Here is a 69,570-nt window from a genome sequence, read left to right as displayed (position 1 = left end):
ATAGAAAAAATAATGTATGGAGAATGCAGTGTGGACAAAGAATAGAGAATGGAGTGTGAGGTATAAAGTATGAAGAATGCAGTATGGAGAATGATGCATGAAAAATGAAGTATAGATAATGGATGATGAAGAATGAAGCATGGTTAATCAAAAATGAAGAATTAAGTATGGAGAATGGAAAAATAAGAATGAAGAATGTAGTATGGATGATGAAGAATGGAGACTAGAGTCTGGAAATGGAGAAAAGAGAATGGTGTATGAAAAACAGAGAACTGTATATGGAAAGTGGAGTATGGAGAAAGAAGGAGAACAAAGTATGAAATATGAAGAATAGAAAATTAAGAATGGTGAGCTGAGATGGAGTATGGAGATTTTTTAAAAGAGAAGGACAATACTGTTTAACAAATGAAGTATAAAAATGGAGAATGGAGAATAAATTCTGGAGTACAGAGTATAAAGAATGGAGGATGGAGTATAAAGAATGGAATATGGAGAGAGGAGAATTAAGAATGGCATATATAGAATGAAGTATTCAAAATGGAGAATGTAGTACGCAGTGTGTAAAATGGAGAATGGTGCATGGAGAATTAAGTATGAAGAAAGAAAAGTGGAGAATGGAGCATGGTGTATGGAGAAAAAAGAATGAAGAATGTCGAATAGAGAAAGGATAACGGAGGCCAGGTGTGGTGGCTCACACCTATAATCCCAGCACTTTGGGAGGCCGAGGTGGGAGGATCACTTCAGGTCAGGAGTTTGAGACCAGCCTAGCTAACATGGTAAAAACCTGTGTGATGGTTAAAACTGAGTTTCAACTCAATTAGATTGAAGGATACAAGTACTGATCCTGGGTGTATCTCTGAGGGTGTTGTCAAAGGAGATTCACATTTGAGTCAGTGGGCTGGGAAAGGCAGACCCACCCTTAATCTGGATGGGCACAATCTAATCAGCTAGCAGCGCAGCTAGAATATAAGCAGGCAGAAAAATGTGAAAAGAGAGACTGGCCTCACCTTCCAGCCTACATCTTTCTCCCGTGCTGGATGCTTCCTGCCCTTGAACATCATCAGACTCCAAGTTCTTCAGTTTTGGAACTCGAACTGGATCTCCTTGCTCCTCAGCCTGCAGACGGCCTATTGTGGGACCTTGTGATTGTGTGAGTTAATACTCAATAAACTCCCCTTTATATATATATAATATATATAATATATTATATATAATATATTATATATTTTACATATATAATATAATATATATATATAATATATAATATATATCATATGTATATTTCATTAGTTCTGTCCCTCTAGAGAGCATTAATACAGACTTGGTACCAGGAGTGGGGTCTGTCGAGATATTTCTTCTAAGGTGAAGGATACGTTGCCACATTTGGCCCCTCCTACAGTCAGGAAAGAAGCACAATGCCTAGTGGACCTATTTGGATTTTGGAGCCAACACATTCCTCATTTGGGTGTGTTTCTCTGGCCCATTTATCAAGTGATCCAAAAGGCTGCCAGTTTTGAGTGGCGTCCAGAACAGGAGAAGACTCTGCCATAGGTCCAGGCTGCTGTGCAAGCTGCTGTGCCACTTGGGCCATATGACCCAGCAGATCCAATGGTGCTGTTTCTCCCAGAGCCAGGATTCAGAGGTCCAGGAATGAAGCGGTGGAAGTGGAAGTGGCACCACTCACCATCACCCCTAGTGATCCACTAGCAACATTTTTGCTTCCTGTTCCCATGACATTACATTCTGCTGGCCTAGAGGTCTTAGTTCCAGAGGAAGGAATGCTGCCACCAGGAGACACAAAAATTATTCCATTAAACTGGAAGTTAAGATTGCCACCTGGACACTTCGGGTTCCTCCTACCTTTAAACCAACAGGCTAAGAAAGGAGTTACAGCGTTGACTGGGGAGACTGACCAGACTCTCAAGAAGAAATGAGTCTACTACTCCACAACAGAGATAAGGAAGAATATGCATGGAATACAGGAGATCCATTAGGGTATCTCTTGGTATTACCATGCCCTGTGATTAAGCTCAATGGAAAACTATAACAGCGCAATCCAGGCAGAACTACAAGTGACCCAGATCGTTCAGGATCGAAAGTTTGGGTCACTCCTCCAGGAAAAAAACAATGACCTGCTGAGGTGCTTGCTGAAGGCAAAGGGAATGCAGAATGGGTAATGGAAGAAGGTATTACTCATTGGTCAATTCCAGCTATGACCACGTGACCAGCTGCAGAAAGGAGGACTGTAACTGTCATGAGTATTTCCTCCTTCTTTTGTTAAAAACATGTTTGTGCATGTATACACTTGTACTAAGAAAATATCTTCATTTTATTTCCTTTCTCCTTTATCATGTGACATAGATTTATTGACTTCACATCAACATTTAAGTATCGTTAATTGTATGCAATAGTATTTGGATTGGGAATTGGTGAGTTTATGGTTGTACGAAGGACAGTTGTATTACATTAGGTGTAATTATGACCTTATTATTGTCTTTATTTGAAGATTATGTATAATCTCAGGAGATCTGTATGGGTTCAAGTTGACAATGGGTGGACTTGTGATGGTTAATACTGAGTGTCAACTTGGTTGGATTGAAGAATATAAGCAGGCAGAAAAATGTGAAAAGAGAGACTGGCCTAGCCTCGCCAGCCTACATATTTCCCCTGTGTTAGATCGTTCCTGCCCTTGAACATTGGACTCCAAGTTCTTCCGTTTTGGAACTCAGACTGTCTCTCCTTGCTCCTCAGCCTGAAGATGGCCTATTGTGGAATATATGTATTCCATTAGTTTTGTCCCTCTAGAGAACCCTGACTAATACACCCCATCTCTACTAAAAATACAAAAATTAGTCAGGCATGGTGGTGCATACCTGTAATCCCAGCTACTTGGGAGGCTGAGGCAGAAGAATCGCTTGAACCCAGGAGGTGGAGGTTGCGGTGAGCAGGGATCGTGCCACTGCACTCCAGCCTGGGTGACAGAGCAAGACTCCATCTCAAAAAATAAAAAATAAAAAAAAAGAGTGAGAGAAAGGAGAATGAAGAATTGAGAATGGAGAACAGTACAGAGAATAGAGTACAGAGGGAAAAAAAGAATGAAGTTTGAAGTATGGAGAAGGAAGAAGGACATACAGAGAATTGATTAAGGTGGAAACAGAATGAAGGGTGAGGTATGTAGTACAATGCATAGAGTATACCAAATAGAAAAATGGAGAATGGTGTGTGGAGACTGGAGTACGAACTGTGAAGGAAGGAAAATGGAGAATGGATTACAAAAATGGAGAATGGAAAATAGTGTACAGAGAGAATGGAGTATAAAGAAAGAGGATGGAGAATGGAGTGTGAGATACAGAGTATGGGAAATGGAGAATGGAAAATGAACAGTAGGATAGAGAGCACGAAGTATGGAGAATGGAAAAATGGAGAGTGGACTGGTGCATGGAGAATGGTATAGGAAGGATGGAGAATGATGTATAGAGAATAAAAAAACTGTGTATGAAGAATGGAATATGAAAAAGTAGAATGGGGTATGAGTAAAAAGAATGTAGAGAAAAATGCAAAATGAATAATGTATGGAGAATGAAAATGGAGAAAGGAGAATGGAGTATGAGGTACGGAGCATGGAGACTGGAGTATGGAGATAAGAGAATGGAAGATGGAAAATGAAGAATGGAGCATCAAGAATGGAGCATGGAGAATAGAGAATGGTTTATAGTGAATGGGGTATAAAGATAGGAGAATGGAAAATGTAGTATAAATTATAGAGTATGTAGAAAGGAGTAAGGAGTACGGAGAACACAGAATGGACAATAGAGTATCAAATATGGAGTATAGAGAACAGAAAATGGAGAATGCAGAATCGTGTATAGAGCATGGAGTGTAAAGAAAAAAGAATGTAGGGCCAGGCACGGTGGTGCATGCCTGTAATCCCAGCACTTTGGGAGGCCAAGGTGGGCAGATCACCTGAGGTCAGGAGTTCAAGACCAGCTTGGCCAACATGGTGAAACCCCATCTCTACTAAAAATACAAAAAATTAGCCAGGTGTGGTGGTGAGTGCCTGTAATCCCAGCTACTTGGGAGGCTGAGGCAGGAGAATTGCTTGAACCAGGGAGGCGGAGGTTGTGGTGAGCCAAGATCACACCATTGCACTCCAGCTTGGGCAACAAGAGTGAAACTCTATCTCAAAAAAAAAAGAAAGAAAGAAAGAAAGAAAGAAGAATACAGAATTCAGGATGGAGTATAGAAAATGAAGAACAGTGAATAACAGCATATGCAGTATGGAGAATGAAGCATGGAGATTGGAAAATGAAGAGTGAAGAATACGATATGAAGTATGAAGAACGGACTGTGAAAAATGAAAAAATGGAGATCAGAGAATGATGTATAAAGAATGGAGTATGGAGCATGAAGGAAGGGGATTTGAGAATTAAGTATGACATTTGGAGTTGGGAGAATGGAGAAAAAACAATGGAAAATTGAATCTGAAATATAAAGTATGTAGAATGAAGTATGAAGAATGAAATTAGAAAACAAATAGGGTGTATGGAGAAAGAAGAATGGAGAATGAAGTATTAAGAATGAAGAATGGAGTATAGAAATGGAGAAAGGAGCTGGGCATGGTGGCTCATGCCTGTAATCCCAGCACTTTGGGAGGCTGAGGCAGGTGGATCATTTGAGGCTAGGAGTTTGAGGCCAGCCTAACCAACATGGTGAAACCCTGTCTCTACTAAAAACGTAAAAATTGGTGCCCACCTGTAGTCCCAGCTACTCAGGAGGTTGAGACAGGAGAATAGTTTGAACCACTATTTCTCGTGCACTGCATGAGAAATAGTTCTCGCCACTGCACTTCAGCCTGGGAGACAGAGTGAGACTGTGTCTCAAAAAGGAAAGAAAGAAGAAAGAAAGACAGGTGGGGGAGGGAGGGAGGGAGGAAGGGAAGAAGCAAGGAAGGAAGGAGAGAGAGAGGAAGAGGAAGAGAAAGGAAAAGGAGGAAGGAAGGAAGAAAGGAGAAAGAAATGGAGAAAGGAAAATGGAGAAAGAAGAACAGAGTGTGGAGAATGAAGAACTGAAAACGGTGTGTGGAGAGTGGATTACTGAGAGAAAAAAGCATAGAGAATGGTGTTTGGAGAATGGAATATGAAAAATGGAGAATGGAGCATAGATTCTGGGGGTAAACAGTATAGCTAATTAAGAATTGGGAATAGAGAGTGGAGGATTGATGACAAAGAATGAAGTATGAAGAACGGAATGAAGTATGGAGAACGATGTATGAAGGAGACTGGAAACGGGAGTATGCAGTATGAAGTCTGGAGAAGGAAGAATGGAGTATGCAGAATGGAAAAGGGAGTGAATGGAGCATGGAGAATGGGGATGGAGAATGAAGTATAGAGAAAGGAGAATAAGATTGGAGTATGGAGAATGGAGAATAAAGAACTGATGTGCAGTCTGGATTATGGAGAATGAAGCATCGTGTATGGAGAACGAAGAATGAAATGTTGCTTATGGAGAATAAAGAATGGTGTGTGGAGAATGGAAAAAGAATATGGGGTATGAATAATGAAGAACAGAAGATAAAAATGGAGAAGAGGAATGATGTACAGAGAATGGAGTACGGAATATGAAGAAATGAGAATAGCAAATGTAATACAGAATATGAATAATGAAGAATAATGTATGAAGAATGGAATACGGAGAACGAAGTATGGAGAAACGAGAACAGAGAATGGTGCTTGGAGGGTGGAGTCTAAAAAAGGGAGAGTGGAGAATGAATTCTGGATTATAGAGTATGGAGAATGGAGTATGAAAAAACAGAATTACAAATGGAGTACAGAGAATAGAGTATTGAGGATGCAGAATGTAATACAGGTATGGAGAATGAAAAACTGTTTGTGAAGAATGGCATATAGAGAAGGGAAAATGGAGTATGGTGTATGAAAAAAGAGAATAAAGAATGGACTATGGAGAAAGGAGAATGGAGAAAGGAGTATGGAGGATGGAGTAGAGAGAAAGGAGAATGGAGTATGGATTATGGAGTATGGAGAATGAAGAACGGAATAAGGAAAATGGAGGTTGGGTATGGAGGATGGAGAATGAAGATTAGAGTATGGAGAGAGGACTATGGAGAATGGAGGTTGGAGAATGAGTATGGAGGGTAGACTATGGAGAATGGATGGTGGAATATGGAGAATGGAATATGGGGAATGGAGGTTGGAGAATGGAGAATACAGCATGGAGCATGAAGAATGAGTATGGAGAATGGAGGCTGGAGAATGGAGAACAGAGCATGGAGAATGGAGGGTGGAGAACGGAGTATGGGCTATGAGTATGGAGGGCAGAATATGGAGAATGGAGTATGGAGTATGGAGAATGAGTATGGAGGGTGGACTATGGAGAATGGAGGGTGGAATATGGGGAGTGGAAGTTGGAGAGTGGAGTATGGAGTGAGGAGAATGGAGAATAGAGATTGGAGAATGAAGAATGAGTGTGGAGAGTGGACTAGTGCCCTCTACTCTGTGCAGACCCAGTGGTATCTGCATTACCTTCTCTTCTGACAACTGCTGTCATAGGTGAGGCACTGCTTTGTCTGCCCCCCACCATGGGCCATGCATTGTGCCAAGTGCTCTGGGGACACGTGCAGCACACGTGACATGGATGGAGTGGCGGAAGCCTCTCCTGTGTGCCCAGAACCCTGGCTCTGGACTGTACCCAGGAGTGGTGGTGTCTTCCTGCCTTGCTCCCTCCAAGCCACGTGCTGGCTGCTTTTGTCGGAAGTTGCATTTGTCCTCTGAGTGTGGACATGATGCCAGCAGTTTTGCCTGCTAACTCCACGTCCGCTGGGGGCTGAACACTGCCAGGCACTGGACAGACATTATTGAGTGCCAACTGTGTACTGTCCCCATGCACGGCTCTGTGTGCCTTTCTGACAGCTTTACCTACATCATGTGCTTTGCTGGGCTTCACTCCAACTAAGCTCTGTGTGCTCATTATTGAGCAGCTGCAGTATGCTAGCCATGTTTAGACCCACATCTAGAGTACCTTCTTTACATATGTTAGTGAGCATCTACTGAAAACCAGATACTCTTAGGCTCTTCAGACTAATTATTTAGCACCTCCTGGGTACAGATCGTCTAAGCTGCTTTCAGCATCCCCACAGCCTGCTGGGTTCTGTGGTAGCGTTGCTGCACATCTTGAAGGACCGGGTCATGTCCGTGTCGTGCTGTGGGATTTACTTACCCCATGTGCTGGGCTCATGCTAGGTGCTTCGCTTTTATTTCTGAGCACGTCTTGGGGGCTGGATGTTCTCACAGGCTCTTTACCTTTGTGGCCAAAGCACCTGCTCTGTGTCACATGCTGTTCTAGGAACGTACATGTGTCAGGGGGTGATGAGCAAAGGCAGGCCTCCATTTCCCCATCTGTTCATGGGGACCGACATGCCATCTTTCCAGGCTGCTCTGAAACCCAGGAAAGCCTCCAGTACAAAGCCACGCAAGGCAAGGAATGCCGAGAGAAGGGCAGGCCTGTCCAAGGCTGCCCCCTTGGGGGGCTGGGACACCAGGAATTCCTGGGGCCCGGGCACAGGGCTCAGAGCCCATGCACCTCCCTCTGGAAGCCTTCATGGGAACTGTGGGGGTGTCAGGGGGCTTCTGGGCTGCGCTTCCACTAGAGGATTCCCTGGCAACTACCCTGGGATGGACTCCCTTGTGGACCTTCCAGCCAGCCAGGGTGTCCCAGCTCTCATCCCACAATGGCTTCTCTAGGAGGTCCTTTAGGACAGCACACTTGGCCTTGGGGTGCAGTGGAACTGCCTCCTGTCTGCCCTGTTCTTCACCCAGAACCATCTCTGCGGTTCCACTTGCCCCAACCCCGGCGTTCCTCACACCTCGGCCTCTCCCCTGGCGGGCCTCTCTGCTGCCCCTAGGCCTCCCCCTATCTTGGGCCTCCCCATATGGGGCTCCCAGCGCCTCCAGGTGGTTTCTACAAACCAAACCCCATCAGAAGAGGACGAAGATTTGCCTGTTTCAGAAGGCTCAGAAGTGGTTCAAGTTAGCAAGCAAATGGAGACCCCTCACCAGCCCTGCCGAAAACCTCCCCAAACACACACAGACCTGTGAGGCCCCGCCTGGCTCTGACCTCAGGCACAACTCCCCACCCCGGCCCACAGACACAGCCCACCCAGCTCCAGCCCCAGGTCCAAGGAGCTAAGCCAGCAAAAAAATCCACGAGGCCCCTCCACCCGCCTGGCCCGGGCCTGGGGCTGGGAAGGGAGCTGGGCTGATTGACAGGGCAGGTGGTGGTGTTGCAGCCTCTGCCCCACAGCCCAGCACAGCCAGGGCTCAAGTGCCCCCCAAGCTGCCACAGGAGGTGCCTGTGCCCCGGGAACCTGGGGGCTGTCACCCCGAGGCAAAGGCGAAGGCCGCAGGAGGGCAGTTACACAAGCCAGGAAGCAAAGGTTAGAGAAAAGCAAATTCAATAAGCCGGCTTTTGATCCGTTTTCCACGAAAAGGTCCCCTCCTGGTCCCCAGGCCTCGTGGCCAGCAGGGAAGCCCGCCAAGCTGACTTGCCCACACCCATCAGATCCCCACCTGTCCCCCGACCTGCTGCAGGTCCCCAGCCCCTGGCTCTTGGGGCCTTTGCCCTTTGCCCACTCTCCCTGGGCCTCCCTGCCCACCCACTCCACCCTCCCAGACTCCAGGACCACCTGACAGACAGTCCCCTACTTAGGGAAGAGGCACAGAGGCAAAGGCCTGGGACCCTGCCCGTGAGCCCCTCCGCCTCTCTGGGCTGCGTTGGGACCAGGCCTGAGCCATCTACCTCTCGAGGAAGGGTGACACGCAGAGGCTGGGGGCCCTGAGGGACCCATATGGTGTGGGGAAGACCCTCTTCCCTGTGCCCTTCATGCCGCCCCTCTGCCTCGGGAGTGCTCCTGTTGGGGATTCGCAGTTCCACACAGTGCTGAGATCACAGCATGGCACCTCCCAGCTGACCAGGAGCTGAGAACAAATGGGGAAACTGAGGCCTAGGAGAGGAAGAGCATGAGGGAAGCAAGGCATGTCCTTACCCTGGGGATAGGATCGGGAGGTGTCTTGAGGGCCCACAGGCATGAGTGTCGGCCTGGCCTGGGGATAGGATCGGGGGGTGTCTTGAGGGCCCACAGTCATGAGTGTCGGCCTGGCCTGGGGATAGGATCGGGAGGTGTCTTGAGGGCCCACAGTCATGAGTGTCGGCCTGGCCCAGCAGTGGCCAGCTGGAGTCCTCTGGGTCTCAGTTTCTCTCTGCTGTGCCCTCCCTGCAGGGTGGGGGTGCACGATGGCAGAGACTGAGGAACGCCGCTCCCATGTCAAGGGGCTGCCACCAGCCAGGGCTTATTGAGTTACTGCTTCAGGACTGGCCTTTTGAGAAGGGAGGAAGCTATTAAGATGGGCCGCTGGGGGATCTCAGATACGGTGGTAGGGCTGCGGTGGGCCAAGCCCTCGGGGAACCCTCTCTGGCCCAGACCCTTAAAGCTCCTCGACCTGGGACACCCCACCTCCTGCTGTGCAGCCTTCCATGGCTCCCCAGTGCCCAGGGAAGGACCAGCCTCTCACCCTTCTCAGATGCTCAGGGGGCATCCGCTCAACTCTTTCCCAGCTTGTTTAGAACGCTGGCAGCTGAGCCTCCCTCCTCCCCGCAGCTGCCAGCCCCTGCTAGAGCTTCTCTCTGCCCAGAGTCCCAGCATCCAGGCTAGAAGGGAGAAGAAGCCCTCCATCCCGTGCTGCCCCACCCAACACAGGCCAGCCCTGTAGCCTCCAGGGTGTGCTGGGAAGACCCCCATAGAAATGTATCCTCTGGGCCCAGAACCAAACCAGTGCCAGGAGGAAGAACATTTGCTTATAAACTTGGAAACTGTTTGCTGAAAGATGCACGTGGCTCAGCTGTGTCTGACAAGCCCAGGAGGGGGAGTGAGCAGCCCCCACCCCAACAGCCCAGGACTCTGGGAGCTGGCCAGGCCTGGGCGTGGGCCTCCTTGGTGGAGCTGGGGGTGGGGGTGGGGGTCAGGAGGGACCGTCCACTTTCCCATCCAGCTTCTGGCAGGCTTGCCCTTGCTCAGCAACCTTCCATGGCTCCCTAGTACCGGAGGGGACGGTATGTCTCTTCTCCTTGCACTATCAGCTTCAGACCCGGGACAGCGCCTCCTGCAGCCGACTCTGAGTCTATCTTTCTGGCTACTCCTGGACAGCTCTCCTTGGTCCCCTGTGAAGAGTACCCCTGCTGACCCTCGGGAGTCTGGCTCTGGCAGTGGGGCCTTCAGGACACCCCTCACTGCTCCTGCCTGAAGCTGGGTCTCTTCCCCTCTCCCTCCCCCTCCCACCTCCTCAATGTCCCTGGAATCCCCCACCCAAGCCCCTGGGCTGCCCTCTGCCTGTCCTCGGCCCCTCTGTGCCTCAATTCTTCATTTCCTCTCCCCAGCCCACTCCCATCCAGGGCCTCTGCCCAGTTTTGGAGCCCTCAGCCACCTCTCCCAAGCTCCTGGGCAGGGACCACACCTGGCTCCCAGGCCCTTCCCAGAGCTGCTCACTCCCCTCAGCTGCCTGGGCCCTATGGCCCCCCAGCCCCAGCTGCAGGTTCCTTCCTCCCACTCCCACAGCCCCCAGGGAGCCTCAGTCCCCAGCCTGGTCTGGGGTGGGCCTGCGCTCATTCCCTCCTGCAGGGCCGGAGGAGAGGGAGGGAGGAAGAGGAGAGGAGAAGGGAGAGCAGCCTAGGGAGGACAGAGGCAAGAGGGGCTGCAAGGTCAAGGGACATTGCTCAGGGTGGCAGGTGAGGGGGTCAGGCAGCATGGCTCGTCTTTGAGAGACAGCTGGGGAGTCCCCGCTCAGCCCCCACTAAGCCGCTCAGCCCAGAGGATCCAACCACAAAGGGGCCTTCCCTTGAACTGGCTGAAATTTTGTTGTCTCCTGCGCCCCCGTGAGGTCAGCAGGTAGCATGACACCCATTTGGCCACTGAGGTGGGGCTTCTGGGGAGGGGGGTGCAGGTGGGAAGCGCCCCCAGCCCCCTCTCACCACCCGCAAAGCTGGGCCCTTCCTTCCAGCCATTGTCCGCGTATTCCCAGGGCCTGAGGAGGGGATGGATCTTTCCAGACCTGATTTCATCTCCCTGGCAGCAGGGAGGGGCTGCCAAGCCCCTCACCCCGCCTCCTTTCCCTTCTAACGCGTGGAGACCCTCATCCCAGATGACGGGGTCCTTCGAATCCTAGCTCCCCCGAGACCTGTCGCTTGGTGGAGAGAGGCACCGGCCGTCTGGGCTCCAAAGGGAGTCCTAAGTCTGGGCTTGTGCTGAGCTCCCAGCCTGGTCACAGAGGCTTCCAACTCCAGCTGCAGCCTGGGACCCGAAAGCCCCCAGCCCTGGCCCTGGCTCCCACACTTGCTACGGGTATTGGGGGCCACAGGGTGCCACCCTGGCCCAACTGGAGACAGAGCCTGGGGCCTCAGCCCTCAGCGCATGAGTCCCCAAGGCCAGAACCCCGGAGAGAAGGGGTCTCCAAGGACCCCTAAGCTGCAGCACCCTTTGCAACGAGCTGAGGCCCTCCCTTTGGAGCCTGGGCAGCCAGAAGCCTTGTGCCACTGACAGAAGCTGCTGGGAAGGAGTCCTCCCAGCCACCTGCCTCCCTGCAGCCTGGCCTGGCCCTGAGGCTCTCAGCACTCCGGGCCTCTGTCACAGGGACGCCCTAGGAGGGTTCCCAGACTCCTGACCTCCCACCTGCAGCTGGCTGTCAGGCCCAATGTGTAAGGAAGGCTTTAAGAACAACCTGAAGCCAGAGGCAGGCCTCAGGACAGCAGCTTGAAGTAGGGGCACACAGGGACCAGGGCTGCTGGGCACTGCAGGGGCCTGGTCTGGTGGAGGTACAGGCTGCAGAGGCCATCCCCAACTCAGCCACCTGCGGTGAGGGGTCGGACTGCAGTGAGGGCTCCCACCAGCAAGGTGCCATGAGGAACAGGAGGAGTCCCGATGGGGAAGTGTGGAGGCGGCCTTGAAGGCACGGGGAGCACGGGGAGCACGGCGAAGCTGCCCGCCTTCTGGCTGGAGTTGAACAACTCCCTTCTCCCCTAAGGGGTCTTTGGTTGCCCTTCAGAAAAGGAGGGGGTTCAATCATCCTGTCACCAAGGACCCTTCTAGAGAAGCTGCTGATGGGACGGTTCTAGTCAGGACGAGCCCCCAGGCCAGGCTGATGGGGGTTGGGATTCTGGAGTATGGAGCGTGCAGACAGCTTTGGTGGGGCTGGGGGCATATCCTGGAGCCTCCCCAGGGGTCCCCTGGGTCCCACCCTGAGCAGCTGGGCGTTGGAAGCCGCCTCCCCTTCCCAGAAGAGCAGCTCCCTGTCGGCACCCTCCCTCCCCCCAGGCTGAGCGGACAGGCTCCCATGGAACAGCCTCTGAGCAGAGAGAGCTGTGTCCTCAGATCTGCCGGGGCCAGGGCTGGGGCAGAGGAAGGGGCGTGCAGTGAGCCCAGCTGGGACAGCAAACAGGCCTCTGGGGTCTCTCCTTTCCCTTGCCTGCCCACTGCAGGGGGCTGGCCTGGGCCAGGGCCGGGGGAGGCTTCCTCGATTTATCTCTGCAGCCAGCGGACAGCCTACAGCCTGGAATCCGGGGTTAGGCTGAGGTTTGCATGTCCTGCTGTGAGCAGCTTGCAGCGGGACAGAGGGACTGGGCTTGGGGGGGAGTGCACTGAGGGAATGCAGGCGGGATGGGGTGGGAGACTGGGACAGAGAGGATGCTGGGATGCCTCTGAGCTGGCTGGGGACCCCGCTGCTTCGATGAGCTGCTTCGATGAGGCCTGACTGTGTGTAGAACCCTGGTACAGGCCATGGCCATGTTCTCTGAGGAGCCAGGGGACTAAGGGCTATAGGAAGTATGGGGGGGGGAGCTGTGCCAGGCAACGTAGACACATCCCCGCCTGCGGCAGAGGGTGGGAGGGGGTGCTGGAGCCTGTGCTTCAGCTGGAGGAGGAAGGCACAGACAGAAAGCAGAGGCTTCAGCAGGGCAGGGCAGGGCCGGGTCCTGGAACACTAGGCCAGAGCCAGCTGGAGGGAGGCAGGAGCTGGGGGGCTTCCAGAGGCTTCAGGCAGGAAGGAAGGGAGGCCTGGGGTGCCAGGCTGGCGACCAGAGACAGCACTGCTCCAGGACTGCCACCAAAGCAAGGCCCCAGACACAGGCGAGGGCCCCACCGGTGGCCCCGTAGACAGCAGCTCCCGGCCTGGTTGCAAAGCCCCACACGGTGCTTCCCTGTGTTTTCATGACACGACTGGCCTCTGCCCTACAGCTGCCCCAAGACGAGAGGGGCCCTTCACGGCTGCCCATGCACTGCCATTGCCTGCTGTCCCATAGAGGACCCTCCACAGCCCCTCAGGAGACCCTGCCCAGGTTCCCCTCATCAGGGAGCTGGAAGCCCAGCTGTGCCCCTCACCCACAAAATGAGAGGGGGGCTCTAGACCCCACAGCGAGGGTCACATGTCAATGCCCAGCCTTGGACAAGGAAGATGTTGCTGGCTCCAATGAACTGGCTTCCTGGAGAAGGCGGCGCTTGATGGGGCTTTGACAGCGGGGTAGGTGTGGAGAGGGCCCAGCCACAGGCAAGTGAGGCAGCGGATCACAGACTGTCCCAGCAAGATGGACTCTGAGACTCACCAGGGCCAGTGTCGGCCCCCAGACTCCAAGGCCAGAACCCCACAAGTCCAAATGGCCAAGCACACACAGCACATGGCACTCCCCAGTGCTGCTCCAGCCCTGGCACCTCCTGAGGTCAACAGATTCCTGCGCTGGTGCTGGCCTTCCCTGCCCAGGCCACTGGGGCCATGCTGTCCCCACCTCATCACTGCGCAAGGGGCACCCAAGTGCCATCCGGAGGACCTGCTGCCCAAGGGAGCATGGCTCTGGGCTTTTCTTTCCACCTTGTTGCCACTCAGGAGAGGACAGTGCATATGTGCAAAAACCCTCATGCTCTTTCCCACCTCAGGCCCCACCCCAGCACCAGGCTGTGAGCAGGGCAGGCCTCATTGCAAAGTGCACGTGCACCCACTCACCACCCCATCCTCTGCCCCATGAGGGCACCAGGGGATGTGGAGCAAAGTCCCACACCCACCCTCCTGGTGCTGCCCCCAGGGAGCCCACGACATTGTCTGTGAAGGTGGTGGCTGGGCTCTCCACACAGAAATCTTGCCCCCATGGGCCTGGAGCAAGGTCCATCCTCAAGCCCGATGGGCCTCAGTTTCCCCCTGGGCCCCAGGGTGGTGGAAACCCTGCTCACAGACCTCAGAGGCGTGGAAACACTTTGGACACACTGGGCTACCCAAGACCCCAGCTACTCCCAGCCACACACGCATGACAACCCCTGCCGAACTCGGGCACGGCCCGCCCTAGTCTGCTTGCTGTGGGCTGCAGCTGTTCTCTCTCCCCCACCTTCTGGACCCCTCTCAGACCTCGCTTTCCGAGGCGCTCCTGCTCTGTGGGATGTCTCTTGTGAGTGCACGGCCCCTGATGGATGGGCTCTGTTCACCTGTCCTGGTGGCCTCAAGGTGAGAGGAGAGACAGCACAGAGGTTTTCCTGGCATGGTGTACGTACTGTGGCCGGGGAAAGTGGTGGTGGCACCCTGCTGGGCCACACTCGCCCCTCCTGTGTCCACCTGGGCCATCAGGCTGTCAGGACAGCAGCCCACATCTTAGTCGGCAGAACTCCCAGTGGGCAGAGGCTGTGGGTCCCCTTGAATCCCTGAGTGCCCCCTTGGGTGTCTCCTAGCCTGCTGGGGCTCCCTGAAGGGCCCAGCACCCCTGCCCAGGGCTGTGAGCCTGAGCCCCGATTTCCCCGAGTCCTCGCAGGCCTCCTAACCCGGCAGGCAGGCTCCAGGGAGCTCCAAGGCACCCAGGTCTAAGTCAGGCTGGGGTGGGGGCGGCTACACTGAGATCTACGCATGGTTCCTACCGGCCCCCAAGGCCAGTCCGTGGCTCTGGCAGATAAACACGTGTTGGGGCATGGTGGATATGTGTGTGAAGCCACTCTGCCTCCCACCGCCATCGTCACTTTTTCCTCTTCCTCTAATCCCAGCCGGGCTGCTCCAGCTCAGAAGGCCCACTCGGGCTGCAGGGCCCAGCAAGGGGGCACAGGAAGAAGCGCTCCCTGCAGAGGTAGTGTCTGAGGGCACCACACTGAGGCACGGTTTGGAGACCCTGCGCCCAGAGCCAGAGCTTGGGGTGCCAGGAAACTCATTTCTAGGCAGCCGAGGCTGAGTGTGGCACAGAGCGAGAGGCCTCTCTGCCTTCCCCCAAGCCCAGCCTGTCGAGCCTTCGAGGCCCTGTCCACTCCTCCCAGGCCTTCTCTTCCCGCAGGTTCTGAGGGGTTTCTTAGAAAGAGCCATTAGAAAGAGGTGCAGGGCCTGCGAAATCCAAGAGTCTGTGCAGCAGGTCCAGCCCGCTTCCTCCCAGGCCTGCAGTGCCAAAGGGCCCTAGGGAGCCAAAGACGCAGGCAGCCAGCCTGCCCGAATGCCAGCCACGCAGGGAGCTGGGAGCCTCCTTCCACTCTGGTGTGAGGGCACTGTGTGGGGGGCCCCGAGGCCCTGGTCCACCAGCAAGCCCGGAGAAAAAGGGCTTTGGGGCAGCCATGCCATCAGTGGTTTACAGCCCATGGCTCTGGGTCCCCACCTGGCCTTGTCAGCAGAGGGGTCCTCCTTGGGACAGGCCACCAGGGACACTGGCTTTCGCCCTGAGAACCAAGACGTGGGGCCTTTGGGCAGCAGAGACCGGTATGGGGCATATCCCAGGGCCAAAGGGACCAGGAGGGCTTTCGAAGGAGGCAGGAGAAGGGCAAGACGACCCCGGAGTGTGTAGGGAAGCCAGCCTGCCCAAAGCCTGGCTTACAGGCTGTGTGAGTGTTTCCTAGAACTGTGGGGTGGGCCGGGCAGGTGGAGAAGCAGGGATGGGCTGGGTAGACTGGGGGCAAGGACCAGTGACATGGCTTTGCCCCCACTGACAGGCTGAGAGGCCGTCACCTAAAGCCTCCTCCTTGTGGGGTTCCCTGGAGGTGGGTAGGCAGAGCATCCATGGCAGGCAGGATGCATTGGAGGCGCTGGGCCATGTTCTTCTCTCAATACCATCTCCTGGGCCTTGAGCCTCAACGACTGGGACGGTGTTGCCCCGTGACACAGGGGAGCCACAACTAGAAGAGGCAGGGCTGCCTGTGGGTACCTCGCTGTACAGGCACCCAGGAAGGAGCCCAGGGAATGCTCCCTGATGAGCACACGGGGCGGTGAACGCTGAGCTGGCCAAGTCGTTTTCGAGCTGAACCTCAACACGGGGGGCTTGCTGCACCCTCCAAACTCCCAGCCCAGGGTCTGTGGGCACCAGAGTCCAGCTGCTGCCATTAGTCCCAACAGCTGAGCTTCCCCCTGGGCTGGCAGGGCCTCCTCGACACTCCCTGTGCCCCCCATGCCAGCCCTGCACGTACAAACCCCACTGCAAGCAACACCCCCACCTCGGCCACAAAGCAGCCCTGTTCGAAGGGGCCCTACTGGGCCTCAGGGTCAACAAGACTGAATTCAGAGGACTGAGAAGACCCTGGCAGAGCCGCCTGGCTCCTGGGGAAGCCATTTATCACTCCCAGGCCCCGGGCCGCCGCCTGCTCTGCGGCTGCGGCCAGCAGGCCTCACAGCGCCCGCCCACCACTCTGCCAAGAGCCCCTTGGCCAGGGCTCCCTTCACCACCTCAGCCAGCACTTTCTGCTGGGCTGGCCTTCCTAGCTTCAGAAGGGTCCCCTGCCCCTCTGCTCAAACCAAAGCTTCCCAAACCCACCCACATTCCCCCCAGCTGTCCACTTGCCCAGGGTCTGTGGCCTTGGTCAAAGGCAAAGGGGTCCCACTTGAAATCCTAGTAGTTGATGAGCCATTTCACAAAAGGGTCCCCTGAGGCCACCTGGAGAGACCCCTGAGAAAACTCCTGGCCACCCGGAGAACCCCCTGCCCACCTGGAGAGCCCTCTGGCCACCTGGAGAGTCCCCTGCCCACCTGGAAAGCCCCCTGGACACCTGGAGAGCCTCCTGGCACCCTGGTGCATTGCAAATGAGCTTTTATTGACACAGCTTTTCAGGAGTGGACGCAGGCAGACACGGGTGTGGATGCCCTGTTGGGGCACAGATGCAGACACAGTGGGCCATTTCAGCAGCCACCAGGGGAACCTCAGCCCAGACACCTTTGGGCAAGGCCTCTGCTTCCTGGTGAAGTGTCTGGGCACAGGGGCCCTGCCTCTGACACTGAGGCCTTCAGGTGAGATGCTGGGCTGAACCCTGCGCCATCCTCCTCTCCTGCCTGCCCCTCCAGACATGGCTGCCACCTGCTCGGACAGGCCAAGGGGGCTGTGGCCTTGTGCCCCTCCCCTGCTGAAGGCTCAGGACCCTCTTCAATTCAGAGGTCAGTGTCCCTCAAAGCAGCAGACTATGCCCCACGCAGCGCCACCCCCGACAGCCCCACACCACAGCCCTGGACAGGTGGGAGCTCTCCCCACCTGGGGCCTGGCACAGTGTGGAGCAACAGGGGCTGCCAGGGGAGCCCTGGAAGGATTTGGAAATGGGTGAAGGTCGAATCCCAAACCTCCATGCTGCCTTGAAGGGGAGGGTGAGGCAAGAGACCTGGTAGCCCCCAGGATGCCTACAGCTGCTAGCCACATACACACCCTCCTCCGGGCACCACCAGTGCTGTGGCCTGTGCCTGTCCTTGTGCTGGGCCTGCGCCCGGGGGCAGTGGTGCCAGGGCTGAGACTGGAACCCTGACTACCTGAGACCCCCAGTCCCTCCTTGCTGTGCTGAGCCAAATATGAAGCTGGGTATCCAGCCAAGAGGCAGCGATGCAGCCCAAACCTGGACCCCGCTCCCCAAGGAGCACACACTCCCGGCTTGCCGTCCTGGCACAGCTCAGTGACACGTGCTTTTCGGGCCTGCCTGGTGTTTGCCCAGGGAGACTGCAAGCTCTCTGCAGGCAGAGCCCGCTGCCTCAGGACCACTGCTCCCAAGGGGTGGCCAGCACTCCCTTCTGGCACCCAGCTCTGAGCGTCCAGGACCCTCCAAGCCCCCAATACCCCCATCCAGGCTGAAGCTCACCCTTGAGCGCCAGGTTGGAGGGGAAGACTGCTGGCCCCAGGTCAAAGGCCTGTGGTCAAACAGAACTCGCCCGAGCCTACAGGATTTAGCCAGACTTTAGCTCTTCTGTGTTCGCCAGCCAATGTCTCTCCCAGCCCCAACTCCAAGCAGGCAGAGCTGGTAGCCCACTAGCTCAGGGAGGTCTTCTGGTCTCTGTCCACACCTCACCAGGTGTGCACTGGGACAGCTCTGGGGCTGGGCAGGGGCTCTGCCCCGAGGTGGTTGGGTAGTGCCAGCTCTGCTTTTGGGAGCTCAAGCCAGCCTGGGTAACTTGTCTCCAGAGCACCTGGGCATCTAGGCACTGGTGCTGACCCCCAAACCCTGGGGCTGGAGCAGTTCGGCAGCCTCTCCAAACCCTGTGCCCATTTCTCACCGTCCCAGGAAGAAAACAAGCCAGGCATGTTTGGGCGTTTTCAGGCCCTGGAAGCACTGACCAGGGTGTCTCCCCCGGAGGACATAGAGCAAGCCCCAGACCTTTTCGGAAGCTCACGCTGGCAGGCCTGGGAAGCCAGCCGAGTGGGCTGGCTGAGAGGGCGGTGAGTGGCATGGGTCAGAGTTTGGGCTGAGTGAGCAACCTGGGGTCTTGCAGGCCAGGGAGTCAGCCCAGCAAACGGCCCTAAAGCGGGGCTCCTGGGGACAGAAGAACGTCCCCTTCGAGTGTTCCAGGTGGCTCCAGAGCTGGCTGGGTTGATTGGCCCCCCTCCTGCTCCATCTTACTTGCCCTACTTGTGCCACAACTCTCCCAGCCCCCTCTGTCTTCCCCCACCTGCTCGCTCTCCAGGGTGCGGTAGCGGGAGTCTGAGTATTCACTGTGAAGCTTGGAGCCCTCCTCGCCAGGGGACCTGCTGGAGAGAGAAATCCCCCACCAGGGCAGCGCTGGCTCCCTTGGGCTCTCCTGGAGTGGAGGAGACGGCGCAGGGGCATGGGTCAGGGGCACAGGGCAGGGCAGAGGGAACACGGCCCACTGCCACTCGTGCCTGCAGAGGCTTGGGGAGTGCCTTGTGTGCTGAGCCGCCTGCCACCCATTTGTGATGAAGACTGCCCCTCCCTACCATCCTGAGCCAGCTTAACGAGGGCCCAGCCTCCCTCTAGAACACTCTGTAGCTCACTCTCATCCTGTGCCAGCCCGGCTGCCTTCCTAGCTGGCAAGTGAGGAGGGACCTCATTTGTCCTCCAAGAGCTGCTAAGCCCAGCCCCAAAGCCAAGGCTTCACCATGGAGGCACCAGAGTGGCCTCTTGAAGTGTCTGGGACCCCCGAGGTGTCAGAGGGGGCTGAAGTTCTCTCCAACCCTGGGGCAGGGAGAAGCTGAAAAGGGGCCGGTTCCCCTACCCTCTCCTGGAACTAGGGTGTGGGGAGGCGGTGACATGGGGACCTCGAAACTGCCCGAGGGCCAGAACCCATGAGCTCATGGGCAGAAAGTTGAGCTGGACGGACCTGAGCTGCATGAGCATGAGTTGGGCGGGCCTGAGCCTCTCTGCTCCCTTCCTTACTGCCCTTTCTGGGGTCTCCAAGTGCCTGGCTGGCGCCTGTCCGGGCCAGGCGTCTACATTCCCTTCCTCTTTGGGAAGAGGACAGGGAAACTGACGCCAGGCCCTGAAATAGCCACCGCCCTTCGGCCTGTGTGCCTGTGCAGACGGCTGTGCTGATTGGCCCCCCTCGGTGGGCACAGGTGGCCCTGCAGTGGACAGGCCCAAAAAAGGCCAACAGCCTCCCTGGGCGCTCTTGTGCCCCACATGGCTGGTGCCTGGGAGCTGGGGATAAGGCTGGCAGTGATGTCTGCCCCTGCAGGGGGGCCCGGGCCAGGCTGGCATAGCAGCTGGGACTGCCATTCACAGCCAGTGGAGACCAGTGGGATGGGAGGGGCAGCTGAGCCAGCAGGGCCGGCGAGGGCACCACCTGAAGAGGTCAGGCCTTGGGGTGGCGAAGAGGGGTGCTGGCCTGGGCAGCGGCGAGATGTCGCCAAGTCCATGCTGCACCGAGTTCCGTCTCCCCGGCCAGTCCCCATCCGGCCCTGAGCCATGGGATGTGTGCTGGTGGCCCCTGCAAGCCCGGCCCCGGGCTGAGCAAGCCTGTGCATTCTCAGAGTGAGAAGCCCTGGGTGCCTGCTGCAGAGCCGTGGGCCCAGTGGGCAAGGGTGCAGCCCTGTCAGACCACATGTTTGGTGTCCAAGAACCCTTGTCCCTCACAGGCCTGAAAGCCAGAGACTGGGGTGGAGGGTGAAGCCTGTGAGCCCCCTTGAGGCCAGGATGGCCCAGGATCACCCTGTGTGGGTCTCTGTGCAGCTCCCACCCTGGCCCTGCCTGTCTCTCCCCCATCTCCCTCTGCCCAGGGTCTGTGGGCCTCGGTTTCTCAGCCAGTAGCCACAGCTGAGTGGGCTGGGCAGGGAGTTTTAGGTGCAGAGCAAGGTGGGTGGGCAGGGGGAGGGGAGCCCCGTGCCCCCTGGCTAGGGATGAGGAAAGCTGCAGCCCATGGAAAAAACAGGGCAGCGGGCGACATGGTGCGGGCAGCGGCCCAGCCACGTCTCGCACATGATGTTTCTCTCCCGGAGGCCTTGGCCTGGCACGCCTCCTTTGTTAAAGTTTCTCACTTTCCACTGCTTCCTGCTTCCCAAGTTTGCTTTCCGGGGTCCAGGCAGACGGGTGGCCAGGGAGACTGCTCAGTGCGACTTGCTTTCTTCTGAGATCCGCCTCTGGAAAGCTTCTCGCCCGGGAGCAGCCAGTCCCCTGCCCCGGCTGTGCTCCCACCCTTTGTACTCCTACCTACGGGGACGGCAGTTCAAGGGGCTTGGACTGTCCAGGTTGACAGTGAGGGGGGCGGGGGGCAGAGGCTTGGGCCCCAGCACCTGCTCATCTGCCCAGAGACCCCCAGGCAGGGGCATCAGGAATAAATAAACACAAGGAAAGCACATGGTTGCAAGGCCCAGTCCTCAGGCAAACCCAGCTCCCACTCTCAGCCTCAGTTTCTCCATGTGTCAAGTAAGGGAGTGGGACTGGCCCCACCTGGCTGTAGCACTGGCTCTTGGCTCCAGGGTGCAGGCCTTCCTTCTCTCATCCCCAGTCCCTGATCAGGGCATTCTCCCCTTTGAAGCCCCCTCGATCCTGGGGACCCAGTACCCATTCACCAGGGACAGTGCAGAAACCTGCGCTTAGCCAGGTCTCTGTTCTCCGGCACTGGCTATCCCTCTGAGACTGACAGCCCCCATGCAAGGCTGGAGCTCAGCCACACCCTGTTCTCTTCCTGCCAGCCCCTCCTGGACCGTCTCCTGGGGTGGGCACACAGTGGGCACTTGGCAGGGGCTGTGCCATGAACATGGGCTGCCCTTCACTGCCCACCTGTGCTGAGCAAACATGCACTTGGTCCTTGGCTGTTGGGCCCAGTGAGGTGGCAGTGGCAGCAGCAGTGGCCACCATTCACACCTGGCAGGGAGACGTTCCCAAGGCCACCTGCCAGCCGCACTCGGGGCCAGGGCACAGGCTGTGCTGCTGGCCCCTCAGCCCACACTTCCCAGGATGGCCACCCGGTCAGGAAGGAGACGTCAGGGGCTCCATCAGCCAACGTCCTCCCTTTTAGCATCCACCAGGGGATGGGAAGTTGGTCCTCAAGAAGCCAGGAATCAGGGCATTGCTGCGGGTGGAGGTTGCCTGAGGCTTCTCAGGGTTCTCCTGGACCTCCACGGCCATTGTGGGGAGCAGGTGCCTAAGGTTCCTCTGGGGGTTCTCCTGGCCCTCCACAGCCGTTGTGGAGGGGGGTGCCTGAGGCTCCTCTGGGGGTTCCCCTGGCCCTCCACAGCCGTCATGGGTTGGGGGGTACCTGAGGCTCCTCTGGGTTCTCCTGGGATCTCCAGAGCCATCGGGTTATTTGTGCCCATCCAGGTGGCAAGAGCGAGTGAATGAGACACAGGAAGAGGGGTCAGGGTTGTGCCCACCCTCAGGCCATGGTCCATCCCTGGCTCAGGACCAGACAGGGGTGGAATGTGGGAAGACCTGGAGGCACACAGCACAGAGCAGGTGGGCCAGCACCCGTAGCATCGCCTGTACCTGCTCAGGCCTAGACAATCGGCGACGGTCCACACAGAAGCTGGGAAGACTGAGCTCCCTGGGCAAAGGGAGCAGCCAGGGGCCTGCAGTCACCCAGCACACCTGGGAGCCCTGCCTGGTGACGAGGCTGGGCGTGGCTGGGACCCCTGCACCCGCGCCTCTCAAATGCTCTGGTTCTACTGGCCTGGATGTCAGCTGGAAAAGGTCTTTGTTTTCCCTTTCTTCGGCAGGGGAACATGTGGCCATTACAATTACTGGCGCCATGAAGGGGCTTCAGCTCCAGGCCTCAGGACCACAGGCAGCTCCTGAAGCAGGGCCAGGGTGAGGAGAGAGGGCACAGGAATGGGGGCTGGTGCCTGGGTATAAGAAGACCCTTGTGGGCAGGGAGAGGGAGAGGAGGGGTAGAAGAGGACGGAAGGCCCTGGTCTTGGGAGCTGGCCTGCCAGGGTGTGGGCAGGTGGCCTCTCATCTGAGTTGAGCATCTTGATGAGCCCCAACCCTCTCGCCTGGGGTCTCTGCCCAGCCTGGTCCCTGGCCAGTCGGCCAGCAAGTCCCTCTGCAGCCCTTTCCAGAGGCTGCTGTGAGTCTGTGCCCACCTGCAGCCTCCTGCAGGGCCCTGGGAGGGAAAGGGGGGTGCAGGCGGCCCCAGCACCCAGCCTCACAGACACTGTTCCTCGGGAGCCGTTTCTGGGGTGCAGCTCCAACTCACACCCCAGAGCGCCTTGTAGGAACGAGCAGCAGGCCTCAGGTAAGTGCTGGTGGGGGGGCCCGTCCGCTTGGTCACATTGGCAGCCCAGCCCTGGAGCTGCAGGTCAGGGGATCTCTGCCTGGAAGGCACATAAAGAAAGATGGAGCCTGGAATTTTTCCCTTCGAAAAAAGAAAACTTGTTCTAAAAGGGGAAAGATTGATGTTCTTGCTTTCCCACACTTGGTTTGGAGCCAGCGAGGTGGTTTCAGAAAAAATTCTCCTCTCCTCTATTAAATGTAACCAAACACGATCGACATTTGCAGATCACACGGGAACCTTCAGGCAGCAAAGCTTGGGAATCCTCCCCGCCCTCCGCCCAGCCAGGCGAGAACAGACGTACCTCTCACCCCTTCCCTGCCCTCCGCCCGGCCAGGCGAGAACAGACGCACCTCTCACCCCCTGGCCAGACAGCCGCGCAGGGGCTGTGGGCAGGAGGGAGTTGGGGGCTCCTCAGGGCCCCAGGGTCAGGAGGTGTCCTGATGAGAGTGGAGGTGGGGGCCTGTAGCCAGGGGCTGCCCACCAGCCGGCTGGCCAGATGAGGCCCCAAAGGAGCCCAGGTGAGGATGTCAATAGAGCCGCGACTGGATGGGGGCCTTGGCATCCCACACCACACCTGCCCCTCTTGGAGCCCCTCAGGAAAGCTGAGAAGCCAGGGGGCCAAGTGAGGTGCTGGTGGCCCCCGCAGAGACCCCACTGCATCTCGGCCTCAACCCTGGGCCAGCACAGCACGACGGGCCCAGACTTGTAGGCAGCTTCCACGCAGTTGGGGTGTCTTCCTGCATCCAGCTGGCTGCCTGGACACGGACCCCCGGGATGCTCCTATGCTCAGTAATGGCAGGAAGGAAGGAAGGCACGCAGTGTAGAGACAGGGCCTGTGGGAGGGCAGGACCCGGCAGGCAGCCTCGCCTGTGGCCCGTGCTCAGAGGGGCCAGTTTCCAGCCTCCAGTCTGTTTTCTGGGCAGCCAGGGTGTGGGGAGGACCGAGGGCAGACAGAGCAGGCAAGTCCACAGCCTCTGTGTCCTTAGCCAAGACTCTACTTGTCCTCGAGACCACCAGAGGCCCAACAGCAGCCTCCCACTGACCAGTCGACCGCCGACCGCAGGCCTCGTCCAGACACAGGCTGTCCTGGGCCGGTGCATGAACAGGGCAGCCAGATCCACCGATGGAAATACAGGGCACCTGTTAAGCCTCGAATTTCAGATAAAGAACAGAGGCTTGTTTAGTATTTGTCTTCAATAGTGTCCCAAATATTACATGGCACACATTCACGCTAGGAACAGTCATGGTTTACCTGCAATTCGGATTCAGCTGCACATCCTGCACTTTACCTGGTGACCCTAACCGCAGAGCGGAGCAACAGATGTACAGGTCGCGCCTCCCGCTCCACTTCGAAGGCCTGTCTCAGCTCCGCATCGTCCAGCATGGCCATCTCCAGCCACCACAGCTGTTTACACTGCAGTCATGAAAACTGCGTCAGCCACATTCCAGGGCCTCTAGAGCCACGTGTGGCTGGGGCTCCTGGCTGGACTGGGAAGACCCAGAGCGCTCCCATCACTGGAGGAAGCTTTGCTGGGCCCTGCGGGTTTCAGAAACTTCCTCCGGTTGCCTGGCCTGCACCAACCAGCGGGTCTGACTTCTCATGCCAGACCTTTCAACCGGGAGCTACCTGTGCCCAGGGCCTGACTCACAACTGTGGCAGAGGGGCATTCACCTACAAGCGGCTCTCGAGGACATGCGTGGCAGAGTGCCTCCTCCCGAGTCCGGACGCCATCCTGCTCAGCTCTGGGCCCCACACGCTCGTCTCGCCCTTGTTGGGAGAACATGCCCCAGCCAGGGGCCTGATGCGGTCCCATCACCAGCAGAGCCCTGGGCTCCCCTCCCTGCCCTCCTCCCGGGCCTACCCCACGGTGGAGTTACTCACCTAGCACAGCCAGATGGTCCCCGCCAGCCTCCGAGCCACAGGCCTCACAGCTGGGTCCCAGCAAGGCGGGGCTCAGCAGGGGCACAGTTTGTGCACAAGGGTTGGTTGGCAGAGCTCTCCAGGGTTGTCCAGTCACTGCTCCCCCGGTCCTGTTCTCCCAGATTCTCTCTCACCACGGGAGAGAAGGGGAGGCTACCGGGCCTGCATGCTCCCCCTAGGAGTGGGCACCAGCCAGCTTCATCGGTGGAGTCATCAAGGGGGTGCTGTCTGGGGGCCTCCCTGCCCACTCCCAAGTCAACGGCCTGGTGTGTGTAGAGGGTACCTACTGTGTGCAGAGCACAGAACCCAGTAAGAGGCCAGGCTTTTGCAAGAACCCAACCCAGGTGTGAGGTGATGAGATGAGAGCCAGGTGTGGGGGTGGTGGCAGGAAGGAAGGAGGGGCTCAGAGCTGAGTTGGAGCGCTGCCAGTGTGGGGGCAGCCCAGGTCCCTTCTAGTCACCCCCAACTCAGAGCAGCGCTGAGCCCCCCTACCCAGCTCTTCATCCAGACCTGACACCTCCATCCCCTAGGACGCAGGCTGACCAGACTGACTATTAACCTGTGGACATGCACTGGGCACCAAGCAGCAGGCAAAGGCCCAGCCGACCCCAGACCACCCCAGACCACCCCAAACCCCTCAGGCCACCCCAGACCACCCCAGACCACCCCAAACCCCTCAGGCCATCCCAGACCACTGCAGACCACCCCAGATCACCCCAGACCACCCCAAACCCCTCAGGCTACCCCAGACCACCCCAAACCCCTCAGGCCACCCCAGACCACCCCAGACCACCCCAAACCCCTCAGGCCACCCCAGACCACTGCAGATCACCCCAGACCACCCCAAACCCCTCAGGCCACCCCAGACCACTGCAGACCACCCCAGACCACCTCAAACCCCTCAGGCCACCCCAGACCACCCCAGACCACCCCAAACCCCTCAGGCCACCCCAGACCACTGCAGATCACCCCAGATCACCCCCCCAGACCACCCCAAACCCTTCAGGCCACCCCAGACCACTGCAGATCACCCCCGACCACTTCAGACCACCCCACACCACTGCAGACTATCCTAGATCCCTCAGGCCACCCCACACCACTGCTGACCACCCTAAACCTCCACAGAGTACCCCAGACCATCCCAGACCACTCCAGGCCACCCCAGACCCCTCAGGCGTGGGCCTGCCTTCAAGCCCAGGCCAAAGAAGGCTGAGGCAGGCCTGCACTGCCCGGGGCCCCAGGTTTGCCTGATGTCCTCGAGCCTCCCACCCCCGGACTCTTCCAATTGCTTCTGGGCTTTCCTGAGGCTGGGAGCTGCCTCGGGCTGACTGAGCAGATGAGGGGTGCGACGTGGGTACCCCAGACACGGGAGCCAATGGTAACTGCAGCAAGATGGGCTGTGGGCAGAGTCTTGCACCCTCCCAGGAGATGCATGGGGAGCCCAGCCCCACCTGTGGTCCCTCCAGCTCCACCACAGCCCTGCACCTGAGGGTCTGGCGTCTGCTCCACAGAAGCTCAGTGAAGCAAAGAGGGCGTGCGAATGCAAACCCCACCGCGATCCCTGTCCTTGTTGGGACTCACCCGAGCCGCCCAAGCGGCTCCCCTCTCCTCCGAGGGCCTGGGGAGGAGGCTCACTCAGGACAGGCAGCCGGTGGGAGGAGAGGCAGGGAGTGAGCCAGGCGGGCCCTGGGGGTGGGGATGGGAGTGAAGAGGGCAGTGAGAGACGCAGATTGCTGCTCGGAGGGCCTGGACCCCCTGGAGAGGCAGCGAACCCCTGAGGTCCTACTGAGAACTTTCCATGGTCGAAGTCACTCTTGTGGAGCACTGGAGCCGGCGCTCACACCCCACCTCAAAATGGCCAATCCTCTCCCTGCTGAGTTCAGCATTTCGGGTAGCCTCATAATCAGCCTGGGAGGGAATATTTATACCGTGGTCACTGGAAGACGCTCCAAAGCAAAGCACGACTTTTCCCCCTGAGCCCATTGTTAATGCACCCCAGCATACCCCTGCCCTGGCAGTAAATTCCCTTTTTTTTTTTATTTACTTATTTATTTATTTATTTATTGAGACAGAGTTTTGCTCTTGTTGCCCAGGCTGGAGTGCAATGGCGCGATCTCTGCTCACTGCAGCCTCCGCTTTCCGGGTTCAGATGATTCTCCTGCCTCAGCCTCCCAAGTAGCTCAGACTACAGGCAGGCGCCACCACGCCCAGCTAATTTTTGTGTTTTTAGTAGAGACAGGTTTTCTCCATGTTGGTCAGGCTGGTCTCGAACTCCCGACCTCAGGTGATTCGCCTGCCTTGGCCCCCCGGAATGCTGGGATGACAGGCGTGAGCCACCGCACCCGGCTGTAAGTTCCATGTTTACAGAATGACTCGGGATCAAGGCCATTCTGTGAAAGGTGATGTTCCTGAAAAACAGAAACGGGCAATTCTTCCCAAGAGTTTTATTAAGGAGAAAAGATTCCATTTTGTTTAAGCAAGGACAAGAGATCCGACACACCAGGAACTTTCTGCCCCTGCGGATGGTTCAGTAGACCAGGCGCTCCATAAAACTCTCCCATGAGGCCCCCAGCCGCAGGCAGGTCCCCACCGCCTGTCACTCTCACTGCTCAAGGCGGCGCCCGCTGGCTCCCTTGGGTGGGACTAAGGAAAGCACATTCCACTGGGCATTCTCCGAACAGAAGCGTCTTAATAGGAAATTCACCTTAAAAGGTGACAGGTGTCCTCCCGGGCCAGCTTCTGCGAGACAGAGCATGTCGAGGGAAGGGAAACATGTCTAATCCCCAAGCCTTCCTGTGGGGTTTTGCAGAGGAGACGGTCACAGCTCATGACCCAGCCTGCAACTCCCACCTCCCACGCCCTCAGCCCCGGGGCCTGGCACCCGCCCCCGCTCTGGCTTGGTGGCGTGCAGAGAGGTCACACAGGGCCATGGTCATCTGCACCTGTGGAGCTGTGAGAGGAAGGGAAGGGGCACAGGCTTGGCCACAAGCTTCCCTCGGCCCTACTGTAATCTCTGAAAGGCTCCGTGAGACACCCAAGAGTCCGATGGGGAAACTGAGTCCCAGGGCTCAAGGGCATGCCACGTGGAGGGAAATGGCAAAAGAGCCACCGCCCAGCCCTGCTTATCCTCAGAAGGTGGCAACAGAAGCCACTGACCTCCCTAACAAAGTGCCATGTGCTGGAAGGTGTGTACCTATGGGGGTGAGGACACGGGGGCAGAGGGAGCCTGGCCTTTTCTTAGAGGGTCCCTGTTCTTGCCTCTCCCCCAGCCTCCCCTGGTGCAGCTTCCACTGGTCCTTCGGAGGGTCCTGTCTGTGGAGCCTGTGGTGTCGTCTGTGGTGCCTGCCCCTCCGTCGGGGGTGGGGCCAGATGCTGCGTGTCCCGGCAGGCTCCCCCTCCCCCTAAACATGCCCGGCCGAGGGGCACCGCTGAAAATGTCATTATTACCAGGAGCCGTTTATAGGGTGCACTTTGTCCACGCGCAGGGTTTACAGCCCCTTTTATTCCTCATAAAACAGGAAGGGAGCAAAGCCCCAGCGTGTGGGGGCCAGAGCCTGGCTGCATCCGCTGGAGAGCAGCAAGAGGCTGGCTCCGTGCAGGCCCCTTTGCCATGTGACCCTGGTAGGCCCTGCTCCAAGGGGACCTGGGCACAGGGGATGGACTGTGGCAGGGTCCCTCTGGGGGTCCCGGTACAGGATGACCAGGGGCCCCAAAGAGCCCAATGTGCTTGGGTTTTCTGGAGCAGAGGTAAGGGGGAGGTGTTGAGGGGCTGGGGCAGTGAGTCCCGGCTGTCTCCCTGACGGCTCCTCTCTTCCAAGCCCCCTTCCCGGCACATGGATGCTCCATGCTGCCCAGGCCTGCCATCTCTCGGATGCCTGCCCCCACACAGATGCGCCTTGCCTTCCTGCCTCCCCCTCCTGCCCTCCTTGCCCATCACACCTCTCCCAGGTGTGTGACACCAGCCGTCTCCAAGCAGCCCCTCACCCCTCAGGCCTTCTGTACCCCCACTAGCCTGCACCCCAGATCCAAGTGGGGGCTGAACTCGCCTCCCTAGCCCCTCTCTCCAGCCCTGTTGGGAACCCCTGACCCTTGGAACAGCCTCAGCTGCTGACTCAGAAATCAGCATCCTCTGCCCCCACTCAGCCTGGGACAGGTGCAGCCTCCCCTCCCTGAGCCCTGGTCTGCCAGGCGAGGGGTGCTGGAGCAGGCAGGTCTGGGGCCAGTGTCAGCACAAATGGCCAGGGGTTCACCCTCCACCCTCGGAGCTTGGAATGGGAGGGCAGCCCTGGCCTCAGACACCCTGGTGAGGAACCTGGCCTTGGCTCGCCCAGGGGCTCTTCACAGTGCTCCCCAACCCCAGCTCCCCAGAATGCAGTCCAAACGTCTCTCCTATCCAGCTCCTCTTGCTTCTTTGGATTCCAGTGGCCGTGAGGGGACTGGAGGTTGGGGGTTCCTGGGCAACCTCTCCTGGAGCGCAGGAGACGGGGGTTTCACCCAGGCAGCTGGCTGAGGCCTAGACACCCCAGAGGCGGCTGTGGCCCCGGTATGGACTTCAGTTGCCCGGGGAGGCCAAGCCAGCATGCTTCTGGGGATCTGTGCTCAGTGACCCCTGGGAATTAGTGCTATCTCAAAGCAGGTGCCCTGGCACACTGAGGGATCACAGGAGCGTCTCTAACACTGCTGGAGGGCAGTGGGCCCTGCCAGAGCGTGGGGAGGGGTACACTGGCCCACGGCAGCCAGGGCACCCCCCACTATGCCCATGCCCCGGTCTGGCTCCCCTTCCCCCTCCGCCCTTCACCTGGTCCAGGACAAGAGGGCAGGAGACCCCCCTAGGCCCCACGGGGTTATGGGCAGGGAAGGGAGGCGGCTCTCAGTGGAGACTGCTTTGTAATCCAGGAAGCAGGAGAGAGGACTGCCCTCCCAGGGGCAGCAAACAGGCACCGGATGTAACCGGGTGCCCAGGCCTCACCACCCGCCATGGCACTGTCCAAGGATGCCCAGATCACTGAATGCACAGCATGGAGAAGGGCTGAAACGGGGGTCACATGATGGGGGCTGCTGGTGTGGGCCATTCCCCAAACCCCAGGCAGCACAGAGGCCACCAGGTCTCCGGGGCTGTCCCTACAGGACTGTCCCTCCAGGGTCTTTACAGGTCCCAAGTCCTGACTCCTTACACACAGAGCGTGGGCCTGGGAGTGAGAGTCCAGGCCCCCCAGGCCCAGGGCCCTCCATCTTCCCTCCCCAGTCAGACTCACAGCACCAGCCCTTGGGCCACGGGGGTGGCAGGCCCAGCTTCAGAGGCGCAGTGGCTGTCCTGGCCTCTGGTCAGTCTCCCTGGGGCAGGGGCTGCCTCTCCTCACAGACCTGGGCCTCCCTTGGGGTGGGGGCTGCCTCACAAGGGAGCCTCAGGTGGGGGTGGGTGTGGCCGAGTCTTTAGTGTCTGCCCAGAGGCACCCAGCAGGCAGCTGACCCCCTAGACCAAAGATTCCTGGAGTCTGAGGCGCTGCCTCCCCCACCACGTGGAAAGTTGGCCCTGATCAATTAGACCGTGCGCTAAATAAATCACTCGAGGGCCTTAGAGCTGTGTTTTTGCAGCGGCCGCAATAATAATATTAGTAACAATGCCCCTCAGAAACCCGGCCAAGGCTGGAGTCTCGGGTGGGGAGGGAGCGGGTGCAGGGGCCATGCTGGCGTCCCTGGGCCTACCCCCAGCCCCCTGCCCACCCACCAGGGCCCGCCACCTGGGCCACAGCCTGGCCCTGTCTCCTGGCTCAGGGCATCCTGGGTGTCTCCTACCCAGGGCCCCCTGGCCATGGCAGGGCTGTGCTGGGGCCTAGAGCCCACCCATACCAGCTTGCATGCAGGGGAGGCAGGGGAGGCGCGGAGGACCCCCAGAGATACCCTGACCAGAGTGGACAGGAAGAGGCTGTGGGGCAAGGGCAGGGGCAGGGCAAACAGCACGGGGAGAACAGAAGAGAATAGAGTGTGGAGAGAGAGGGGGTGCAGGGCGGGTGGAGTAGGGGACGAGGGTCTGGGCGCAGGTTCAGCCCCCTGACTTCTCCAGGACCCTCCTCCCACAGCGCTGAGAGCCAGCACGGAAACAGCGCTCGTCTATGGGGACCTGCCCTGGAGCTCCACGCACGCTGTGTCGCTGCGGGGGCCCCGGGGGGCACTGGCCCGGCTCTGCTTCTGGGATGAAGTTGAGTGAGCAGACGGGCATCCCTGCAAGGTCCAGGGCCAAGGCAGAGACACAGAAGCAGAGGGAGATGGGTCTCCATTGTCACCCAGGCCCCTTGAGAGACCCCCGCCCCCGACAGAGCCTGTGGACAGCTGAGCCGGATCTGTCCCCGCATCCTACAGGGGGAGCGGAGGGTCGACCAGCACGGGCAACAGAGAGGAGCCGGCACAGGCCCTCCGGCCTCCTACTGTGCGGGGCTAAGGAGGCCTCTGGCTGGTGAGTCTGCTGGACACCCAAGGCTCGAGAGGAAGCCATGGCTTTGGAGAGTGGCATTAGCACAGAGGGGAGCCAGCAGCCCGCGGGGATCCCGCACACCCAGTGCAGGGGTGGCAGCAGGCCTGCCCTGAGGGCTGCCTCCGGGATGAGCAGAAGCGGCTCCTGTGGAGCTGCAGGAGAGAAAGGCAGGCGTGCCCTCTCGGCTCAGGCCTCTCCCCACCTGAAGGTCCAGAGAGGAGGCAGCCCCCAGAAGACTGCATGGGCGGGGCTCACAGACAGGGCTCAGGGACCAAGGTGTGGGCCTCAGGGACAGCCAGCAGCAGGGAAGGAAGAGGGGGAAGAGGGGCTTCCGCTGTGGGAGCTGGCCCCTTGCTGGACGAAGGGCAGTTCTAGGCGGCCTCACTCCCACCTGAACCCAGAGACCCCAGCCCTGCAGGAGGGGCATTGCCCAGGCCCACCCCTCGGCAGCCGCTGGTGCTTTGGGAGAGGGTGCCCTGGCTTCGGTTTGGGGAGGCATGTTAAAACATCAAAGACTTTTGAGTTCAAAGATGTCAGAGGGCAAAGGTCGCGGGCCCCGGCTGCCCTCTGTTTAACCTCAGCCCCAAAAGGGAAAAGGGAACCGAAGGGAAGCAGCTCTGTCCCTGGCCCCATCCCCGGCCCCTCTCTCTCTGATCCTTCTTCCTGGCTCTCTGCAGAGAGGGAGAGCGAGAGGGCCCCACTGTGGCTTCCCAAAGCTGCAGCCTCCACGCAGGCCCTCTCTCCCCTCCCCTTTTTTTGCAAAGGCATCGGAAAACAAACACGCTCCACTGCCCCCCCAACTCCCCACCTCCCACCCCCAAAATAAACCCAAGAACTCCGCCAGCCTTCTCAGCACAGCGGGAAAACCGGAGTGGCTGCCTGCGACCCAGAGCGCGACGCGAAAAATAAATTCCTTGTTTTATGATGGGAGGGGAAGGTGGGGGAGGAGAAGGAGACAGAGAGAGAGATAAATAATCTTTATTATTTTCTGTTATCATTTTCCTAGGGCCGTTTTGCCTGGGCACCACAGTCAGTTCTAGCCCAAGGCCCACCCCTGGGCCTAGGGCAGAAAAGGGCTGGAAGAGGTGGAGGAGGGGCCACAGGAGGAGGAGGAGGAGGAGGAGGAGGAGGAGGAGGAGGAGGAGGCGAGCAGTGTAATTGAAGCTGGCTGTTGGCCCAACCACCAACTTAAAACAATAAAGCCAGAGGAAGTCCTGCAGGACAGAGAAACAGGGTGAGGGGGTGGGTGGCCAGGGGGGCAGGATGGAGAGGCCAGGGTCGCCCTTGGGACCCAGCTCTCCTTGTGGGGAGGAGGCCCCGTGTCCGAGAGGGCATCGTGAGCTGAGGGCTTTGGGTAACGGAGAATAGGGGCAGTCAGTGGCATGGGTGGGGGTTTGGGCTGAGTGAGCAACCTGGGGGCTTGCAGGCCAGGGATTCAGCCCAGCAAACAGCACTGAAGTGGGGCTCCCGGGAACAGAGGGACGTACTCTTTGGGTGCTCCGGGTGGCTCCAGAACTGGCTGGGTTGGTTGGTCCAGGAGTCCCATGGCCTGGGCCTCCTTCCCTGGTACTAGTGCCATGGATGCTGACGGGTGGGGATGGAGGGGGCCCTTCTAAAGAGGGCCGGCTCCCACGGGCCCTCAGGCCAGGGTGCACTGCCCACCTTCCAGGCCACCCTGGTAGGGCTGGGAGGACCAGAAGGAGGGCAGCAGCCCTCTCCCGCAGCCCGCCACCCACCACGCCAGAGGCCCTTAAGAGGATGGGTCCATGCCAGATCCCCTGCCCACGCGGGACCTCAGAGCCGCGCCTGTGTTGGGCAGGGCGGATGCTGGGGCGCCTTCTGCAGGGCTGCACAGCTAGAGTCCGTGGACCACAGTCGCCTTCCCAGGCAGGGCTGGGCTTCCAGTCCCATCAGGGAGACTCTGGCCGAGCTAGTGCTCCCCAGGCCAGGCTTCCCAGGGGACAAAGTGGGCAGGGCTCATGCCCAGCTGCTCACGCCCACTTCCCCAGCCTGTCCTCTGTGTGCTGTTCCCCCACGGGCCTTAGGGCCTTTGTTCCCACGGCAGAGAGCCTGGCCCCTCTGAGGACCTCGGGCTCTGGAGACAGCATCTGCTCACGCCCAGCTAGAGCCACAGCAGGCGACCTGGTGAAGGATCCTCAGGGCATCCTACACCCAAGAGCAGGGAGGGGCTTGAGAGGCCGAGGGGCAATCTTAATTACCCCCAAAGCGAGGTTCAGTGGGACATCCTTTGGAGGTCAGGGGTGCCCATGGAGGGGCCAGTCCTGGGAAGAGGGGCATTTTCAACTGGCTGACCAGGAGGGATGGGAGGCCGGAGGAAACGGCAGGCAGGCCAGAGGTGTGGGAAACGGAGCGGGAGGTGACGATTTCAGCCTTCTTGGGTTGCTGTCACAAAGTACCACAGCGAGAGAGAGAGAGAGTCTGAGGTCAAGGTGCCGTGGGGCCGGTTTCTCCTGAGGCCTCTTTCCTGGGCTTGCAGATGCCACCATCTCCCTGTGTCCTCATGTGGCTGTTGCCCTGTCAGCGTCTGTGTTCTGATCTCCGCTTATAGAAACACCAGTCGGATGGGCTCAGGGTCATCCTAACGATTCCATCTTAACTTGGTACCTCCTTAAAGACCTACCTCCAGACAGACTGATTCTGAGGCTGTGGGGGTCAGGACTTCCATGCCTAGACTGGGCAGAGACACGATGCAGCCCTTAGCTGTCTGTGTTCCCAGAACATGGGAGCCAGGAGAAGGCCAGGCAGGCACAGGCGAAGGGAACACACATGTCTGCAGGCTGCTGGGAAGAAGGACAGGAGGGGAGAAGGGCTTGGGGAGCGTGGCTTTGGGCAGCCAGGTCACCTGTCCCACGGGTCCTGGAAACAGCAGCCTAGAGCCCAAGTGTACCGGACCACGAGGACTCGGAGGGAGGATGTGGGTGAGGGCGAGGGGTGGCCCCCAAGAGCGAGGTCCAGAAATGCACAGGGGGCCCAGGGTCTTGGCTGGGAAGGCAGAGGCGGCCTTCCCTCGGCCAGGGACAGTGCAGATGCGGTCGGGCTGAGCAGTTGGAAGCCACGGCGTGGGAAACGGCCCGGCCAGAGCCGGATGTGAGAGGGGACCCAGGAGAGGTTGCACGTGCAGAGACGTGGCCCATCCACCCGGATCCTGTGAGCCTCGGGGGATCCAGACCCCTGACTCACAGTCACGCCACAGGCCAGGTGGGGACCTGCCAGGGGAAGAGACAGGAACTGGGGAGCTGCCTCCAGGTTTCCGAGCGCACGCGGACGGACGGGCTCCCGGCGGCCGGCTCCCGACTTCAGGTCTCCCTGCCTCCCCTAATTGTCCCCGCATGAGGCACAGAGGAGGGAAGTGAGTTAACGCAGGAGTTTCCTCCAAGAAAGCTCATCAGAAAAGCCCAGATGGAAAAATCCGCCTCCATGGAGCCCTTGGAATTGGAAGTGATTTCTTTCTGGAAATATGTACCCTGAGGGGTGAGGGAAAGGACAGGGCCTGCACGTTCGTCAAGACGGAGACTGTTGGCTCCACACGCCGTGAGCCCCCTCCCCAGGGCCGCCTCAACCCCTTCCTTCACCCCCTCTCGCATCCCCTCAGGGTGAGGGTCCTGCCGGCCTGCCTGGGTCAAGGTCCATGGTCCAAGGTGGGGACGTGGCCTCTGCCTGTGAACGAGCTCCTCCCCAGACCAGCAGGGCCACAAAGGCCGGGACCTTCTGCCCTCAGGGTCCTCCCCACAGCCACCCTCCCTCTGCCAGACCAGCAGGGCCACAAAGGCTGGGACCTTCCACCCTCAGGGTCCTCCCCACAGCTGCCCTCCCTCTGCCAGTCTGCACCCCCCACACCCCATCTGCACAGAGGGGAAGTCTCCCTGAGTTTACTCTGTCCTCTGTGTGCTTAATCTGAAGATGCCCCAATGCACACTGTGGGTGCCTGCAGCACGCAGATTGGAAAGCACTTAGATGTGGCTCTGCCCCACCCCTAGTTATGGACAGAGACACTGGGGTTGCGAACGAGGAAATGAGTTGTCCCCAAGGCAGTGCGTGTGTCAGGACAGGGCAGGCACTCCTGTGTGGAGAGCTGCCCCCTTCCCTCCTGCCCCCGTGTGGTCCTCCCTCACTGTACTTGCCCCAAGATGGTGGGGCGCAGTCGACATGTGTGCATCTCTGCACAGTCACCATTCTGGGAGGGTGGTCCAAGAACCATGTGGGTAGGGTCTCCTCCAGGCGACTGGGGACCCAGGCTCCTGCAGCCTTGTGGCTCTGCACTCCTGAAGCTGCTGGGGGTAGAGGGAAGAGAACGTAGAGGATCCTTGTGGAGACTGTTACGGACCAGACCTGAGAACAGTGCTATTACTTCTGCTCCCAGTGAGTGGGCTGGGCTCTGTGCACAGGGCTGGAGGACGTGTGCACAGAGAGCGGTCCTCGCTGGCCCTCACTGGCCCGGCGGCAGCACCCACCTCCCACCTCCAAGCCCTTGTCCTCGTCTCTCTGCCAGCCCTACTCCTGTCTCCGTGATGATGGCCTTTCCAGGTGGGGCTGGCCCGACTTAGGGCTCATGAATGCTCTCTGCCCATCACTGTGTGCCCCTATGGGCTCTGAGTTCTGGGACAGGGCCCAGCTCTGCTGCTGGGGACAGAAGAGGTCCAAAGAAGACAGAGTCTCTGTGCTCAGGGAGCTTCTGGGCTGGGTGGGAGAAAGGGCTCCACTGGGAGCAGTTAGGTGCCAAGTGCAGCTGATCCCCAGAGCCTGGTGAGCAAGAGGCAGCCCCACCCCAGGGGGCCATGTTGACTCAGTCCCTGAGACTCCGAGGGCAGCCTCGGTGGCCAGCCTGAGCCGTGTGCAGTGGACACTGGGCAGAAAGGGACCCAGTGGTAAAGAGCAGATGGGCACCCCGGCACAGACAGCAGGAAGGGCCACAGAGACAAACACCCCATTTCCTGGCCAGCCCCACGCAGGAAGGTGCGCTTGGGGAGGGAGGGAGGCAGGAAAGGCAGCCGCACGGCCCAGCCGCGGGTGACTGTGGACCTTGCCCCGGCCTTTCCAGCCCCAAACCCCCCAATGTGCAGCCTCAGCCTTCAGGAATGTCCTGTCCATGGCTCAAGCTGCCAAGGGGAATGGACAGGGCCCAGGAGCGGGGGCCCAGGCAGGTGGCCGGCGGCTCTGACACTTTCCTGGCTGAGGTCTGAGTCCCCCGCGGACATCGCTGGGGCGGTTTGGTGGGCTCCAGCGTCTGGGGGTGTGGGATAGTTTCCAGGCCCCAGCCCATCTGCTCAGGCTCCCACTTGGAGGGCCTGTGTTGTTGAGATGTCTGAAATATTTGTTTTCTAAAGGATTAGCTTCCAGATGATTCTGGAAGGGGCCAGGAACGATTGGCGTGGAGGGAGGAAGGAGGCCCTCGCTCCCTCTTGAATCTGGACCAGGAAGACGTCCTCTGTGCCTTAAGAGGCCCAGGCCACGTCCTCCTTTCTCTAAGCCTTAGTCAGTCCACTTGCTCATCCACTGAGCCTTTTAGTCATCCAACAAATATCCCTTGGGCTCCCTCTATGAACCAGACCCATGGCCAGGGGCTTCCAACCCCACCTGGTCAGATAGCCCTTCCTCGCCAAGCAGGGAGCAAGGGGCTCTTCCCTGTGGGGCACGTCCTGCCCAGGCCCCCGCACTGGCCTTCACGAAACCACTCCAACATGTACACCCCTCCCACGTGGTGCCTGTTCTCTGGGAGCTGTCAACCCCAGACAAACCCCTCTACTCACCACCCTGAGGAGCCTGGCGAGGAAGAGGAGGGCCAGTCACCTTTCCTACCAAGGGACTTCTCCAGCCTTCCTGGCTCAGATCCCACTGGCGTTGGCATGCTGAGATTCAGGATAGTGGCAGCTCCTGTGGATGGAGGATGGGGGTCCCGGGGGAGAAGATGGCCTGGAGCAGCCTGGCTGGAGCCTGTCCACGAGTGGGAGGAAGAGGACCTGAAGACAGCATGGCTTGTCTTTGACGGGGGGAGGGTCTGGCTGTGGGGGACTGTGAGTGTTTTGGGAGAGACGAGAAGGGAGCCCTGGAGAGGGTGTCCTGGGGCCACCTTGCTGGTGTCAGCGTGAGCCTAAGGAAGCAGGGGCAGGAAAGTGGGGAGACACGAGGACTTCAGAGTCAGGAGGAGGAGAAGTCCCCTGAAGAGAGTCTCTAAGAACTGTTAGCACGGAGAATGAGAGAGGGAGAGAGAGAGAGAGATCCCGAAGAGAAGACCAGCAGGCAGAAAGCAAGGCTGGAAGAGGCAGAGGCCCAGGGACCCTGCGTTCCCAGCTTGGAAGCACCAACTGTGTCTAGCCCAACAGACACCTCACAAACCAACGGGGGTTCATGGCAGATGGTGACAGTCCTCACCCCAAAAGGAATAGCTGGATCCACAGGCCCTGGATGGCCGGCAGCTGGGGCACCAGGCCGAGGTGTGCTGGTTGGGGAGGCTGGCAGGGACCCGGTGGGGAGGAGGGTTGTGGGGTCAGCAGAAGTTAGGGAGAAGGCAGCGGGGTCGACAGCAGAGAGGCCGGGAGCCAGCTGTGTGCTGCCAAGATGGCAAGTCACCAACACCATGCATGACATCCTCAATGTGGGTGACAATCAGGACCGGCCCCATTAAAACTCCAGGCCTCCAAAGACAGGCCTAGGCCCTCAGACACACCCAGAGGTCCGGGGGCACAGGCAGGCACAGGCCGGGTGTCAGCGGGCACAGGATGAGCCAGAGCTGCCCTGCAGGGACCTCCAGAGCCTCCCATGTGTGTATTTTGGGGTCCACCACGGCAGGCTGCCTCATCCTGCCCCTTTCTAACTCTGAACTCTGAGCAGCTAAGAGCTCGCCAGGCTGCACACCACACCGGGAGCTCAGGCCAGATGGAAAACCCCACAGCCCGCATCATGCACAACGTCCTCAACGTGGGTGACAGCCAGGACCAGCCTCACTAACACGCCACACCTGGATTTCCCCAGGGGAAGGCTTGCAGGACGGTCTCTCTTCTACCTCCCCTGGAGGTGATGCCCACTCTGTCTCCTTTCCCTCAGCTGGCAGGTGAGGAGCTGCAGGAACGCCGGCTTCCCTGCTAGTTCGTGGCCGATTCCCAGGGGAACTCCCTGGTGCAGAAGAGTGAGGCTCAGAGAAGTGGAGGGTCTTGGGCTTCTCTTAGCTGGGTACATCTTCTGCCCGTGGGTGAGTGGCCAGGCTCCGCCATGGGGCTGCTGTCTGCCGGAAGCTGGGCTCAGTCGGTCAGTCCAAGTAGCCTTGCCTTCCGAATCTGGCACTCTGGTGCCCTTTCTGGGAACTCTTTCCACACGGCTAGCTTGGGCTTCCTCACAGCATGGCAGTCTCCTGACAGTGAGAGTCGTACACGGCTTTTCATGGGCAAAAAAACCCCTAAGGCTTTTTAACGGTCAGCTTTGAAGTCCCAGAGCAACATCCCACTGCATTTTATTGGTCAAAAAGCACCCAGATTTCAGGGGAGGGGAAATAGATCCATCCTCCTAGCGTGAGCAGGGGTGAAGCTTCCTTGCAAAAGGAGCACGGAGCGGGAAGAGACTGTTACGGCGTCCCTGTAAGCGGCGTGCACGGGTGCTGCAGGGGCGGCTGTGGCTGGGTCAGTGCACCGACCTCGGGGAATGGAAGTAGACAGTCACGTGTCAAACCGTCAGCCTCGCCACATTTCGCTCCATTCCTTCTTGGGTTGAACATCTTATGTTGCTCCATTCTGTGATTCTTGAGAAGAAGTGGCTCTGTCAGGATGGAATCAGAGAAGCACAGCCTCCTGACAGCCAAAGGCAGGGGCTTTGTTGGAAGGGATGGGACCTTTTGCCGAGATGGAGCTCCAGGCTGTCTGTGAGACGCTACTGCCCGGCTCTGGGGCTGGGCCTGAAGCCAGCAGGACAGGCAGTCAGGAAAGAAGATGGGCAGTAAGTGGGAGGGGACAAGGGCCACCTGGACGTCGCGAAGTCACACGTGAACCCATGTGGACAGTCCGGAGCCCACATCTGTGTCTTACCACTTTGTGCTGCATTGAGTAATGCTCCCCGGAAATTCATGTCCACCCAGGACTTGTGAGTGGGGCCTTCTGTGGACAAGGGCTTTTGTGGCTGCCGCCAAATAAAGACAAAGTGGCACTGAATTGAGGTGGGGGGAGGCATCAATTCAACGAGTGTTGTCCTTATAACAAGAGGGAAATTTGCACAGAGACACAGACACACAGTGGAGGAGGCCACGTGAAGACAGAGGCAGAGACTGGAGCAATGCAGCCACACGCCGCAGGACGCCTGGAGCCCCCAGAAGCCAGAAGGGGCAAGGAGGGGCCACCCTAGGGCCTTGCAAAAGAGGGCGGCCCTGCCCTCCCCTGGGTGGTGAACCTCGGGGCTCCAGAGCTGTGAGAGAGTCATTCCTATGGTTAAAGCCACCCAGTCTGTGACCACTTTTTCACTGCAGCCCCAGGAATCAAACCCCTCCAGTCCGAAAACACAGGGGACATCTGGAGGAGCCAGCACCACTCGCCAGGGGGCCACAGACACCTGTGGCCCAGGACTCAGAGGAGCTGCAGGCTTGGGGCCCGGGGCCAGCAGGCTGAGCCAGGGACGGTGACACCAGGCGTGTGCAGTAGCAGCACCCAGCCAGCACCCCCGGCAGATGCAAACATGGTGGCCGCTTCCACCCACTGGTCATGCTGCAGCCGGATAATTCTGCCAGGGCTGCCTCTACAAAGCGCCACGGACCAGGAGGCTTAAATGAGGGAGATACATCCTCTCCCAGTCCTGGAGGTTGGAGTCCAAGATCAGGGCTGCTGCAGGGCTGGGTCCTCCGAGGCCTCTCTCCTTGGCTTATAGACGCTGCCTTCTCTGCGTGTCCTCACGGGGTCATCCCTCCATGTGTGTCTGTGTCCTCCTCTCCTCTTCCTATAAGGACACAGTCCTATGGGACTGTGCTCACCCCTGCTCACATCAGGAGAACAGTCCTGTGTCGCCTCTCGGGACCCCATCTTGGTGCTTTCCCCTTGGTTACCCCATGGTCAGGACTCAGACACCAGCGTGAGCCCACACACTGGCTCTGGAGTGGTGGGCACAGGTGAGAGGGAGGTACAGCTGCCACAGCCAGGAAACCCCGGGATGGTCCTGAATGGGTCCACAGCTGGCTTTTCTCTGCCAGAGTCACGAGGGTGAAGGTCGCCAGCTCCCAGGGTCAGGGCCCAGCCTCCTTCCATCTCACTGCTCCGGCTGCCTCAGTTCCTCATGGAGTCTGTTTAGTGCCTCTCCAGAAAAGACAAGTTGAAGCCCTGACCACCAGCATCTCAGAGCACAAACTCATTTGGAAATAGGGTCATTATAGACACAGTCGATCAGGTCAGACTGCAGTAGGGCAGGCCCTGAATCAAACGTCATGGTGTTTGATGGTAGAAGAGAGACACAAGAGAGCAGTGCTGCGTGAAGGCGCAGGGTGGGAGCGTCCTGGAAGATGGGCACAGCTGGGGTGACAGATCTGGGAGCCAGGAAACACTGGGAAAGTCCGCCAGCACCGGAGCCTCCTTAGAGCTCCAAGAAGGAGCCAGCCCTGACCACCCCTGACTCTGGCCTCTAGCATCGAGACAGGGAGAGACACATTCCACGTGGCTGTTCCAATCAGCCCAGCTTCTGGGACTTCCTTACGGCAGCCTCAGGGAACTGGTTCCAAGCCCAAGTGGGCTATCCCGTTACTTACATCTGGGTAGGTCCCAGCCACAGGGGAGGGAGAAGAGAAAGCTCCACTATCTAATGACACGCTGTGCCACGTCCCACCCAAGTGACACGCTGTACCCACATCCCGTCCAGGTGACACGCTGTGCCCACGTCCCTGTCTAGGTGACAGGCTGTACCCACGTCCCACCCAGGTGACATGCTGTACCCACGTCCCACCCAGGTGATAGGCTGTACCCACATCCCTATTCAGGTGATAGGCTGTACCCATGCCCCACCCAGGTGATAGGCTGTACCCACATCCCTATTCAGGTGATAGGCTGTACCCACGTCCCACCCAGGTGACAGGCTGTACCCACATCCCTATCCAGGTGATAGGCTGTACCCACGTCCCACCCAGGTGACAGGCTGTACCCACATCCCTATCCAGGTGATAGGCTGTACCCACGTCCCACCCAGGTGATAGGCTGTACCCACGTCCCACCCAGGTGATAGGCTGTACCCACATCCCTATCCAGGTGATAGGCTGTACCCACGTCCCACCCAGGTGATAGGCTGTACCCACATCCCTATCCAGGTGACACGCTGTGCCCACGTCCCTATCCAGGTGATAGGCTGTACCCACGTCCCACCCAGGTGACATGCTGTACCCACATCCCTGTCCAGGTGATAGGCTGTACTCACGTCCCACCCAGGTGACACGATGTACCCACATCCCTGTCCAGGTGACAGGCTGTACTCATGTCCCACCCAGGTGACACAGTCTACCCATGTCCCTGTCCAGGTGATGCACTCTACCCATGTCCCACCCAGGTGACACGATGTACCCATGTCCCTATCTGGGTGACAACGCTGCGCCATGTCCCTATCCTGGTGACACACTGTGCTCATGTCTCTATCTAGATGACAGCACCATGCCCACATCTTCATCCAGACGACAGCACTGTGCCCACGTCCTGTCTTGTTGATATCACTGTGGTTACATACCTGTCCATGTGACATCACCGTGCCCGCATTCCATCCAGGTGATACATTATACCCACATCCCTGTCCAAGTGACATCACTGTGCCCACATCTGCCTCCAGATGACAGCGCTGTGCCCACATCCCCACCCAAGTGCTCTGGGCAACTTGGTTGGGGCTCTGGCTACTTTCATGTTGGTGTCACCCTGTGTGTAGATCACAGCACCCAGGCACTCACCATTACCGTGGCCAGCACAGACCAGATACGACCCCAGTAGTCCTCAAAACTAGGTCTCCTGTACTGCTGTGCTCCACAGTTGCTTCACTGGCAAGACCACTCTTAGCAGGTGAGCCTGGAAGCAGAACCTCCGCAGCTCCTGGTCTGTCCTATACACATGCAAATGCCCCATTAGAAAGCAAATAGCCCCAGGTGTCTGCCTGCTCCCAGGCAAAATCTTCCTCCGGGAATCAGTGAACAGAAGAGATGTCCGTCACCCCCAGGAGAGTGGTGTCTGAACCCGTATAACCGCCCAACAGGTTCTCCCTGCCACCTGTCTGGACAGAGCTGCTATCACGACAGGGGAATTGCAATAAAGTTTAATTCACACATAATCGGCCGTGCAGGAGACTGGAGTTTTATTATGACTCAAATCAGTCTCCCAGAAAATTTGGAGATCAAAGTTTTTAAGGAACATTTGGTGGGTAAGGGGGCCAGTCAATTGGGAGTGCTGATTGGTTGGGTCAGAGAAGAAATCATGGGGAGTCAAAGCCGTCTTTTTGTGCTGAGTCAGTTCCTGGGTGGGGGCCACAAGACCAGATGAGCCAGTTTATCAATCTGGGTGGTGCCCGCTGAGCCACCCAGTACAGGGTCTGCAAAATATCTCGAGCACTGATCTTAAGTTCTACAACAATGATAGGATCCTAGGAGCAATTTGAGGAGGTTAAGAATCTTGTAGCCGGCCGGGCATGGTGGCTCAAGCCTGTCATCCCAGCACTTTGGGAGGCCGAGACGGGCGGATCACGAGGTCAGGAGATCGAGACCATCCTGGCGAACACGGTGAAACCCCGTCTCTACTAAAAAATACAAAAAACTAGCCGGGCGAGGTGGAGGGCGCCTGTAGTCCCAGCTACTCGGGAGGCGGAGGCAGGAGAATGGCGTGAACCCGGGAGGCGGAGCTTGCCGTGAGCTGAGAGCCGGCCACTGCACTCCAGTCCGGGCGACAGAGCGAGACTCCGTCTCAAAAAAAAAAAAAAAAAGAAGAAGAATCTTGCAGCCTCCAGATGTGTGACTCCATGACTCCTGAACCATAATTTCTAATCTGTGGCTAATCTGGCAGTCCTGAAAGTCTGGTCCCCAGGCAGGAAGAGGGTTTGTCCTGGGAAAGGGCCGCTATTGTCTTTGTCTCACAGTTAAACTACAAACTAAGTTCTTCCCAAAGTCAGTCCAGCCTGCACCCGAAAATGAACAAGGAGGCAAGATAGAGTTAGCTACGCCAGGTCTCTTTCACTGTCATCATTTTCTGCTATAATTTTTTTTTTTTTTTTTGAGACGGAATTTTGCTCTTGTCATCCAAGCTGAAGACCAATGGCTTGATCTCGGCTCACTGCAACCTCCACCTCCCTAGTTCAAGTGATTCTCCTGCCTCAGCTTCCCAAGTAGCTGGGATTACAGGCGTCCACCACCATGCCTGGCTAATTTTTGTATTTTTAATAGAGACGGGGTTTCGCCATGTTGGCCAGGTTGGTCTCGAACTCCTGACCTCAGGTGATCCACCTGTCTTGGCCTCCCAAACTGCTGGGATTACAGGCGTGAGCCACCACCACTGGCCGATTTTCTGTGATAATTTTTGCAATGGCGGTTTCACCAGGAGAACCAAGCATTAATGTGCTGTGACTAACGTGTAGTAGAGCGGCATTCCCCAATGGGAGAACCCTGGGGCTGTCTGGGAGCCCCTGCATGGCTGGGATCCTAATCCCAGGAACACCACTGATGACAGCTCCCATAGCACGTAGGACAGTGGATACTTAGAGGCAAAGATAAATCTCTATGTTCTGGAGTGGTCATGACTTGGACCCCAAAGAACCTGAGCCCAAGGTCCAGAGGGAGACCCTCCCCACAGGACCTCCAGCAGAAACAGGGATTGTGGGAGCCTGCCAGGCATAGCGCATAGGTACTTCTGGAGGCTTCCCATTCAGTCTTGGATGCCGACCTCACCAAGGGCGGCCCGTCTGACCGCCCTGATGGCGCCAAATCGGCTGTAGGTGTGGAATCAGAAGTGGCCGCGCGGCGGCAGTGCAGGCTCACACATCACAGCCCGAGCATGCCTGGCTGGGGTTTGCCCACAGAAACATCCCAAGTCACCCAGGCCAGGTGCCTCATTGGTTCCCGAGGGTCGTCAGAGATAGGACATTCATGCGAGTAACACTGGGCTACATGTTTCATTCACCCCAGGGTGCACTGTTGAAGGTTGGGGAGATTGGAGGAGATACTTGGGGGACAATGAGGTGTCCCAGTTCCTTGGATGAAGGGATCTCGGCCTCAGCGTGAGACCCCTCCCACAGGGTCTCTGGCAGGCACAAGAGCCCGGGGGCTCTTGCATAGCACATGGGTAATTTCTAGAGGCTTCCCCTTCGGTCTCACCACCCAGATGGTGCAGAATCGGTTGTAGTTGTGGAATCGGAAGTGGCCGCGCGGCGGCAGTGCAGGCTCACACATCACAGCCCGAGCCCGCCCCAGCTGGGGTTCGCCCACGGAAACATCCCGGGTCACGCAAGCCAGGCGCCGCAGGGTTCACGGGGGTCATGAGGGATAGGACGCTCTTGTGAGTCACGTTGGGCTACGTGTCTGATTCACCTCAGGGTGCATTGCTGAAGGTTGGGGAGATGAGAGGAGATACTTAGGGGACAATGAGGTGTCCCCATTCTTTGGATGATGGGGATCTTGGCCTCAGCGTGAGGTCCTTCCCACAAGGTCTCTGGCAGGCACAAGAATCCAGGGACTCCTGCATAGCACATGTGTATTTCTAGAGGCTTCCCCTTTGGTCTCACCACCCTGATGGCACAGAATCGGTTGTAGTTGTGAAATTAAAAGTGGCCGTGCGGCGGCAGTGCAGGCTCACGCATCACAGCCCGAGCCCTCTCTGGATGGGGTTCACCCGCGGAAAGCCAGGTGCCCCAGGGTTCTCGGAGGTCTTCTGGGAATAGGATGCTCATGGGAGCCACATCAGGTCTTTTTATCAGGCCATATCCACAGCCCGTGGCCCCGGGTCATACTCTGAGACCTTCAGTGACATGGCCTGAGACTCAAGTCACGCCTACCAGCATGATGAGCACAACGAGTTCCGCCAAAAACTTATACTTTCCACATCCATCCCAGAGCACAGATCCGACTAAGGACAGCCCCCAAAATCCCGAGCCTTTTACTGAACTGACAATTGCCTCCCCAGTGAACACTCTAAGCTCGTCAATCCTAAACAGCCAGACATTAACATTCCCATGCAGTGCAGGTTTGATATGCTAATTCAGGAGCTTGAGATGCTAAAGAGCTGGGAGTGTCACTGCTGCTTTATTCTGGGGTCTAGGATCCTTGCGTTGCCTGAGATAATCCGCTAATGTGGGTGCAGCAGACATCCCGCGGTTTGTGGAATTGATAAAGGATGGGGATCAGTGGTGTTTGTGCACCGTGCGGTCTGTGCCCAATTGCCTGCCTTGTGCTGTGGAATCTGTACACCTGGCCAACATGTGCTTGTGTGAGCCTGACGGTGCATTTTCCAGAGCCCCACCTCGGCTCTGCCCTGGAGCCTGTGTGCTGCTGGAATCAGACTCAAGGACCTTATCAGAGGACCATGGCCCCGTATCACCTTGGTCAGGGACTGAAGTTGGGACAGGAGAGCAGAGACTTCCGAAATGAGGGATCCCTGTGTTCTGAGGTGGTAATGACTGGGACCCAAGGACTCAAGCACATGCTCCAGAGGGAACTGTGTCCCACAAGCCTTCGGCAGGAACAGGGATCCTGGGAGCCTGCCAAGCATAGTGCACAAGTGTTCCTGGAGTCTCGCTGCCCGGATGCCACGGAATCAGTTGAAGGTATGGAAACACAGGTGGCTGCGTGGCGGCAGGGCAGGCTCATGCATCATAGCCCGAGCCCGGCTACCTGCGGTTCCCCCGCGGAAACATCCCAGGTCAACAGGCCAGGTGCCGCAGGGTTCACGGGGGTCATCAGGGATAGGACACTCATGGGAGCCACATCGGGCTACGTGCCTGATTCACCCCAGGGTGCACTGTTGAAGGTTGGGGAGCTAGAGGAGATAGCTGGGGAACAGTGAAGTGTCCCCATTCTTTGGATGATGGGGATCTCGGCCTCAGCGTGAGACCCCTCCCACAGGGTCTCTGGCAGGCACAAGAGCCCGGGGGCTCTTGCATAGCACGTGGGTATTTCTGGAGGCTTCCCCTTAGGTCTCACCGCCTGGATGGCACAGAATCGGTTGTAGTTGTGGAATTGGAAGTGGCCACGCGGCGGCAGTGCAGGCTCACACATCACAGCCCGAGCCCGCCCCAGCTGGGGTTCGCCCGTGGAAACATCCCGGGTCACGCAAGCCAGGCGCCGCAGGGTTCACGGGGGTCATGAGGGATAGGACACTCATGGGAGCCACATCGGGCTACGTGTCTGATTCACCCCAGGGTGCACTATTGAGGGCTGAGGAGATGAGAGGAGATACTTGGGGGACAACGAGGTGTCCCCATTCTTTGGACGATGAGGATCTTGGCCTCAGCGTGAGACCCCTCCCACAGGGTCTCTGGCAGACACAAGAACCCGGGGGCTCTTGCATAGCACATGTGTGTTTCTAGAGGCTTCCCCTTCGATCTCACTGCCCGGATTGCACAGAATCGGTTGTAGTTGTGGAATCGGAAGTGGCCGCGCGGCGGCAGTGCAGGCTCACACATTACAGCCCAAGCCCGCCCCGGCTGAGGTTCGCCCGTGGAAATGTCCCGGGTCACGCAAGCCAGGCGCCGCAGGGTTCCCGGGGGTCGTGAGGGATAGGACGCTCATGGGAGCCACATCGGGCTACGTGTCTGATTCACCCCAGGGTGCACTATTGAGGGTTGGGGAGATGAGAGGAGATATTTGAGGGACAATGAGGTGTTCCTATTCTTTGGATGATGGGGATCTCGGCCTCAGTGTGAGACCCCTCCCACAGGGTCTCTGGCAGGCACAAGAACTCGGGGACTCTTGCGTAGCACATGTGTATTTCTAGAGGCTTCCCCTTCAGTCTCACTGCCCGGACGGCGCGGAATTGGTTGTAGTTGTGGAATCGGAAGTGGCCGCGCGGCGGCAGTGCAGGCTCACATATCATAGTCCAAGCCCGCCCCGGCTGGGGTTCGCCCGTGGAAATGTCCCGGGTCACCCAAGCCAGGCGCCGCAGGGTTCACGGGGGTCATCTGGGAATAGGACACTCATGGGAGCCGCACCAGGTCTTCAGGTGGGGCCATATCCACAGCCCTGTGGCCCCGGCTCGCACTCTGAGGGCTTCAGTGTCATGGTTTGGGACTCAAGTCACACCTACTTATGTGATGATCACAGCATATTCCACCAAAATCTTACACTTTCCACATGTATCCCAGAACACAGATCTGACTCTGTCTAAGGACAGCGCCCAAATCCAACTCTTTACTGAACTGACATCTGCCTCCCCAGAGAACACTCCGAGCTCCTCAGCCCTAAGTGGCCAGACATTAACATGCCCATTCAATGCACGTTTGAGATGCTAATTCAAAAGCTTAAGATGCTAAAGAGCTAGGAGGGCCACTGCTGCTTTATTCTGGGGTCCAGGATCCTTGTGTTGCCAGAGATAATCCACTAACGTGGGTACAGCAGACACCCTGCGGTTTATGGACTTGGTATGGGGTGGGGATCCTGATGGGGCTAAGATGCTCGATGGCCCGGGTGTGCTCCTTGCTCACGGATCATCATGTCCGGGCGGTGGTAGTTGGCGCGTGGAGAGGTGCATTTGCCCACAGGTGTTCCCTGTGCCCATGCATTGCTGGGAGTGAAATTCCAGGGCAGCGCCACCGGATCCTGTGCTAGGCCCCCCCACAACGCCTGGAGCAGGAGCGAGGGGCCTGGGGAGCTGCCTTGCCCTGCACATTTGTATTTCCGGAGTCTCCCTTGGGTCTTGGGTGTTGTCCGCAATGAGCCCATCTCCCAGCAATGGCACAGAATCGGTTGTGGCTATGGAGACAGAAATGGCTGACAGGCAGCAGTGGTGACTCACATCACAGTAAGAAGGTGACCCAAGGCTGGACTCCACTTTTAGCAAAATGTGGGGATCTGCCTTGGTCTCCTAACTTGGGGGTCCACTCATGGGAAAGCCTGAGAATTCTCATACCGTGAAGCTGGGGCTCACCCACGACAAAGCGTGGTGGTCAGTGCTCAGCAGGCAAGCACCCAGCCGTTCCTGGCAGAGCCATAGAAGTAAAGGGTTTGCCGAAGGCGCAGTCAGCCCTTCCACATCCCAGAGGGCCTGCGGGGTGATGGGACCCATGAACTCTGGGTCCCTTGGCCCTGGTGCCCCCCTTCATGGCTTCGACACTCGCGACTCGAGGTGAACCCTATGGACCGTAGGGCCCCAACAACCCTCCCCAGAGGCCAAGGTGGTGACCCGCGGACCCACAGCGGGGTGGCTGGGGGAGTCGAAGCTCTCCAGTCTTCACTCCACTCCCAACCGTGGTGCCCCGCGGGGCCTGAGAGAGTCTGTGAGGCCGCCCACCATTTGTCAGTAGAGTGCGCCCGGGAGCCGAGAGCACGACCGGCAGCATGTCGTCTTCAGACAGGAAAGTGGCCGCGAAGGGGACCAGGGTGCCCAGCGGCTGTGGGGACTCTGTTCTGCGGAAGCCGCCGTGACGAGTACAAGCTCGTTCAACTGGATGGGAATCGGCCTGGGGGCTGGCACCGCACCCATCAGGGGGTTTGCGGCACTTCCCTCTGCCCTCAGCACCCCACCCCCACTCTCCAGGCACCACACCCGTGGACTTCCGGGACCCCTGGAGCAAACGTGAGGTCTGAGCCGTCCGTGGTGGTGGCAGGAAAGGGCTGTGTGTGCCATCCGAGTCCTCAGGGACCCGCAGTCAGCCCCCAGTCATGTGCAAAGTACGTGCAGGGCGCTGGCAGGCAGGGAGCAGCAGGCATGGTGCCCCTGAGGGAAGGCAGCAGTCTGGGAGGGAGAAGTCCTCGACCCTGAGGGTGACGACAGGGGCAATGCCCAGCCCTGTCTCCGGATGCCAAAGGAGGGGTGTGGGGAGGCCGTCTTTGGAGAATTCCAGGATGGGTGCTGGGTGAGAGAGACCTGTGCTGGAACTGTCCAGGGCGGAGGTGGGCCCTGCGGGGGCCCTCGGGAGGACCCTGCTCTGATTGGCCGGCAGGGCAGGGGCGGGAATTCTGGGCGGGGCCACCCCAGTTAGAAAAAGCCCGGCTAGGGCCAAGGAGCAGGGTGAGGGAGGGGGTGGGAGGGGTGGGGGGTAACGGGGGAAACTGGGGAAGTGGGGAACCGAGGGGCAACCAGGGGAAGATGGGGTGCTGGAGGAGAGTTTGTGGGAGCCAAGGAGCACCTTGGACATCTGGAGTCTGGCAGGCGTGATGAGGGGTGGAGGGGCTAGCTCGGGGCAGGGCTGTGGGGTCTGGGGCCAGTGAGGAGTGTGGAGTAGGCGCCCAGGCGTCGTGCAGACGGAGCAACATCAGCTGGGGGCGATGGGCCCGAGCTAGGGCTGGAGAGAAGGGGGAGCCAGACATTCATCCCGGTCACTTTTGGTTACAGGACGTGGCAGCTGGTTGGACGAGGGGAGCTGGTGGGCAGGGTTTGATCCCAGGGCCTGGGCAACGGAGGTGTAGCTGGCAGCAGCGGGCAGGTGAGTCCCTTCCCTCCCCAGGCCTCGCTTCCCCAGCCTTCTGAAAGAAGGAGGTTTAGGGGATCGAGGGCTGGCGGGGAGAAGCAGACACCCTCCCGGCAGAGGGGCAGGATGGGGGCAGGAGAGTTAGCAAAGGTGACATCTTCTCGGGAGGAGCCGAGACTGCGCAAGGCTGGGGGGCTGTGAGCTCATCCCAGGCAGAAAGAGCAAGAGGGCAGGGACGGAGCGCAGGGATGGCCAGCGTAGGGTCCAGCACGTGGGGTGGTACCCCAGGCCTGGGTCAGACAGGGACAAGGCAGGGGACACAGGACAGAGGGGTCCCCAGCTGCCACCTCACCCACCGCAATTCATTTAGTAGCAGGCACAGGGGCAGCTCTGGCAGGGCTTTCTGAGGCCTATGCCGGAGCCTCGAGGGCTGGAGAGCGGGAAGACAGGCAGTGCTCGGGGAGTTGCAGCAGGACGTCACCAGGAGGGCGAAGCGGCCACGGGAGGGGTCCCCCGGGACATTACGCAGCAAGGAGGCTGCAGGGGCTCGGCCTGCGGGCGCCATTCCCACGAGGCACTGCGGCCCAGGGTCTGGTGCGGAGAGGGCCCACAGTGGACTTGGTGACACTGTATGCCCTCACCGCTCAGCCCCTGGGGCTGGCTTGGCAGACAGTACAGCATCCAGGGGAGTCAAGGGCATGGGGCGAGACCAGACTAGGCGAGGCGGGCGGGGCGGAGTGAATGAGAGCTCTCAGGAGGGAGGCTGGTGCAGGCAGGGGTGAGGAGCACAGCAGGCGGTGAGCGGGAGGCACTGGCCTCCAGAGCCCGTGGCCAAGGCGGGCCTCACGGGCGGCGACGGAGCCGGAATCGGTGCCTCAGCGTTCGGGCTGGAGACAAGGGTGAGTTTTTTCTCCTCTGCCACCCTCAGCCCCCACCCGCCCCTTTCCACACAACCAACACCTCTCTCATTCTCCCCACAGCCAGGTCTCCAGTCGGGGTGGACGTGCCCACCAGCTGCCGAAGGCCAGGACGCCAGGTCCGGCGGACTTGCCGAGTGGGACATGACATGGTCCGGTGTGACGGCGAGGACAGAAGGGGCGCATCCGGCCTTCCTGGTAAGCATGTCTGCCCTCCTTGTGTCAGGACAGGGCCCTGCCCAGACCGCCCAGCCGGGCCACCATCTCACTACTCCCACCTCTGTCTCCTACAGAACACCCTAGGCTGGTGGGGCTGCGGCAAGAAGCGGATCTGTTTCTTTACTTCTCCCACGGAGTCGGCACACTACAGCTGCCCTCTGGGCTCCCAGAACCCACAACATGAAAGGTGCGGGGCCTCCTGCCACACCTGGGGTGGGGGGCACGTGAGAGGAGCTGAGTGGGACCTCACTCCTTCTCCATCCGCAGAATGGTGCTACCCAGCTCAAGCCTGGGCCTTTGAATCCGGACACAAAACCCTCTAGTTGGAATCGAATACGCTGCACTTTACAACCACTGCACAACTGACTCAGGAATCGGCTCTGGAAGGTGAGCACCAGCGCTCCTTCCGGAAGCCTCCGGCCCGTGAGCACCCGGCCCCCACCCCACCCATGTGTCGCTATTTGCAGGTGAAGCTAGAGGAACAAGACCTCATCAACCCAACACCAAAGACGCCATCGGACCAGCAGCGCCCGCAGCACCCACCCCCCACCGGCGACTCCATCTTCATGGCCACCCCCTGCGGCGGACGGTTGACCAGCAGCCATCGCGTCATCCCAGAGCTGAGCTCCTCCAGCGGGATGACCCCGTCCCCACCACCTCCCTCTTCTTCTTCTTCATCCTTCTGTCTCTTTGTTTCTGAGCTTTCCTGTCTTTCCTTTCTCTGAGAGATTCAAAGCCTCCCCGACTCTGTTTCCCCCGTCCCTTCCGAATTTAATTTGCACTAAGTCATTTGCACTGGTTGGAGTTGTGGAGATGGCCTTGAGTCTCGGTGCGAGTGTGCGTGAGTGTGAGCCACCTTGGCAAGTGCCCGCCCAGGGCCCGGCCGCCCTTCATCTGGGCTGGGTGACTGGGCGCCGGCTGTGTGCCCGAGGCCTCACCCTGCCCTCGCCTAGTCTGGAAGCCCCAGCATCATGGGGCAGCCTTCAAGCATTCCATTACGCCCCATCTCGCCCTGTGCCCCTCCCCACCAGGGCTTCAGCAGGAGCCCTGGACTCATCATCAATAAACACTGTTACAGCAACTTGTGTCAGGGACTCTGGAATCCCGGCTGTGGGCCTGACGTGGGGGAGGCCAACCTTGCGCAGAGGGGGGCTGGAGGGATGGGGAGGGGGAGGAGTACATGAAAAGGGGGATGGGGGTTCCAGGGTGGGGGACTCGGGGATGGTGCAGCACAGCACACACCAGGGGTGGGGTGAGCAGAGGGTGTGTGGACATCAGGGGCGCAGGGCAGGCGGTCAGCATGCAGTGATGGTGGTGGAGGGGCTGCAGGACCAGGGGTTTCACAGAGCGGGAGGGCCTGGGCTGGCGGAGGGGGCCTGGGTTCTGAGGCAGGGGTCAGGGGCCACCAAGGCACCCCCGAGTGAGTGCCTCCTGCCGCCCCAAAGTCCCGTGAGAATGACACCTTGGTGCTGGCCCCAGACCCCTGAGGCCCAGACTAGGTGACTGGGGTAGGGCTGGCCATGCCGCTCTGGGAGGCCCACAAGGTGCTCTGGGAGACCCCATCCCGGCAGGGGCACGAACCCCTTGCCAGTTCTGTTCCTGCTCCCCTTTTGCTGTGGGTGGGAGCTGGGGCCATGCCAGAGGGGCGGCCCCCACACAAGGAGCCAAGGGGTGGGGGTGGGAGTGGGCAGGTGGCCTTGGGGCGGAGGTCCTAAGGAGGCCAGGGGGCCAGGAGGAAGGAGGAAGGAGTTGAGGGTGGCCACAGAGAGGAGGTGAGGGAGGAGCAGGAGGGCCTAGGGTGAGGGGCTCCCGAGATCTCTCCCTGGGGTCTTGCTGCTGGAGCCCCAAGAACCCTGGCATGCAGGGGTTTGTTTCCCGGGTGCCAAGGCAGCCCACTCATGGGTTCGGGGTCAGCTTCCCCACAGAGGCCAGCGGCCGGCAGCTCCCTCAGCCAGGCCTCCCAGCCCCCAGCCCCTCACTCTGCAGGCACTGGGAACACAAGGGGCAGCCCCTGGAAATAAGGGTGGGGTCCCGGCCTCCCCATTCCTTCCCTCCTCCCCCCTGCCTTCCACCCCCATTCCCAGTGCACAGAGCTGTCAGGAAAATTCCTCCCCGACTGACAAAGAACAGACAGGAAGGCGGTTAGGGACGCCCCTCCCCTACCGGCCCAGCCGCCCCTGGGGTCTTGGTGTCCCGGGCGGAAGAGCAGGGTGGTTACCCACGCCCCTTGGGTCTGGCCTCCCCTCTGCACCCTCTCTTGCCCCGTCCCCATCCAGCTGTGGGTCCTGGGGTCTGTCAGAGACTGAGGGGTTTCCAGGGACACACTTGTGTGCTAAAACCTGGGCGGATGGTCACCCCCCAGGATGCATGTAGACATCCGGTGAGGGAGTTTCTTGAAGCCTCTGGGATGGTGCCCCTGGGACTGGCTGCCATCTCATGCAGGAGGTCAGAGGTCGCTGGGGCCAGCCCAGGGTGAGGCTGCATTCATCTTCCTGACCCTACAGGCCAATTTGACTTACCCAAGTGGGTTTTGGCCGGCAGGATGCAGTAGCCCATCCATTACGTGTCAAGAGTTAGGTCTATAAACGGCCTTTATTATAAACATCCAACGCTGCAGGAGATTTACAAAGCGGGGCTCAGGAGATAAAAGCCGGCTTCCCCAGGTGGCGGCCGCAGGGCACGGCAGGCAGCCCCAGGGGTGCCCAGGGTGGCGGGGCAGGGGAACCGTAGGGAGGGGGAGAGGGGCGTCCAGAAAACCTCACCTGGGGAACATGGAAGACTTTGCCCGCTTCAAATCTCTGCCTGGGGAAGGACGCATGGGAACGGGGCCTCAGGCCTTCGTCACCTGCATCAGCTCCTAGGGGCTGTCTCCTCCTGGCCACTTGGAGAGAACAGGCGTGCTGGTCATATCCACACCTCTGGGACCAGGGGTGTATGGATGACGTTTGCTCTGGAGTTTCCACCTGGGAGCTGTCTGGGGACAGGGCTTCTCCTTCTCACACCCGATGGGGAAGGGACACAAGCCTCCTGGTGGTCCCCACCATCTCCCGGCACTGCCCACGGCTGTGTCCATGCTGGCTGCCCCCTGAGAGCAGGACATGTACACAGGCGCAGCGCCTATCTCTGGGCAGCCCATGTTTCTCTGCTCCCTGCAGCAGAACGGGCTTCCTAGGGCAGTTCCCGGGGTGGTGTCCCCAGGGCAGCCCCTGAGTGCCGGAGGGGATCTGGGCCACCGGCCCTGAGACAGGGAGGTGGTGAGGGCAGCATTCTGGGGGCTGAATCTCAGAGTGAGGCAGGCAGGCAGGGAGCCACAGGCCTGGGGGCCCCTGCAGCAGGTGGTCAGCCTCGGAGCTTCCTGCCGCGCCCCGGGGCGGGGGCTGGGAGCCCGCCCAAGCCCCTAGCTCTGAGCGACCTGCCAGGTTGGAATGTGTGTTTATCTTTGGCCCAACCCGATTTCCTGCTTTTTAGAAAAGGGGCTTAGAGAGGGTTGTTAGACAGGCTCTGGGCGCCCCGACACCCAAAGGCACTTTCAAAATGCTCCTGCACTGACTTCAGTGTGGAGAAGCCAACAGGGGCTGGAATTTCACTCCCGAACCCCAACATGGGGGTGGTGGGGCTGGGGTGGGGGTTGTGGCTGCCTGCAAAGGTGCTGGGAAATCTGGGGATGGAGGAACTTCCATCATTCGGGGAGACCCCGAGGGTGCCCAGACTTCTGGCCACGTCCCTGACCCTGTCAGGCGCTGGGGTTTTCACACCTGGACCTTCCACCCACCCAAGTTTCTGTGGCACCTTTAGGTTGAGTGAAGATCAAGTCACCGAGTTAGAGAAGAGGACTCGAGGCGTGTGCTGCTGCTGTGGCCACGCTGGACCCTCGGTGCACACATCTCCAGGCGAATCCCCTGTGGCCCTGAGGGCCGCTGGATGGCCTATGCAGCCATGCACTCCCAGGGCACGGGACCTCAGCTATCTTGTCACCAAGTGTGTGCATCCACAGCTGTGCGTCTGTGCCTGGAAGTGGGGTCTCCACTTGGCAGGTCTCTGCATGCTGACCAGTTAACCTGCCCGTCCGGGCTGCGGACGGTGTGGGTCCTGTCCGGCTCGGAGATGCTCCGCGGGGCGTGTGTGTGATCGTGGTCCCGTAGTGGGGTGGTGTTCCCTGGAGGGTGGACCCCTGAGCCTGGCTGTGTGTGTCTTGTGCCTTTGTGTGGGTTCATGTCTTGGCATGAATTCCGCGACCCAGGAGCACGTTTTCAGGCAGGGATTAGGAGCAGCTGGGGGTGGGATGGAGGCAGGGCACTTGGTATACCATTGAATGAAGACAGAAAACCCCAACTCGACAAAGGAAGTAAAGTACCTTAAACAGGGATGAAGCGACGTTTGAGGTCTATGATGCACCCTGGGAACTCTCAAAGAAAACAGTTGGGGCCCCAAGGAGGGCAGCCCCCTCTCCCCGACCCTGAGCTCTCGGGAAGATAAATGATTTCCTTCTCTCTAGACATGGTGTGGGATCTGAGCACTCAGAGCTAAGGGCACAGTGCGTCCGGGCGGGGGCCCTCCTCGGCCCTCCCAACATGGGGGCTAGGAGGTCAGCCCCTCAACCGGACCCCAGCTGGGTCTCAGGGAATGGCGTCCCACAGCGGCCCAGCTTGCTCGTGTTTTCAGGTGGGTGTGCCCGTGTGTGTGTGTGTGTGATGCCTGACAAGCCCTAGAGAGCCGAAGACCTGAGTGGAGATCTTGTGACTTCCCAAAAGGGGGACTGGAAGGTTCGAGAAGGAGCTGTGGTCAGCCTTGCTCTCCCCTGAGGCTGCAGTAACCACACTAGGCGTAGCCCAGGCCTGCGCCCCATCCCTCCTTCCCTCCTCCGCGCCTCTCCTTTCTCCTTCTCCCCGCTCTGCCCCGCTCCCCAGCCTGCTCCTGGTGACACCATTGGCCCCTTTCCAGGGCTGAGGGAAGCCAGCGGGGGCCCCTTCCTGGAAGACCACCTGCAGGCTGGCTTGCTGGGAAGGGGCTGCGTGGCGGAGGCTCCCGCCCGCTCTGCAGCCGTTTCCTGGAAGCAGTCGCTGTGGGTATTCTGTTCCTTGTCAGCACTGTGCTTGCAAAGAAAGCAGACACTGTGCTCCTTGTCCTTAGGGAGCCCTGCTCCATCACCCAACACCTGGCTGGACACAGGCGGGAGGCCGGGTCCGCGGGGAGCGGCACGGGGCTGGGGCCGGACCAGTAAACACACACGGGCGCCAGGCGCTGAAGGCTCCTCCTCCTCCTCCTGCCCGGTGCCTCTGCTAACAGGCACGTGCCAAGCCCCTAGGCTGGGAGGACCAGCAGTGGGTGTACAGCAAGCTCCTGGGAAGGGGTGCAGGGTGGACCCCCAGGGAGAAGAGTTGGCAGGGCTGTAGGGGACACTGACCATGGGCCCCACACTGCAGAAACCAGGCTGCCTGGCTGGAAGTTGGGGGAGATGCCAAGGCTCTGAGGCCGCAGGAGCAGGGTGCATGAAGGCTGGCGTAGGGGGAGGCCGCAGAGCAGCATGTACCCTGAAGCCCAGGAGGAGTGGAGACCAGGCCATGGAATCGAGGAGTAGAAAGGTGGCTTGGAGGCCTCAGAACCGGCTGACCTCCAACAGAGAGAGGAGTCAGCCCTGGGGGCAAAGAGGTGCCCAGGGTCCGGCCCTGCCTGGAGGAGCTGCGTATCATGGGCAACCACAGGATATGTAGCCAGCTCTGAGCACATGGATCCATGGGCAGGGCAGGGCAGGGCAGGGCAGGGCAGGGGAGACAGATAGGGGAGCAAGGAGCAGAGAGGGGGCCTCGGGCTCTCCCAGGAGGAACATTCTCCCAACGGGAGGAAGAGATGGCCCAGGGATGACTGTGGGGAGCCATGGTGGCAGCTGGGGTTGTGGCAGATGGAAGAGAGGCTGGCGAGGTGAAGGCTCTGGAGCCCACATGCCTGTGGGAGCGGGCAGGCCCAGGGCTCTCCGCCACCCCCTACTCCCACTTGGCTCACAGGCTGGGCCCAAGGGTGGGGTGGGATGAGTAGGAGATGGGGCCCAGGGGGGAAGCAGGGCCCCAAAGGACATTTAGAAAAACCGGTTTATTACGCAGGCGGCATTTAGAGCATGCAGCGTGCATGGTGGCGGCCCTGGGAGCACAGAGAGGCACATGCAGGGCCCCCGAGGGGCTCCCCATTGGCCGGCAGTGACATCACCCCTGTGTCAACACTGTGATGTCTGTAGCTCCGGCCAGCCAGGGTTTATGGAGCGAGACCCAGCCCGGCCTGGGCCCTCACTCCCCAGGCCCACACACTAGCCCACTGTTCAGGGTCTGGGGTGGTGGCACAGCCTGGGGGTCCTGGCACCGCTGCTCCTCTGCCCACCCCAACTTCCCGGCATGGCGGCTGCCCCCTTTGAGCGTCCCCAATCAGAGAGCGTGGAGCCTGCAGGCCTGCCCTCCTCCTCCTCGTCCCTCTAGAGAGAAACTTGGAGGTCCTGGGGCTGGGGCGCTCACAGCCCTGTGGCACAGGTACATGGGGTCAGAGGGCCCAGAATGGCCCCTGGGAAGGACCTCAGGTGGGCCAACGGCTCTGGAGGTGCTTCAGGGGTCTGTCTGCACAGGAGCTAGCTCCTCCCAGACCTCTGTGAAGCCAGTACAGGCCTCTCCTCCATGCCCTGAGCTCTGTCGGGTGCTGCCTGGACTGCACTGTGGGCCACTGGTGAGAGGGGGGGACAGGGAAGGGCCACCGTGGTGGCTGTTTCTGCCCACCGGGCTGTGTGGTCCTCTCCAAGTAGGGACAACCCTTCTGAGGGCTTGGGGGCACCCTGGGGTTGCCAGGGCCTCCTGGAGCCCTTTGAGCCCCTTGGGGGTCTGGCCTGATTCCCCCCTCCACATCCAGGGCAGGCGGTGGCCCAGAACCCCAGCTTCCCAGCAGGCCGGTGTGCAGTGGTGACTCAGGAGGGGCCTGACCTCCACTGAGGGGACACCAACCTCTGCCAGGCCACAGAGACCCCGAGGAGTCTGAAGGTTGGAGACCCAGGGCTGGGACCAGACGGCACTTTCCCACAGAGCCGCCCCCAGGCCCAGCTGGGGACACGTCCCCCTTCTCTCCAGACACATCCTGCCTGCCACCATGGCACATCGGCCTGGGGGGTCTCTTAAGTGCTTGCCACTCTGAGGTGACTGTCCCTTTCCAAAGAGGTTTCTGAGGCCCAGGTGGGATGTGTCGGCCTGAGCAGGAGGATCTGGGCCCCCCGGGGGCTGGGGACTGTCTCCTGGTGGAAGGAAGTGCCTGGGAGCATGTGTGCTGACCCGGGACCGTCCAGGGAGGCCCGTCTGTGGGGCAAGCGGGAAGGGAGTGGCTGGAGAGGCTTGGCCGCCCCCGCCCTGCCTCCCATTCCTTAGCTCCATGCCTGTCAACCTCTGTCACCCAGTGAGTGATGTCCAGGGGCCCTGGAAAGGTCACAGCATGTTTGAGCGGGGTGAGAGAGAGGGGAAAGGCAGGGGTGGGGAAAAGGACATGGAGGAAGCTCTAGGCCCCAGGAAGGAGAAAGGGGTCTGGGAGGGAGGGAGCCCCTGGGGCCGCCAGGAGGGTCCCTGCCTGCTGCTGCCACCTGGAACCCTCTCTTCTTAGCTGGCTCCCATAGCCCCAGCCTTTCTGGCCTGTGCTGCCTTCCCCCATCCCTGGCCCTCCTGTGCAACCAGGCCTTGGACCCAAACAATCCTGTCCCCTCCTCTCCCTCACCCTCCCCATGCGGTGGTCTCCATGGGTCAGAGCTGCAGCCTGGCTCTGCCCTGCTGCGGGTCCCGTCCCCTCCCCTCATCCCAGGCCTAGAGCCTCCAGTCCCGGTGGCCCCCTGCCCGAGGGTGAACAGCCTCACCCTGGGTCGTGGGACAGAGGGCACGTTCACCAGGAGAGGCTCCCAAGGGACACGTGGCTGTTTGCAGTTCACAGGAAGCATTCGAGATAAGGAGCTTGTTTTCCCAGTGGGCATGGAGCCAGCAGGGGGGCTGTGGGGCAGCCCAGGGTCAAGGCCAGGCTGTGGGGCTGCAGCTGCCTTGGGCCCCACTCCCAGGCCTTTGCGGGAGGTGGGAGGCGGGAGGCGGCAGCTGTATGGCGGCCCCAGGCGAGGCTCTCAGCCCCAGTCGCGCTCCGGGTGGGCAGCCCAAGAGGGTCTGGCTGAGCCTACCACATCTGGGACTCCATCACCCAACAACTTAAGACTGAATTTCATGTGTCCTGTGACGGGGTTGCCAGCCTAAGACAGTGGGGACAACGTGGGTGGCGGGCAATGGGGAAACAGACAACAGGACCGAGGGTGTGCAGGACACTCATGTCACTCGTGCACGCCAATGGGGGCATAGGAGGCTGGGGAGCAGATAGACCAGGCTGGGCCGGGCGACAAGGACAGGCAGATGGCATCCCAAGGACATGGAATTTCAGACCTTCTGCCCCTGCACTCTCTGCTGAGCCTAGGAACCTCTGAGCAGCAGGAAGGCCTTAGGTCTAGAGCCTAGAAATGGACCCCCACCTCCACCAGTCCAGCCTAGGCCCCGGGCATTGAAGGGTGGTCAGAAAAAGCTACCCAGACTTCCTGTGGGAGGAAGCCACTAAGCCACCATCGCCCACTCCACCCAGCCCTGCCCAGTACAGCCCTGCCCAGCCTAGCCCTGCCCTGCCCAGCCCTGCCCAGCACAGCCCTGCCCTGCCCAGCCCTGCCCAGTCCAACCCTGCCCTGCCCAGTCCAGCCCTGCCCAGCCATGCCCAGGTCTGCCCTGCCCTGCCCTGCCCGGCCCAGTCCAACTCTGCCCAGCCCTGCCCAGTCCAGCCCTGCCCAGCCATGCACAGCCCAGCCATGCACAGCCCAGCCCTGCCCTGCCCTGCCCAGCTCTGCCCAGCTAAGCCCAGCCCTGCCCTGCCCTGCCCAGTTCTGCTCAGCCATGCCCAGGTCTGCCCTGCCCTGCCCCGTCCAACTCTGCCCAGCCCTGCCCAGTCCAGCCCTGCCCAGCCATGCACAGCCCAGCCCTGCCCTGCCCTGCCTAGCTCTGCCCAGCTAAGCCCAGCCCTGCCCTGCCCTGCCCAGTTCTGCCCAGCTCAGCCCAGCCCTGCCCTGCCCAGCCCAGCCCTGCCCTGCCCAGGTCTGCCCAGCCCAGCCCAACATGACTTCTCTGGCTGGAGAGCACAGGCTTGACCTTAGAAAGAGGCTGGCAAGGAGGGCCGAGGCCACCAGGCCACTGCATGCTCACAGGTCAGACGAGCTCAGAGCCTGCTCCCCTGCCACCTGTCAGAGCTGTCACTGCCAACATGCTGTGGATATACGTGGCCTCAGGGCTGCTGGCTCCAGGCTGCCCCCGCCCCAGCTCCTGAGGCCACCCTTCTTATGCCATGAACCCTGTACCACACCCACCTCTGAGCTGTCCCCGCTCCTGCCTCCTGCACCCCCTTGAGCAGCTGTGTGTTTCATGGGTGTCTCAGCAAGGAAGGGAAGCTCTGCAATCTTGCCAGTCAGGGTGCTGTCGACTGAGTAAATGCCCCCGTGCTGTGCCCGAATGCCCCCATCCTTTTGCAAACAATCGTCGGCCTGCCACTGGTGTCTGCCACCGACCAGGATCCTGCACTCCCGCGCGGTGGGAGAGGCAGACCTGGGCTCACCTCAGCCTCCCCACAAACCGGGGAGAGGGGCTGCCCAATGACGGGAGGCCCCCATGGGTCCCAAATGGCAGCTGCCCACACTCCTACCCAGGAACTTTGTCTGTGATGAACACTAAGGAATAAGGAAGGGGGTGAGAAAGAAGGAAGGAAAGGCGGTGGGGGGCGTTGCAGGTGGGGGAGGATGTTTGGAAAGTTCCAGAAAAGAGTCACTTCACCAGAAAGGCCAGAAGTTCCCCGTGCCCCCCAGCCCCTGCTCGGCTCCGAGGTGAAGGAATTGGGGCGTCGAAGTGGGCGTGAGTGCCAGCTGTTCTGCATGGGTCTGTTTCCTTCAGCTCCTTTCCGGGCCTCGCCCTCCTCTTCCCACCACACATACACTTTTTTCCTTTTTAAATGATTTTATTTTGGGCCAGGTGAGGTGGCTCACACCTGTAATCTCAGTATTTTGGGAGGCCAAGGTGGGCAGATAGCTTGAGTCCAGGAGCTGGAGACCAGCCTGAGCAACACAGTGAGACCCCATCTCTACCAAAAACCAGTCAGGTGCAGCGGCAGGCACCTGCATTCCCAGTTCTGTGGGAGGCTGAGGCGAGAGGATCGTGCGAGCCCAGGGTGTTGAGGCTGCAGCAAGCCATGATCGCACCACTGCACTCCAGCCTAGGCAAGAGAGTGACACCCTGTCTCAAAAAAAAAAAAAAGTAGAAAAATTTATTTTTAAAAATTAATTTAACACCTGAATGCTACAATTGTCCAAGGAGGAGCAGACAGCCCGTGTCAGACAGCCTGAAGCCTGACCATCTGCGATCAATGGCCCTGCTGCCAGCTGTGTGTGGCAGTTTGGCCTGGCCTAATGCCTCCGTCCTTCTTGGCACCAGCTCACAGCCCATGCCCATAACAGATGTGGAGCACCCAAGGAAGGGCAGACCCAGCCCCCACCTGCCCTGGGTCTGAAGATCTCCCAGGAGGCGCCATGGGGTGCCTTGGGCGGGAGGGGCTGGCCGATAGCCTTGAGGAAGTGGCACGGATATGCAGAGAAGGGCATGTCTCAAACTCGGGGCACTGTGGCCTCCAGCTGCCAGGAGACAGGTGTGCTCTGACTTCTGGGTTCCCACCACCAGAACTGCAGGGATGTGACAGCAAGCTGGACTAGGGGAGACGTCTCTGCTCAAGTGCACCTTTGCCTGATGGCGAACGCTCTCGGGTTCGCGGGTTCCAGGCTCTGCCCGGGTGCCTCATGCAAACAGGTCCCATTCTACAGATGAGGAAACTGAGGCACAGGGTGATTACGGCTGTCCCTGAGCTCCTGCAGCCAGGAAGGTGACATACCAGGATAGGCTGCCCGCTGGGCTCGGTAACATAGTCTCAACTGCACTGTGACACTGTGTGTGTCTGTGCTTGTGGGGAAGGTGACCAGAGGCCCCCTTTCCTCCACGCAGTGAGCCTACCAGCAGGGAGACAGTCCTCAGGTGTGAGGATGAGCCTCGTGGTAGGCACAGAGAAACAGGAGGAACTTTCTAGAAGGTGAAGCCTCCCATGGCTGGGACTCTTGGAGAAGATCAGATCTCTGTCTGTCCACTCCTGCCCACTCCCCAGCACAGACAGAGCAAGCAGGACAGAGGGTTCAAAGTCCCAGGATACTGCAGAGCTCAAAGGAGGGCAGAGAGCACCGCCCCACCTGGGCGCCGGGGGAAAGGTAGGCGGGGTGCTCAGGGGCCCCTGGCGGTCCTGAAGGTTGTCTCAGAGAGGTGTGGGCTTCTCCTCCCTCCCACACACAGTGTCTCTGAGGATGAACTGCCGTGTGCCCTACGGGGATGCCGTGTCCTCGCCCTCGTTGGGCGCCTCTGGGATGAGGTCAGCTGAGCCTGCCGTCCTCACTCAGAAACACCATCTAACTCTCTAAGTCCCTTCTCAGTGAGACGGGAGGTCTTGCACCCACCTCCCAACCCCCACGCACCTGAGGAGGTCCCCATTCCCCTACTCTGTGGCTCTACCACGCTCCACACATCCTACCTGAGGGACAGAGGGGACTGTGAGATGATCCTCAAGGCTGGTTTTCCTCTTTCACCCAGGACAGGCCCCAGCAAATTCTCACCTCCAGAGGCCAGGTCTGCCCCGCAGGACTTGGAAATATAGCCCTACTTCCATCCAGCACACCAACCCAAGGAAGTGCCTCAGAGCCCTGGGGCCCGGGGGCCTGGCCTTGGTCTCAAGGCGTCAGCTCCACCTGGAAAGGAGTGAACTCAAGCCAGGACGCCCCATCTCCATGGCGGAAACGGTGCTGCCGGCTGCTCCCTCCTGGGGACTCTGGGCCTGGGGCTCCTGTGGGAGTTCGGGGGATAGCTGAGTCCTGTGGAGGTGCCCCTCCTCCCCACCCAGTGGAGCTTGGGGTGGGGGCAGGTGAAGACAGGGCGGGAAGCATGGGGCCTTCCCCCTCCCCACAGCACTGAGAAACCAGGGGAGCATCCAGAAAACAGTGCCCACAGGCACCAGCTCCAGGTGACCCTAGCCCAGCCAAAGACCCAGGGCCAGTGTGTGCCACAAAGCTCGTGCCTGCTTTGCTGCTTTGCCTGCTCCCTCCTGCCTGGGACCACCGTAGTGAGAGGAAGAGAGAGTGGTGGCCCTCTCCTGACTCCTGAGGCCTGTGATCCAAGCTCCCAGCCCTCAGGCAGGCCAGGGTCTAGACACTGCTGCCCCAGACACACCCCCCAGTCCCAGCCCACAGGCTTCTTGCAGGATCCCCTGGTGCACCTGGGGGCAAAGCACAGTGAGCAGGAGTGCAAAGAAGCTTTGTCGGGAGGGCGGTCCCCACCACCCTTAGACCCCCAGGGATGGTGTCCTGGGGCCTGGGCTCAGATGGACCCTGGGAGGGATGGTGCAGGGGCTGCTTTTTGCTCCAAGAGGACAAAGTGCCACATTGCCTCCGCAGAGGGCTGCCGAGCTGGGAGGACCCACAGTGCAAGGCCACACAACCCCCCAGGAAACCCCAGAGCCTTCAGGTTCCAGGCTGAGGCTGTGGGCGGGAACCCCTGTGCAAGCCCTCTGGAAGAAAAACCTCACAGCTCCGGCGGAGGAGGGCCCCACCCGCTCCCAGAGCCCAGCGTGTAAGGGAGGGGGGGTGCCCACAAGAGGCCCAGGGAAGGGTTGCGGCTGGGACACCCCCTCACTGCCCCCAGATATCCCAGGCAGCCCCTCCCTCCACAGAGAGACCCACTGGGCCTGACCCTGCCCTGGGCACAGGGTTGAGCCAGGGACGGCCCGTGGGAGAAAGATGGCTTCATGGGCCACTGGCCGGGCCAGGCGAGTCTTTCCCCAGTTCTGGGTGGCAAATGGGGTGGGGCCAGAGCCTTCTGGCTAGGGAAGACACTGGCCTGACTGGTGTGGCACGGGCAGCAAAGGAGGGTCAGAGGCCACTCTGGCCTGGAAGAGTCTCCAGCCACCTGGACGGGGGTGGCCAGGCCTGGTCCCTGCCCCCACTCTCCAAGGGGTCGGGGCAGCCGGGCAGAGCCAGTAAGTGTTTGTTTTCAGATGACATTTGTAAAGAAAAACAGCCTCCCACACTGCTTGACCCTGTGTCTGGAATGTGGGGAGGCAAACAGCTGTGCCCTTCCCAGACCCTGCACAGCCCCTGGTGGGGGCAGGGCCCTGGTGGGGGCAGGGCCCGGAGGTGCAGCCTGGGGAGGCACCGGCCATCGTGGTCAGGGCGCGGCAGCCAGGCTCTGGGCTCTGTTCCGGGTCTCACTGTGTCCCCAGTGGGGTGCCGCCACCTCCCCCCCAGCCTGGGCCCCGCCGGTCAGACACCCACAGGGACAGCTTGTCTTGGCTAGCTGGCTACAGCACCTCGCTGGAGTCCAGCAGACACACGCTCCCGTGCGCACGCCGAGCCCCAGGCCAGCCCTCACGCCACTGCCCCTGTCAGACCCCTGCCTGCGGTGGGCTGCTGTCTGCCTTGGCCTGCCCCACCTCTCTCCGCGCCCTTGCCTCCAGGGAGCCCCCCTGGAGGACTCCAGCCACCCAAGCTCAGCAGGGCCAGCCCGAGCCCCTGCCCCACCCGGCCTGTGTGAAGGGTCCTCAGTCCCCTGATCCCCCAGACCCTCCAGGCTGGGTCCCTGGGGCTAGGGGAAAGCCGGCTCCGAGGCCCCTAGCCTGGATGATTTCTGGGAGGCCCGTCCCCTGCCACGTGCCTGGTGACCCTTGCTCCTGCCTGGCTGCCCGTGGTCCTCTGTGCGACCCCCACCCCCAGCCCAGGAGCTGGACAGGAGACTCTGGACGACAGCAGAGCCATCCTAGGGCTGCCCCTGACCCTGGCCCTGACCCTGCCCTGGAGCCTGGTTTCCAAATCTTGCCTCATGCTTTCGCCAGACCCCCTTGGCCCCTTCCCCTGACCCTGGAATGCCCCTGGGGCATCCTGGAAACAGCCCCTCCTTTGCTTACTATTGGGTGCCAGACTTCACCAGCACCGACCACCTGAAGGTGCGGGGACATCCCCCCATTCCCTCTCCTGGGGGTCCCATCGCCAGTTCCCCGTGGGCAGGATATCAGAAGCGTTCTCTGCGCAGGTCCTCCGCCCCTTCAGGCACAGGGGAGGGTGGCTCAGGGGCCAGTGGCAGATGTTGGTGCCTGCCCCTGCAGCGGGGTGCCCCGTGCTGAGACAGTGCCATGGGGAACATTTCACCCTGGCCTCCCCACGGGTCCCTTCCCTTCCCCTTGGGGGCCCTGGCCCCAGGTCCCCAAGGCCTGGACCTGCCTCTGCCACCCTCAGAGCAAGGATGCGCTGCAGAGAGAAAGGGGCTGTGACTCGGCCCCAGAGCTCCGGCTTCCTGTCTCCCAGCCCACAAAGCACTAAAGGCCGTAGGTCCTGGGACATCAAAGGCCCAGGAAGCTCCTTGTGCTGAGTTAAGCGTAGTGGGGGCAGACGCATGTAGCTGGCATTTCCCACATTTACAACGGCTCTGCTATGGGCTGGGAATCGGCTTCCCCTGCACCCCGGTCATCCCTTGTCCAGAGGGACCCATGGGAAGGCCAGGGTGAAGAGTTTAGAAGCCCCACAGAACACCTCATTTGCCACATGGAGGGTAGACTGAGGCCCGGAGTGTCCCCTGTGCGCACTGTCTCAGCTCGGGGCACTCTGCTGCAGGGGCACTCTGCTGCAGGGGCAGGCACCAACATCTGCCGCTGGCCCCTGAGCCACCCTCCCCTGTGCCTGAAGGCCCAGCACTTCGAGGGCTGCCTGGGCTGAGGACCTGCACACAGAACTTTTCTACACCCCACGGAGGAGGCTGAGGGGTAGAGGCAGCTGCAGGAGCCCCAGGGCCACCAAACAGGCACGCCTACCCCTCTCCTCAGTGGGTGCAGAAAGCTCTTAAATAGTGGAAAAGCAAGGGCATGGCCACATTTCACAGGCACTGCTTAGAAGGTTCCAGAAGGAGACAATGGCATGCAGGGAGCAGGGCCCAGGCTGGTGGGGGCACAGGGATGAGGCCAGTGAAGGCCACGGGTCAGGGGGGGCAGTGCCCAGAAGCCAACGACCCCATTCTTATCGCCTGTGTCTCTCTGCACACAGCGTCTCGTCTGCAAAGTTAGCTGAGCAAACGCCAGGAGCCAAGGGTCGAGGCAACGCCATCCGTGGGGCCACTCCACACCCCTCTGCCGGCCCCACCAAGACCTGCTTTCTTGGTTGAAATCCAACTCACAGTCTGCCCCCGGGGGCCCAGCAGCCCTGCCCACTGGAGCAGCTGCACCCACAGTGCCCAGCTTCCCAGGGCGACAGGGGCTCGGTGAGCCTTCCTGTCCCCACCGGAGCATGGCCAGAGTGATTTTCTGCTTCTGCTGCAGACCATCCTGGACCTGGTGGGAGCAGCTGTAATCGCATTATCCCATTATGCCTCCACTGGGCACTGCGCCGGGGACAGGGCTGCCAGGACACGACTCCATTTACCTATCGCCAGTGGAACCCTGGGGGCTCTCCTAGGTCCATGGGGAGGGGTGGCCGTCTCTTTAGGCCCAGGGACCCCAGGACAGGGGTAGAAAAGCACGGGAGAGTTAAAGAGTTAAGGCCAGAAGGGGCCAGTCCGGCCAAGTGTAGCAAAGCTGTCCACCGGTGGCCAGGGCATAACTGAGGGGCTGTGTGGGGAACAGAGGAGGCGTCTCGAGCCCCCCAGCTGCTCCGAGCAGCTGCTCATCTTACCCAGGCCCATGCCCATGATGAGCTGTGTGACTACCTCCAAGACCAGTCGAGAGGCTTGGCCCGGGGGCCTGCGCAGCGGTCGGGAGGCTCGGCCCGGCGGCTATGCAGACCTAACAGCCGGCTCCAGTCCCGAGGCAGGGCAGTTGTGCTCCAGAGGGCTCCCACAGCCACACTGTTCCTCCCAGGTGGACACCCTCATGGCACATACACCCCTGCTCTCAGCCCTCTCCTTCACTGGATGGAGAGACTCAGGACCCCTAGAGGTGGCTGGCGGGCAGAGGAGGTGGAGCTGGTCTGAGATGCAAGAGGTGGCCCGTGGATTCTAGGAGCAACCGGCGACTTCCGAGGTCCCCCACCCACTCAACACACGTTCTCAAACCCCATTTTACAGATGAGGATGAAAGGCCCAGCACAGGGGCCCACCAGGCAAGGTCGGGGGGCTCCAGGGCCAGAATCTGGCTTCCCGCTCTGGCCGGGGGTCAGAGGTCTCCGGTTGGCAGCCGAGGCCAGCGGGACACAGGCTGAGGGATGGGGACAGCTGCTCTCTCGGCACAGACAAGGCTCCCCTCCTCATGCTGCAGACCCCGGCTGCCCCATCAGTCACGGCCCACCCAGGGCCGTGCAATCATCCCCCACTTCTCCTAATCCTCCTGCCAGCTTCTTCCCAAGAGTCCAAGCAGTTGGATGCATTTTCTAAATTCTCAGGCCACTGCTGTTTCCTCCTCAAATTCCTTGCCCCCCACCCGCGGCCCCCTCCCAGCCATGGGAAAGGACTGCTGCGGCCTCCCCACAGGCCCATGCATGGGCGGGGCTGCGTCCAGGCAGCTGTGAGGTACTGGGACCCAGGGGTAACAGCCCCAATTACAGAGGCGTCATGGGAAAGAGGCGAGGGGAGGCCACCCAGAGCCCCCACCACAGCCCCGCTCCACGCCCTCCCTGGATCTCTGGCCCTGGAGAGAATCAGATGGGACCCCCAGCAGCAGTCACTTGAGTCCCGCTGCCACTGGCTCTGCTGAGGATGCCCACTGGGCCATGCTGTGGCCACCTGGCTTGGAATGTGGGCACCAAGGTATCGGCCCAGATTTCTACTCATCAGAGCACCAGCACAGGGCCGAGCCAGTGACACAGAGCCCCCGGGCTGCACGGACATGTGCTGCACGTACCACAAACCAGCCTGCCGGGAGGGAGGGGTGCTGCCCAGGGCTCCGTGCCCTCCCGGAAGGGGCTACAGTGGGGCTGATTGCCAGGTGGTGGCTCTGACGCAGGAGAGGACAGATGGATAGAGCCCGAGGGCAGCCCTGGCCAGGTGCACACAGTGGTGGCTATGACGCCTTCTCCCACGGCTGTCGCTCTGGGTCCAGGAGTGATGATCTCCAGGCTCCAGAGAACTAGGAACAGCCGGCAGGCTTGCTGCTGATAACCGGGCCTTCTCCACCTGGTGGGGAGTGATGAGGCAAGACCGGATGGCGGGCCCCAGGCCTCCCCTCTCCTGGAACGGCCAGCTCTCCTAGCCTGTGCAGGTCTCAATACGTCCATGATTACGCAACCAGCACTTATCGCTGGATGTGAAGATCTGGAGGCCAGGCGGGGCCCTGGGGCCACAGCCTGCCCGCATGGGTGAGCGGTGAACTGTGCAATTAGCTCTCAGGCCATCATCACCAGACCCTGCCTTTGTTCCTCCACCTGCCAGGCAACATCCGCTGGCAGCCTCCCACAACCTGGCCAGCCTGCTCTTTCTCCCTCCACTCTGACCCCTTCCTCCTCGGGGTCCTGACATGAGGCTGTCTGGCACCCATTTTCAACTACTCTTTTCTTTCTTTTGAGTTTCACTCTTGTTGCCCAGGCTGGAGTGCAATGGCACAATTTCAGCTCACCGCAACCTCTGCCTCCCAGGTTCAAGCGATTCTCCTGCCTCAGTCTCCTGAATAGCTGGGATTAGAGGCATGCACCACCACGCTCAGCTAATTTTGTATTTTTTGCAGAGACAGGGTTTCACCATATTGGTCAGACTGGTCTTGAACTCCTGACCTCAGGTGATCTGCCCGCCTCGGCCTCCAAAAATGCGAGAATTACAAGCGTCAGTCACCGCACCCGGCCTTCTTTTCTTTTCTTTTTCTTTTTTCCTGCCCTCAACTATCCTTTTCATTAAAAAATTCAGAATCCTCTCCCCTGCCTGCCAGGATGGAACCCAAAACCACGTAGCCAGTGGGCCTGCCTGAGTTGCGGCCCTGCGCCTGTCCCCGACAAGTCACCCTACGTTTTCCATTCCATCATCCTCTCTCTGCACCTCAAGCACCGTGACCCCTCTCCCGCCTGACCGACCTCGCCGTCTCCAAAGGAGACCCTTTCTTGTGCCATCCCACCCTCTCCAGGCCCGCCGTCTGCCTGGGGGCTGCCCTGGTGGCTGCGCTGTGTCTCCCACTGCTGTCCATACGTGCTGCCTGCTCTGTGCCTCAGAGGCACTGGAGCTCATGTGCACGGGGCAGGTGGCCTTTGAACACTGTGAGTCCCCACATCTTGCCCCTGGAGGCCACAGCTGCCCTGGGCCAAAGCTGGGCCGCTTCCTCTGCAGGGACCAAGGGCAGGGCTGCCTCCAGGGCTTCGGGGTAGGAGAGAGGGAACGAATCTCCTGGAGGCAGATGAGGGCCGCAGGGAGGCTGGAGGCCTTGAACCCCTCCCAGAGAGCCAGTGGA

General features: G+C 59.7%; 1 protein-coding gene and 1 pseudogene across 2 annotated transcripts; one reads left to right on the top strand and one right to left on the bottom strand.

Annotated features, from left to right (window-relative positions):
* Nucleotides 1-28,593: 28,593 nt before the first annotated feature.
* On the top strand, nucleotides 28,594-52,141 carry LOC117080540 (annotated as a pseudogene). The gene is made up of 6 exons (XR_004435888.1): nucleotides 28,594-28,644; nucleotides 32,434-32,523; nucleotides 49,999-50,823; nucleotides 50,905-51,039; nucleotides 51,328-51,447; nucleotides 51,528-52,141. The product of XR_004435888.1 is annotated as an uncharacterized LOC117080540 (transcript).
* On the bottom strand, nucleotides 51,630-52,147 carry LOC117081612 (H19 opposite tumor suppressor). The gene is given in 3 exon segments (XM_033207788.1): nucleotides 51,630-51,779; nucleotides 51,782-52,027; nucleotides 52,030-52,147. Coding segments are annotated over 3 exon segments (447 nt in total). The 5' UTR covers nucleotides 52,121-52,147; the 3' UTR covers nucleotides 51,630-51,669.
* Between the last annotated feature and the right edge of the window lie 17,423 nt (nucleotides 52,148-69,570).

This window comes from Trachypithecus francoisi, unplaced genomic scaffold (assembly GCF_009764315.1).
Source record: "Trachypithecus francoisi isolate TF-2019V2 unplaced genomic scaffold, Tfra_2.0 Lachesis_group8, whole genome shotgun sequence".
NCBI classification, from domain to species: Eukaryota; Metazoa; Chordata; class Mammalia; order Primates; family Cercopithecidae; genus Trachypithecus; species Trachypithecus francoisi.
This window is presented reverse-complemented; position numbering and strand designations above follow the sequence as displayed.